Genomic DNA, 72,089 nt, shown 5'->3' on the forward strand with positions numbered 1-72,089 from the left:
TTATTTACCGTTATCTGCCTTACTTAAATTCAATTTTTGTATCAATCAAGACATCACCCAACAGGGGGAATCTAGGTGGCTGCTCGGTTGATTGAGAGCCAGGCCTAGGTTCAAATTTGACCTCAGATACTTCCTAGCCGTGTGACCCTGTACAAGTCACTTAACCCCCATTGCATAGTCCTTACCACTCTTCTGCCTTGGAACCAATACATAGTATTGATTCTAAATTGGAAAGTAAGGGTTTTAAAAAATCACCCTATGTCATTGGTCCACATTAAAAATGAAGGATATCCAACAACTCTGACTCTCTCTCTCTGTCTCTATCTCCATTTCTTCCTTTTTCTTTCCCTCTTTCTTTCTCTCCCTCTCTATCTCTTCTCTATTTCCCATTCCTTTCCCACTCCTTCTGTCTCCCTCTCCGTCCCACTGACCTTCTCCCTGTCTTTACCCTCCTCACCCCTCCTCTCTCTCTCTCTCTCTCTCTCTCTCTCTCTCTCTCTCTCTCTACGAAAGATGAGTCATGTACTGGGCTGGCAGACTTCACTGCTGTCCTATAGAGTCATTAGCTTCAATTTGTCTAATTCTGATGTTTATTAGATATTTCCTTCTTGAGATTTTGGCCTTCTTTTTTTAGGTTTCTTATTTCCTCTTCCACTTTTTCTTCTATTTCTCATTTGTTTGTTGAAAGGCTTCTGGATCCCCCTCCCCACCAAAACTATCTGGTCTTCCTTTTTATACTTTAATCTCTTCCAGGTCCTTTAGGATCCAGTTACTCTGACCTCTTTGATGTTTTCTCAACAAGATCCTCCATCTTCTGATTCCAGGAATTTTTAATGACTGTCCCCAATGCCTAGGACATTCTCCTTTCTCATCTCTACCTCTAGAATTCCTTCAAATTGCAACAAACATCCCATCTTCTGGCAGAAACCATTCCTAATTTCCTTTAATCTTAATGCCTTCCCTCTGTGGCCACTTTTCCCAATCTAACCTATATAAATCTTGACTATATATTGATCCATCAACAAATATTTATTAAACCCCACATGATGGGGTTTCAAATTGAACTATATAAATTAGAGAAATTTTGGTATTTTTATTTGAAATATATTTTTAAAAAGCTAATCTGTTCATACTTACATGGAAAATAGTCTCATTAATGTGAGAACTCCTTGGCATTGTGCCATTAGGAGATCTATGTGGTTTGAATACCAAAGAGGCATATGGGCTGCCCACTGATTATCATGCCTTTCGACTACATAACTATTCATTTCTATTAGTAATTCCTACTGGCATCTTCCCTTGCCAATTTTCTTGTACTATGATTCAGTTTTCCTTTTTCCTACCACACAGATATTTCAAAATAGTCTGTGTCCTATGTAGGCATCGTATCTAAATCTTTTATGGAAGAAAAATATATTTTGAGAGATAATAGTCATGGTTCATCACTGGGTTTTTTAATAGCCTAAAGTGCCATAGAAAACTTCTGCCAAAGTAAGATATTTACAGAAGAGATAGACACCTTAGTAGCTAGCTGCCAGCTATTTCCCAAACCAGTATCCATTAATCAGAAAAAAAAAAATTTAAATCAAACCAGAAGGCTATTGGTTCCTGTTGCTTCAGACTGTGGTCCAGTTATGTTAAGTTATTCCAGAATCCTGAATGGATTAGAGTGTAATAAAATATATGTAATATAACAAATGTTTATTTTGTTAGAAAAATCCCCACTAGAGCACACCTGACAAGTGGTAATCCAGTATCTATTTAAAAAACTCAAATGAGAAGGGACCAATTCCTTTTGGAATCATTCACTCAATAAACATTTATTAAATGCTTATTACTGTGCCTGGCACTGTGCTAAAAACTGAGGAAACAATGAAAGACTTATAGCCTAATGAGGGAAGAAAACTCATTAAGAAGAACTGAAGGAAAGGATGAGGGACAAGGACAGGTGGCAAAGATGAAGTTCTGCAGTCGTGGAAAATTATTAAGTGGCTTCCCTGGGCCCCCTCCTTAAATGGAACAGCCATATTTCATTTTTTAAATGGAGGGTCTAGGAGGAACTCTTTGCTGTCCACTCTCTCCATTCTGCAAATCGAAAGAGAAAGGAAGACAAAGGAATAAGTAAAGGGAGGAAAAGGAGAGATACCTACAGGGAAGTACACATCGAGATGTGGAGAGGTTGTGGGGTGGGGTAAAATTAGAGTATAAGGGAGGGTCTCTTAAGTCAAGATGGGGGAAGAATTTTTAGAAACTAACTCATATAAAGAAATAGGAGTACACAGTTATAGGAATAGGGATGGGATTTTTGGGAAGGTTGATAGAATAATAATTAAAAGGTAAGGGGGGAAGGGAAGAGGAATGAACTTTAAAAAGGTGGGCCAATTTGGAATTTGGAGGTGTGGGCAGGGAATCCCCCTCCTCATTCTGTTGCTTTGTTTGACATCATCAACCAGGGACCTGAAGATGCTTTACTATTGAGATGTGCAAGTATAAACAAACCCTCAGAGAAAGGAAGGTGAAACTAAGAAGACTGAAAACTGATCCCACAGGTACTGCCTCCACCCCCAGGCAAATTAAGGGACTATGATTAGTTCCTGAGATGTGATGTGGAAGAGCTAGTGGGTGGAGAAAACTACTTATAAGGTGAGATCAAGGCACTGCTCCCTCTCTCGAACTCCTCTGGCTGGAACTTGGAACCTGAAGGAAATCCTGGTAGTGATGAGCTTCAGTTCATCAAATGGTACATAGGGTATTAAACTAAGCAACTCTTTACCTCTATCCTATATTTCCCTCTCCTTACTATCACTACTTGGATGTAATAAAGCTACTAAAGCTACTAGCAGCCTTATAATTTAATTTTAACTATTGCAGAGGGCAATAGGAGAGTATGAGAGAATTTTGAGGAAGAAGTGTGAATTGGAAAGGTTTTGGTCAAAGTAAATTAGGCATCTGAGGAGGCATATGACAAAAAGAAAGGAAGGGAGACAAACAGTGAGAAGTAATGGAATAAATTGAAATGTATAGTTAGGAACTATGACATGGAGTAATGGAGTGAATTCGCTCACAGAAAGAAAATAAAGAGCAGAAAGGCTCAAAAATCAGGACATGACAATGTGTTGGTTATAAGAAACACACTGAAAATGAGAGACACGGAGTGAAGGCAATAAGCTGGAGAAAAATATACTATGCCTTAGCTGATCCAAAGAAGGTAGAGGTAGCAGTTATGATGTCTGACAATGTTGGGGCTAAAATGGATATAATGGATATAATCAGAATGGAGGAACAAGGTAAATATATTATGGTGGGGGGATACTATGGATAATGAAGTATTATAATTATTGGATCTGTGTGCACCAAGTGTAATAGCATCCAGATTTTAAAGGAAAAATTAAATGAGATGCAGATGGAAAACTGATAACAAAATAATATTAGCAGAAGATTTTAATTTTCCCCTCTCACAACTAGGTAAATCTAAACAAAAAAATAAGAAAGAGTTAAAGAAATTAATATAACCTTAAGTGAGTTAAATATAATAGATATCTGAAAACCCCCCTACACACCTGCATGAGTATAGTAATAGATCTAATCCTGAGCATACATGTAATCCAAAATTTCTACTTTGGACAACAATAGTTTGGAAAGCATAAATATTTTGCAAAAGGTTACTTCAACACTCATCATACTATGGAAAAATTCTTCATTCTTGAGTAGTTATGGCATTAGAACAAAAGTTCCACTGGGTATGACCAAGCTGAAAAGACTGATTTGGGAAAGAGTATGGTCATGGTAACAGATTGTGTCTTCTGCCTAAGGACCAATCTAGATAAATATTGCCCTCGTAAAGCATGTTAACAGAGAATCAGTTGGGTTAAGTTGATCAAATTAAATGCTGATAGAAACATGGAGAAACAGGCTGTGAATTGGGTTTTTTTTTTAGAAAACAAGATGAACTTATTCATTAAGAGCAGTGAAGCTGTTCATGGTTATTGACCTAGAGATCCCATTACTAAGATTAGGCTAAAGACATTATTGAGAGGGAAAAAGCTGTGTATGTATGAAAATATTTATGGAAGCTTTTAATGACAAAAATAACTGGAAATAACACAACTACAATGACTGGGAGGAATGACTAAATAGATTCTGATATGTAAAAGTGCCAAATACTGGAAAATAAAGAAAATAATGGAAACAAATGAAGAGATGAAAAGAGAGGAAAAGAATACATACTATGATTACACTAAAAAATATCAACCCCAAAATAAAGGAAAAATTTTTCAAAGTAAAACAAATCTAAAGTGATCTCAAAAGCAGAGGATGTTTATATTAGTAAACACATATGGACAGAGGGTGCAGGAGTAATTTGACTAGGATGACATTATATCTGAAAAGAAGTTTGCACTGGGAGAAGTCAGAAGAAAGAGGTAGAATAGGGTAAATTATCTTACCTGAAGAGGTGCAAAAAACCTATTATGATAGAGGGAAAGATAAGAATGGTCACAGTCAATGCTTGTTCTCATCAGAATTGATTCAGAAAGGAAATAGCAACCATACTTCATTGAATATCAAAGCCTCTCTTACACTGTAGAGGAGAGAAAAATAATAAAAGGTATGCAAGGGGAGGGGAGATAAAAGAGAGAATGGAAGTGGGAAATGCAGTGGTTAAAATAAAAAAAAAAAACTTGTGAGGAAGAATGGAGTGAAAGAAGAGAGAAGCAGCAAGGTAAAAGGGAGAAAATAAGATGGAGGGTAATACATGATAATTCTAATTGTGAATATGAATGGAATGAACTCATCCATAAAATGGAAGCAGTTAGCATAGTGAATTAAGAGGGAAAGGTAAAATCCCTGACACTATTTTACTAGCTAAGTACTCCAGAATCTAAAGCCTTCTCATGAAGGGTCTTCAGCAATTTGATTGTATACTCTTATCACCCTCTCTTCTCTGTTCTATATATCCTGCATTAAACTGCTCTCTTGGTTGTTATTAGAGATATTGATCTATGAAAGATTAGGCAGGGACCCAGGGAAAGGTCACAAGTCAGACCTCAGCTTACTGACAGCTAGATGTTGATGCAAGATAGTGACAGGCTCTCAGGATCTTCAAGGACACACAGCACAAGGACAGAAACACAGGCAGCAATAAGGATAGGATCAAACCCCTCAGGACTTGGCATCACTCCCTCTAGGATCACATCCAGAGAGAGACAGACCTAACAGTCTCTGAGTTTCAGCTTAACCCTTCCTTGCAGCATTCCAGAATCTTTCCCTGTTGGTCTCATGCATCTTTCTTCTGCAAACCTACATTTTCCTACTAAAACTTATCTGTTCCTTATAACACACCCTACCCTACCCACCCAAAGCTGGTGAGCCAAGACTTATAATCAAAAAATACAATCAAGAAAATAGCACAATCACAGCTTATAACACCTGCAGTTTAGCATGGATGCTTACCTGCAGCCTAACTAGGGCATACACAGCCTGACAAAAGCAGGGGGTTCATAGTGTGGCATTTAAAATTATTGTAAGCCTTGGGAGACTACATCTCCCAGGACTCTGCTACAACTTCCCTGTGGGAGGTGTTGGAGAAAGTATAAGAAAGAGGGTTTTGGTGCGTTTTGGCTGGCTGGTCTCTTCTCTCTGGAGCCTGGAGGCTGGCTGACTCTCTCTGATCCTGGACTCTCTCTACTTGGGAGACCCTTTCCCCCTACCTAACATTTCCCTTTTCTAATTTAAATAAAACCTAGCTATTGTAAACCCTAAGTTGCTCTCTGATATTTTATTTGAGCCCCAAAGGGCTCTTGTCAATTTCCCCCTGCCTGGGCTGGGACCTCTACCTTCCTTTCCCTTCCTCTACCTTCCTCTCTCCTTTCTCCCGTCCATCCTTCCTCCTATCTACTTTCCCTTCACCCCCTCACAAGCCTGACACACTTATCAAAATGCTTGGAAATAGCACATTGCTATTGAAAATCAGGACTCTTAACCCCTCTCTACCTCTATGGGTGATGGGGCTCAGGGGACTGGTCATGTACCTAGCAGGAAGAACCTTATCAATTAACCATGTTTTATTGATGGGAAGCATTCCTTGGAATTCCTAAGAACAGATGGAATGTAAAAGTCAACAGACTACATGAAGTCTACCCTAATCTAGGACTCTGATTTAGGAATTAATACAATATATAAAAAATAAATTCTCACAATCCACCCTCTCTAATTGTTTTGGAAATAGTATCTCAGGTTCTCTAATGAATTATCCAATTATCATGCTTATAAATTTCAGGACTGATTCACCAAGATAGAGAAGAACCTGAAAGTACTATATATTACATGGAGGATCTAACTATGATGCTTGAATGTCTCTTAACATGGTGTTAAAAAGTGACTCAGAGGGGTAGGTAGGTGGCTGATTAGATAGAAGGTCAGGTATAGAAATGGGAGGTCATGAATTAAATATGGCCTCAGTCAGTTTCTAGCTCTGTGACTGGGCAAGTCACTTAACCCCAGTTGCCTAGCCCTTACCTCTCTTCTGCCTTGGAACCAATACTTAGTATTGATTCTAAGAAGGAATGTAAGGATTATTTGTTTTGAAAGTAACTAATAGACACCTTTACAGAGAGACATTAGGAGGCACCTCACCTTTTGGCACAAAGGGTCTTATATTTTTTTTTAAAAAACCAACACATGGGTGTGATTTAAAAGAGATACCAGGTGACACAACCCCTACTGTTCAGTCCATTATGTCAAAGGCCCAGGGAAAAAATACTGAATTAGCATTGGACGAAAGCTTCCAGAGCTCTCAGTCCACTGGACATCGTAACACTTGGAAGAGTTGAAAGAACTAACAGTTGGAAGAACTAAAACTTGTAGACATCCAGAACTAGATCTGAGGGTAGCAGTAAGGAAAACTGAAGTTTAAGAGAGATTAAAAAAGAGAAAATAATACGGAGGGGGATACAGAGTTGGTAATCATAACTCTGAACATGAATGGGATGAACTCACCCATAAAATGGAAGTGGATAGCAGAGTGAATAAAAATCAAAGAATCTTGTGATATGTTGTTTACAGGAAACACATTTGAGGCAAAGAGCAAATGTAATGGGCTACAGCAGAATTTATTGTATTTCAGCTAAAGTAATCAATGGGAGTAGTGTTATAGGGAAAATGAGGAAAAGCAAGAACTGCTGCCAAAGCAGAGACAGAGAAGATTGCAGAACTCTGGAAGGTGTCAGTGTGAGCTTCTTCTGTGGGGAGTTGATCTCTCTGGATGAGGTTGAGAGTGTGTGTCTGACCTCCTCAGGTGGACTGAGTGGGTTTGACCATTTCTCCCTTTCCTTGTGGCTGTCCTTCTGTTTGTGTGTCCAGTTATTCCTGATCTACAGAGACTCTTACAGAACTGCTGAAGCCAAATGTCAGCGATATCCTCTCCCTTTTGAGCCCTTGATCTGCTTACCTTCCAACTTTTTTCTACTCTAGTTACTATCTAAGGGGGGAAATTTTGGTTAGTGAGGTATTGTAGGAGCTGGGACCTTTAAGTAGAGAGAGTGTACTGTTAGAGCAAATAACAACTTTGTGGAGACAACTACTGGATTTTGGTGGGAGGTTTAGGTACAACATTTAGTCAGATCATCCCAATCCCTTTCCCTTCCTTCCCTTACTTTTAATAAACCCAGGTTTACATTAGTTTGAGTATTGTGCTAGATTCTCTTGTTGGTTTTCCCAACCCTGTGTTACTTCTGGTAACTGGCCTTAACAACCTATCTAAAACCCTATACCACCAAGCATTTTATTTCAGTAGCAATCATCATCTCTGACAAAGCCTTTTAAAGCAAAAACTAATTAAAAGTGATAAGGAAGAAAATTACATGTTGATGTTGTACATATACCATACATAATGTACGTACAATATGATGTTATACATATACCATACATAATGGAGTAATATTAATACTAAACATATATGTATCAAATGGTACAGCCTCCTAATTTTTAAAGGCGAAATTAAGCAAAACATAGAATAAAAAAAGGCCATAAAATAGTATTAGTGGGGAACTTTAATTTTCCCCTCTCAGAACTAGATAAATCTAATCAAGAAAAAACAAAAAAGAAGTTAATGAAGTAAATAGACTTTTTAAAAATTTAGACTCAATAGACCTCTCAAGAAAATTAAATAGGAATAGAAATCCATAGGTAGAAAGGAATGCACCTTCTTTTTGGCAGTATGTGATACAAAAATTGATCACATATGAGGGCGTAAAACCTCACAGCCAAATGCAGAAAAGGAGAAATAATAAATGAATCATTTTCAGATCACAATGTAATAAAAATTACAATCAATGAGAGGTCATGGAAAGACAAATTTATAATTAATTGGAAACTAAATATTCTAATTGTACAAAAGGGGGGGTTAAAGAATGAAACAAAATCGATCAATGATTTCATTAAAAAGATGAGAACAATGAGGCAACATATCAAAATTTATGGAATGCAGCCCAGATGAACAAAATAGGAAATAGAAAGCTTAAATAATCCCATGTCAGAAAAAGAAAGTAATGAGCTCTCTAAGAAAAAATCTCCAGGGTCAGATGGCTTCACAAGTGAATTCTACCAAATATTCAAAGGACTACTAATCCCAATATTATACAAACTATTTGGAAAAATAGGCAAAGAAAGAGTTCTATCAAATTTCTTGTATGCAAACATGGTGCTGAAACCAAAGCCAGGAAGAGCAAAAATAGAAAGAAAATTGTGGACCATTTTCCTTAAAAATATAGATGAAGGGGGCAGCTGGGTAGCTCAGTGGATGGAGATCCAGGCCTAGAGACGGGAGGTCCTACGTTCAAATCCGGCCTCAGACACTTCCCAGCTGTGTGACCCTGGGCAAGTCACTTGACCCCCATTGCCTACCTTTACCACTCTTCCATCTATAAGTCAATACACAGAAGTCAAGGGTTTAAAATAAAAATATATATATAGATGAAAAAATTTAAATAAAATATTAGCTAGGAGACTACATTATTATATCACAAGGATCATTCACTATGGTCAGGTAGGATTTATACCAGGAATATAGTGCTAGTCCATATTAGGAAAACTATCAGCCTATTTCCTGATGTTGAAAACAAAACTAACGGAAATCATATGACTATCTCAATAGATGCCAAAAAATAAAAAAAGCTTTTGTCAAAATACAACATCCATTCCTACTAAAAACACTAGAGAGCACAGGAAAAAAATGGAACTTTTCTTAGAGCTCTAAGCCTGCGGTCTGAGATCTGTGTGAGTGTGGGAGCCTTCCCTGGCCACCCTGGCCAAGGCATCCCTACAGCTTCCAGCAAACAAGCCCGTCTCCTCTTCGTGGGGAGCTGCGTTTGTTCTCCTGAGGCAAGTCCTGGCAGAGGATGGAGGGTGGAGCACAGAAGAGAGGCTCGAACTTCCTGGAACTCCCACAGGTTGGAGGACAAACGTCCACCCTATCAGCAGCAACAAGGGATACACTCAGATAGCTCAGAGCTTCCTCTCTCCACTTGGGCTCTGCTCCTGAGCCCCCTATCGCTGCTGCTGCTGCTGCTCCAAGAAGAGGAGGAGACATAGCTCGGCTTGGCTGGCCTTGGTGCTGGAGCTGGGGAAGATGAAGTTCCCTTCTCTTTGGGAAGGGGCCTCACTGAAGACCCTTCTCCTCTTCTCTGCCATCTTCCTGATCCTAGCAAGTTATCTGCAGAGGAGGAGGCGCCACCCTAACTCCCCGCCTGGCCCTTTTCGGCTGCCCTTACTGGGCAACACCTTTCACATGGATGTTAAAAAACCTCACATATCCCTCCAAGAGGTAAGGAGTGGGAGAGAAGGGCAAGGATCCACCGGCTGTGAGGGGGCGAGGGAAGCAGGACCTGGGACATGGCTTAGTCTGGGTGACCCACAAGCTTCAGTGTCTATCCCTGCACTGGCCCTACTTGGGGAGCAGCCTCTTAGGATGGGGAGACTGTCTGGTTTGGGACCCAGAGGGCCAGCGTTCATGCCCCTTTTCCTGACATTTACTCCCTGTGGGACCTTGAGAAACTAACTGAGATACTCATCACTTCTGGGATGAGTCACTGTACAAGTACAATGTTCATCGTACACTGTACAAGGTGAGGATTAGATGACCATTGAGGTCCCTTCTGCCCTGTGGTTCAGATCAAATGAGATGATATATGGAAAGGGCTGTGCAAACCTTAAAGCAAAATGGAAATGTTGCTGTTTTTATCATCATTTTCATTAGGCAGTCAACAAACCTCTGCTCATCTCAGTTTCCTCATTTGAAAAACAAAGATAATGAGAGTACCTTCCTCCCTCCCACGGTTGTCATGAAGATCAAATGAGATAATAATTGCTAAGTGTTTAGCACAGGGCTTGGAACACAGTAAGCATTGATAGACAGATAGGCAGATGGACAAATGGACAGACAGATGAGTAGATAGACAGACAGAGAGATGAATGGAGAGAGAGAGATAGGAAGATAGATAGATAGATAGATAGATAGATAGATAGATAGATAGATAGATAGATAGGAAGATAGATAGATGGAAAGATGGGTGGGTAAATAGATGGATGGATGAAAAGAGAGAGAGATGTATATATTATACATAAGCTATTGTTATTATCAGTAAAATGAGAAGTTTCTTGAGAACAGGGACTGTCATACTTCTTTTTGTATCCTCAGCACTACGTACAATGTGTGGCACACAAAAGACCCTTAAAAAACCTTCATTAATTGACTGGCTGGCAGAAATTGGACTAGGAAGCCTCTGAGGCCCTTTGAACTTTAGAACCAGAGGTTCTTAATCTGGGACAACTGAATATTTGTTAAAAATATTTTTGATAATTATATTTTAATAGAATTGGTTTCCTTTATAAGACTATATATTTTATTTTATGCATTTAGAATCTTTTTTTTTCTGAGAGGGGACCAATAGGATTCCCTAAACTACCAAAGGGACACAAAATACCACAAAAAATGTTAAGAATCATTTATCTAGGTTAGAACTTTGGATAAACAATGCCAGGTGAGTGAATTCTGTCTGACAATATTGGCACTGCCAATTTCCCTGTAGTGTTCTTTCCAATTAAGTTGAGCAAATAAGAACTGATTATTATTATTAATAAATTAATTATCAATTGATAAGTTGGTAAATAAACTAAGAATTAATTTCTAATAATTAGTTGGATTTTATATAGCATTTTAAGATTTGCAAGGTACTTTACAAATATTTCTTTATTTGATAATGATATGGGGTTCAAGGGACATAGAAGTTGTGAGAGCACTTTGGAAAAATCAACCCAGAGGGAAGCTAGGTAGTTCAGTGATCAGAGAGTCAGACCTGGATAGAGAAGGTCTTGGGTTCAAATTTGACTTCAGAATTATCTAGCTGTGTGACACCCTACTTACCCCCAATTGCCTAGTCCTTACTGCTTTTGTTCCTTGGAACAAATACTTAATATTGATTCCAGGTCAAAAGGTAAGGGTTTTATAAAAGGAGAAACAAAGAAAAACAAAGGTAGAGGTTGATTATTTCCATTCCCCACTTCTCTAGTGCATAACATATGAGCAGAATAAGACAACGACAGAGCTGAAGATTTGGGTGTTTTAATTGTGATGGCCCTGACAAATATACTTGATGCAGTTTGTCCTTATAAATAACTCTTGCGTAACCACACACTAGCTGTGTGACTTTGGGTAAATCAATTAATCACCCCAGGTCTTGGTTTTCTCATTTATAAAATGAGAAGTTTGGAGTGATTGACTCAAAATTTCCTTAAATCAACTGTTCTCCATAGAAGATGTGATTTAGACAAATATCTATTCTTTGATATCCCTCATTCAGGGCTTTCTATCCTGTTTCCATTTCTTTGGACTGGCAATGTGCCCTGCTTGGAATGAACTCCCTCCTCACCTTCTTAACATTGAAGAATTCTTGTTTTCCTTTAAGGTTCAATTAAATCATCACCTTCGATATGAAGCCTTTCCCAGTTCTCCAGCTGGTAGTGCCCCCTCCCGAAATTTCAATACTATTTTATTAACACACATGTGTACATATATATCTGCATATATGTGTGTATATAGATTGTGTTGGGAATATATACATATATATGCATATGAACATATGGGTACATACAGGCACACACTTTCCAAGATCCTTTTAACATTCATCTCCAAAGCCTCAAAATCTTCAACAGGGTTCTCTGGTTGATCAATTGAAACAATCCCAATCATAATTATAATCTCATTTCTGAAGAGGTTTAAGGTTGAGGACAAGTGCTTTTTATCTTAACACAACCATATCAATCACCCATTCTGCAAAGGAGGAACCAGCCTCATGTATAGATGCCCATCAACTTTGGAGTCATCACCCACCTAATTTGTATCAAACTGGCATTCAGATCTACGCCTTTCCCTGAAGCTGACATCTCCCTCTCATAAGTCGGGACTCAGAAATGCTGGTCCTGGTACTCACAGAGCTGAATAGCATAGGCTAGGATGTACCAGATTTACTTGGATCACCATCTATAGAAATGCCCAAACTTGGGCACTGGGCATGTGGAGAGTTCATAGAGTCTCCAAGGGTTATGGATAAAAACCATAATCACAGAATTTGAGTTGGAGGGGACAACAGTGGTGACTTAACCCAACACATACTTGGAAACCAAAACCCCTGTAATCCTACAAAGAGTCATCCAGACTCTACCTAAAGACCTCCCAGGAGGCAGAACAAACCACCTCTCCAATTAGCCCCTATCACCTTGGAACTGTTGGTCAACCATTTCAGTTGTATCTGACTCTTTGTGAATTTATTTAACGTTTTCTTGGCAAAGATACTGCAGTAGTTTGCCAGTTCTCTCTCCAACTCATTTGACAGATGAGGAAACGGAGGCAAATAAGGATAAGTTACTTGCCTAGGGTCACATAGCTAGTAAGTATCTGAGACCATATTTGAATCCAGCAAGGTGAGTCTTTCTGACTCAAACTCTAATTCTATTTGATTCCATCACCAAACTCTCTCTCCCAAATTAGTATTGGATGAAAATCAAATGAAAGCCTCATTTCTGCCTTACTCAAGTCATTGATAAAAATGATGGACAACCCAGGGCCAAGCAGTAATCCTAAAAGAATCCACTAAAGACTCTCTGCCTGGGGCATTGGAAGGTTAAGCAGTTTTCCAAGAATAATGCAGTAGTCATGTGTCAGAGGTGAAGCTTGAATACAAGTCTTAATGATGCTGATGCTGATGCTGATGCTGGGTCTCTGTGCAGTATCCCATGCTGCCCCTCAGGTGACATTGAAATAGCTCTTCCACATTTGCAGAGAACTTCCCATGCATTATCTCATTTGATCCTCAATACACCCCTTTAAGATAGTTACTACTTTTGCAGAAACTCTGATTTGGCTGAGTTTTGGTGACTGGTTCCTAGTTGGGGTCATTTTATGTCCAGTTTTCTTTGAAATATCTCTTTTACCCTTTTTCTTCAACCTTCTTGGAGAATTCTAACCCATTCTAGATGTGTTGTGACTAAGTCTTACTTGAATCCAGGTCTTACTAGATTCCAGGTCACAAGCCTTTATCCCATCCAGCCGCTCACCCCATTTTCTTCTTTCCTGAAGTCTACATATCCCTGGCTTCAGAAAATAGTCATCTTATGTTGTCAGCTTGAGAGCATTCTCTATTCTATCCTGGAAGCAGAATACAAGCCTTCTCAGAGCCTAGCACTATACAATGGCTTTAGATAAAGGTGTGGTGACAGATTCTCTGGTTTTCTATTGCCTGAAAAGTCTTGCTAAGTTCAGAGAAGCTCATGACCATGTTGGCAGCAGCATTGATTGACGTTTCTTCTAGGCTCTCTTGAAGACTCTCTACTGAGTAAAAGGGGCTTTGATTTGTGTCATTGGGGAAATATTCAATTGGCCAGTCAATCAGTCAATTAACACGCATTTCATAAGCACATTCCATGCAGTAGGCACTGGGCTGAGAACTAGAGATTAACAGCAACAAAAAAATCCTCTGGGTGCTTACATTCTACACTGCCATGAACTTGCCAGTGATTCGAATGTTGGTCTTTGTGTCTTTCCCCAATATTAAACTTTTAAGATGTTTATACATTTTCCTTCATTCCTATCCTAGAATATTGCCTTGAATATGGAAGCCACTTCAGAGCCTGGGATATACTCCCTCTTCCCCTACATCTTTTGGAATTCTCAGTTTCCAGGCACTACCTCTTGCAGAAAGCTTTCCTGATCCTTCCCATGTGCTGAGTCTAACCTGAAATCACTTAATATTCTTTTGCATGTATTCTAGGTTTATTTACGTATGGAGGAATCATTTCCTTCCTATGTTAACTCACCAAAGGAATGAATGATTCCGTTTTTGTAACTGCCTGCCCAGCTCCTAGCATAATACCAGGGACATAGTCATTTGAGTCAGTGTTTGGTGGGGTGAGCTGAACTCAATTAAATGGAATTGGATTAGACTGAATGGAGTGGACTCCATTGGAACTGATGTTTCACATAAATAGAATGTCATCTGATGACAGTACAGATAAAAAGTAGCCTGAAAGGCAATGAAAGTCTGCAATTCAAACTAACTCTTTTCCAGACTGTCAAGAAATATGGAAATATTTTCTCCTTGGAACTGCTTGGTTCTCCTGTTGTAGTCGTAACTGGATTGCCACTGATCAAGGAAGTCCTGGTCAACCAAGGCCATGTGTTTATTGATCGCCCCCACACTCCATTGCGGTCTTATATCTTTAAAACATTTGGTGAGTTCTTTAGATGATGATGAACATTTTATCTCTCCAGTTTTCTTTGAAATATTGCTTTTACCCCTTTTCTTCAACTTTCTTGGAGAATTCTAAACCAGTATAGATGTCTTGTGGTAGAAGAATTGTGATAAAATAAATAAGCCTTTGAAGTTTCTTTCCTTTATGTCTAAGAGTGGGATGAAGTGAGTAGAAAGAGGGGGAGAGCAATCAGGATCACAAAGGATTCAAATTTATCCCATAGGCAGGTCAGTTAAAAGAGCCTGAGATGTTCAACTTGAAGACCATAAGATTCAATGGAAAAGGGAAGAGAGGTGAGAGCTTTGTTCAAGGGTTTGAAGGCCTCTTAATAGAAAAAGGATTAGATTTGTTCTCCTTGGACCCAAAACCAGTAACAAATGGTGAAAATTGCAGAGGGGTACAATTTGGCTGGATAACAAGGAAAAAACTTCTCGACAATAAGAACAATCCAAAAATGAAATGGTCTTCCTCCAGAGCAGTGGTTTCCAAACTTTTTTGGCCTACTGTCCTGTTTCCAGAAAAAAATTTTACTTAGCGCCCTTGGAAATTAATTTTTTTTAATTTTAATAGCAATTAATAGGAAAGATAAATGAACCTGTGGCCATCACCACCTCCCTGGATCTCTGCAGCATCCACCAGGGGGCGGTGGCTCCCACTTTGGGAATCACTGCTCCAGAAGTTGTGGATTCCTCCTCATTAGAAGTCTTCAATCAAAAGCCACTCAGTACATTTTGTTGGTGTTCATTTCTGGGTACAGGTTAGACTTGGATGGTCCCTGAGATCCCTTCCAACTCTGAAACTCTATGTGTTTATAATTCTGCCTTTAGGCCCTTTGACCCACATGGTGGTGCCAATGCCAGCCAGCACAGTCACCTGCAACCTGGAGGAATGCAATAAAATTAAAATCTATGGTCAAAGTCTTGGGTGGGGCAGTTGGTGCCAGGTGCCAGATAGAAGGTGATGGGAGTGGATGGAAATAAAGGTGCAAGAGTCACCATGGATTTGAGATACCTACTTGTCTATTATTCAGCAGAGAAGAGAGTAAATGTTGTGAAGACTTAAGGAAAAAAGGTATGAAGGTGAAAACCATGGGAGGAATATCTTCTTTAAGAAATAAGAGGCAGAAATGGAGGGCAGAGTAGAAGCATTACAAGAGTAGATAGGGCCCACTTGGAGGTAGGTACAGTCAGACTAGATGATCTCAATGGTTCCTTCCACTTTCAACATTCTGATGGTCTGTGATTCTTCACCAGGCCATTGATGGCCCTTCAGCCAGTTTTCCTATCATTATCTGTGATAATTCATCTTCTGGTACCCTACATTTTACCCAAAGTGATCCAGACACTATTTCCCTTCCCTACCTCCCAGCCCAGACATATGATCAAAGATTTAGATCTGCAAGGAAATTTCAAGGGCATCTAGTCCAAACCCCTTAATGCATTTTACAAATGAGGTAACAAAAGTCAAGATTGAGTGTTTGTTTGTTTTTTAAAGTCACATAGCTAGTAAATTTTGGAGGCAGGATTTAAACCTATATCTTCTTAACTCCAAGATCAAAGGTCTCTCCTCTGAACCTTGCTTTTTATCTGTGCTTTGCCTTTATCTGGAATGTTCTCCCTTCCCTCTTTTTAGCCTCTTTAAATGTTTCAAGAATCAATTCACTTGCTTAACTTCCCCTTGAATATTTCCCTTGCCAATAATAATTTCTCCTGTATCTGATATCAATAAATTTTTAACTTTGATCTTATGTTTTAGTTTATAATGATAATTCACATCAGCACTTAAAATGCCTGAGAGCTTAGCCAATCTTGTACTGTCTGTATCTGAACCAATACTTAATGGAAGGCTTTGCTCATCTCCAATCCCTAATAAATGTTTGTCATATGAATAAGTGAAAGGGCTCAGGATGGATACCTGGACATTTGAAAGAATCACAGAATCTTTGTGTCATAAGAACAAAAACAGCAGCTTCCCATGATTGCCTGGGCCTGAACTGGATTCCTCTCAATTTCCCCAACAAATGATCATCCAGAATCTTCTTGAAAGTTCTACAAGGATGGGGAGCCCACCACTCCTCATAGAAGCCCATTAAACTCTGGGGTAATTGTAACTGATTGGAAGTTTGCTCTTTTCTCCAACTTCAATTTAATCCCCTTTTGTCTTTCCCTCATTACTCCTGATTTTTCTTTCTTGATGTCCTAGTAAATCTTCAATAATGAGAAATTGAGACACAAAAGGTTTGATTAATCCACTTATTGGCAAGGCTTATAAATATAAATAATAGAAGTCAATGATACCTCTGTAACTAAAGACCACTTAACACAGAGCAGTTGTTTCCTAGTTTAGCAGTTACAAAAGGTCCAGAAATCCCCCTAAACTAAGATTGTGTTTGGTTCTTAACAATAAAATGATGCTATCTGATCATCTCACCAATAGTCTTTATCCATCATGGCAAAAGAAATCTCCAATTTGACCGACATCTTCTTGGAAGAATTTATGGCAGCTAATCTTGAAATGCTATCCCTGATCAGGGACTTTCCAGAGTCAAGGGTGTTATGTAGGGGCAAAGACTTGGTCATCTTCCTATAACATTCTCCAGAAGGTTCCTTGTAACCATGGAGCTCAGAACTAGAAGAACCCCTTATGTGCAGGTTAACTTATCCCTTCAACTGACACCTTGTTTTATTTACTTATTGAGGCATTATACCAACATGTCAACACTCTAAGCCTTGAAGCCTTAAAGCTTGCTTACAATAGTAATGCTTGGCTATAGTGGTTACTATTATGATTAACCAAAACCTAAATTACTATTCAATATCAGTTTCACAAAAGGCCACAGCAGAAAAAAGCTAATAATCTCTCTTCCACATGACAGCATCAACACAAATATGTTAATCTTCCATTAGCTCCCCTGCTCTCTTTTTTATCCTAACAATATCTTGTGGATTAATATATAGTACTAGGATAAATCTGTCTATTTGATTGTATAATATGAAATCTCCAACCACTGGCACTTCCCATGATTTGTCTTGATGTAGACACATCTCTGTTCATTTCCTTTTTTTGTCAAGGATACCATCATTGTTTCAGCATCTTTCAACTGTTACAATCTGTGTCTCTATTGTTGGATTTCTTCTAATATGCTAGTGAAAATGTGCTCTGATGCCATGTGAAGACAAGCAATTCACAAATCTGGTCCTATTGTAGACTTCTGGTGTGAGGAGGTGGAGGCATCTCAGCCTAAGCCCCACTGACCTCTGCTGCCTAAGGGAATGTGGTGACTCCTGCTTTCCAAGAGGCCTCCCCCTACCTAAATGTAGGGCCTTCGTGGGATATACAAAGGAGGACAAATAGGCTTAAAGTAGAAAGCCAGCTCCTATGAGACAGCAAGACGCAATCCTCTAACTCCTGTGTCTGTAACACTCTTTGCTGCCATCTTCTACTCTTCTACTCTACAGGTATTGTCTTCCTTTATTAGAATGGAAGCTCCAGGAGGACACAGACTCCCTTAATCTCTTGTATCTGTATCCAACTGGACTTGGCACATAGTTAGCACCGTGGGGTAACACCTGGACCTCTTTCTCTCATTCATTCAATGGCACAGATTCCTAGTCTTAATTTCCTGGAGTACTAAGAGGACAAGAAGCTTGTCCAAGGTCACAAAATGGTGTCAGAGGCAATATTTAAACCCAGCTCTTCCTCTCTCCCAAACCACTCCTCTTCTAGCTACTGATCAGAACGTCTTTTCACTGCAATTGTTGTAAATGTTCTTTTTCTGTTATTTGACGTCTTCTAATATATTGGAGAAAGTGAACTCTATTAAAACAAGGTCATCCACTCACAAATCTGGTCAAAACATATAGACACTCTACTTGGAAACAGAGTTGTCTAAGCCAGTGCTGTCTACTGGCAAAGTTGGTATCCAAGGGCTATGGGAAGTCCTCAGAGAATGTGGCAATACTGATTAAAATCAGAGAGGACCCTGGGTGGCCATTCTACAGGTAAAGAAAATGAAGCCAAGGGAAGCTTGCCTGGGATTACAAAGACAGAAAGCATCTGTGTGAGGCAAGATTTGAATCCAGGTCTTCCTGACTCCATATCCAACACTATTTGGGTACTGTGTATTATTATTTTCTTTCCAAAGTTTTGGGAAGCTCAATGGTTCAATGGATAGAGTACTGCATCTGTAGTCAGGAAAATCTGAGTTCAAATGTGGCCCAAGACACTTACTGGCTGAGTGACTCTGGGCAAGTCACTTCACCCTATTTCCCTGAGATTTCTAATCTGTTAAAGGAGCTGGAGAAGGAAATGAGAAACCATTCCAGTATCTTTGCCCAAAAAAGACCACAAATGAGGTCATAGAAAGTCAGAAATGACTAAAATGACTGAACAATAACAACAAAAAGTTAAGTTGAGATGATGTATATAAAAGGACTGTAAAGTGTAAACCATATAGCGTTGTGCCAGAATGAGGCAAGAGATAGTTATTAGTTTCCCAAGAAATACAATCTTGTTTCAAATGCCAAAATCAGTATTCAGGTGTTTGATATCTCAGCAGCCACCACCTATCTACTTGTCATGTCCAATGAGAATGAGAAACTTATAAATTCAAAACACGACAAAACACCTTCCATGGAACAAATATCCTTTGCCATTTAGACCCAGGCAGCACCACTTTCCATGGCTTTCACGTGACCAGTCCAAGTTCTCTTACCGGTTCTCTACTGCCCCATTATTCTTCAAAGCCATAGAGGTGACTTTGCCTAAATGAGTAGGAAAAGGGAAGGTTCCTTCTGACACCCTCAGAAGTCCACAGTAACAACAAAACTGAACACGTTTCTTTGACATCCATAGGAGAAAGCCTGAATGGCACATTTCACAAATATCTCTTCTCTTTTCAAAGAGAATTGACCAGAATCACCAAATCTCAGATTTGGAAGAGTCCTTGAAGGAGACCCTCAATATGGTGCCAGGTACAAAGAAGACATCTATAAATGTCTTCTCTTTCCTTCCTCTTACTTAATGGTCATCAAGCCCCAGACCTAGAACTGGGACCCATCTAATAAGCACCATCCTTCCCCTTTGCTTGAAGACCTTGTCATGCAGCCCCCTCAGCCAATGAAGAGCCCTTAACTGTTGGGCATATTTTGTGGATTTTGAATATGAATGAACATCTTTTTGATGTCTAACCACTGGTATTGGCCCTGGCCTCTGGGACCAAACAAAAGAGGTGTGGACCCTCTTATATGTAGCATTCTCCCAAAGATAGCTAGATGGCTATCTAAAGACCTGAATTTGAATCTTCCCTTAAATATTTAATAGTTGGGTGACTCCAGCCTCAGTTTCCTCCTTTGAAACACAGAACATAATCACACCTACCTCTCAGGGTTGTTGTGAGGATCAAATGAAATGATAATATATGTAAAGTATTTTGCAAATTATGAAATAATATCTAAATTGTGGTGATGATATTCCTTAGTTCTTTCCACTGGCCCCATATGGCCTGGACTCAATCTTTTTTCTTATCCTGGTTGCCCTCCTCTGGACAGACTCCAGCCCTTCCTACATCAGGGGACCAAAACCCAAACCCAGTCCTCTAGATGAGGCTTGGGTCAGGGCACATATGGGGAACTCTTACCTCCTATTTCCTAGAAGTGATTCTGCATTCAATGTAGTCCCAAATCTCCATATCCCACTTTTTAGTCATGTCCAACTCTTCATGACCCCTTTTGGGGTGATCTTGGCAGAGATACTGAAGCAGTTGGCCATTTCCTTCTCTGACTCATTGTACAGAGAAGGCAACTGAGCCAAATGGGGTGAAGGGAGTTGCCCAGAATCACATAGTTAGTGTATCTGAGGATAGATTTGAATTCAGGTTCTCCAGACTCCAATATCAGCACTCAATTCAGTGAGCCAAAACACTTCAATACCTGCTGCAATACTTTTATTTATTTACTTATTTATTTATTTACTTATTTATTTTGAATTTTATTTAATTGATTAATTATGCTTCAATACTTTTTTTAAATTTTATTTTGAATATTTTCCCATAATTACATATTTTATGTTCTTTCCCTCTCCCCCAAACCCCCCATCCTCCCATAGAAGACACACAATTCTACTGGGTTTTACATGTATCATTGATTAAGACCTAATTCCATATTATTGATAGTTGGACTAGAGTTATCTTTTAGCATCTATCTCCCCAGTAATACCCCCATCAGCCCATTTGTTCAAGCATTTTTTTTCTTCTGTGTTTCTCCTTCCACAGTTCTTCCTCTAAATGTGGCTAGTTTTCTTTCTCATAAGTCTGTCAGCCTTGCTCTGGATCATTGCATTGCTGCTAGTACAAAAGTCCATTACTTTCGATTTTACCACAGTGTATCTGTCTCTGTGTATAATGTTCTCCTGGATCTGCTCCTTTCACTCTGCATCAATTCCTGGATATCCTGAGGCAGAAGAACTCTCTTTCATGCTTATGAAGACCTTCCTTGGCTCCCCAAGAGTTCAACAACGGCTGGTCAACCTGTTGACCCTGAGCGTCTCCACACATTGCCATGTTCAATCTTGGTCAACAGAAAGACAGTCAGTGCTCTTCAAAGCCCTTTCAGTTGGCCACAGAGAAACATTTATTGAGGGCTTACTATGTGCTGGCACTGTGCCAATTGCTAAGAAAACAAAGGAAGATACAAGGCATTCCTTGCCCTCAAGAAGCTTTTATTCTAAAGGAGGGAACTGCATGGGAAGAGTGATGGACAAACAAGCTGTAGATGGGGGAAAATGGGAAACAAAGATTTTTTGAATTATTGATGCAAATTATTATTATTATTATTATTATTATTTAGGCTTAATCATGTCTAATGGTCAAGAGTGGAAAGATCAAAGAAGATTCACCTTAATGACCCTAAGGAATTTCGGCTTGGGAAAGAGGACCCTGGAACTTCGGATCCAGGAAGAGGCCACATGCCTCACTGAGGCTATCAAGGAAGAAAAAGGTGAGTGCTCATCAGACAGAGATGTTTTCAGTTGCTTCCAATTGTTCTTTTGTCCACATGATCAATAAAGAGAATTTGTAACTGGGGATGAGGTGAGTAAGGGGAGGCAGCTCATCCTAAGAATAGAGAGAGACAGAACATCCTCATCCTCATCCTCATCTTTTCCAAGACACAGCACTGTCCTATAGGAAGAAAGGAGACAATAACAAAGAACCCCTCGAGAATCCACTCTCTTTAATGTTATAATCATATTCTGCCAACACCTTCTTACAGTGGCACACATGAAGTCCTGCCTTGGCTGGCCACTCAAAGAACTCTCTTCACACACACGAACATGTATGCATACTCCTTCCTCTATACTCTTCTGCAGCCATTCTGTACCTTTTTTTTCCTTTTCCCTCCTTCTTTCTCACTTATTCATCCCTGCTCTAGAAGTATTTCTTCTCTTTCATTCTTCTCTTTCTTCTTTTCTCTTCTGCCTTCCTCTCTTCTTTCTATTCCTTAGAATATATGTTTGTAATAAATAGATCCATAAATTTTGCTGTTTTCATTTTTTAATTAATTTTCTTCCCTTCATCCAAATGGAAAACAAAACCCTAATAACAAATACACATATTCAAGTAAAATCAGTTCTCACTGTTCATGTGCAGAAGCATACAGCTCACTGTATAGAATAAGTCCATCATCTCTTTGTCAGGAGATGAGTAGCAGGGACTCTCATTGACTTCTAGAATGTGGTTGGGGGTGTATCGATCCAGATCCTTACATTATTCCAAGTTCTTTTCTCACAATGTTGTAGTGGACGTTGTACTTTCATCCACTCTTTTTCCTCTTTCTATGCTTCTTCCTTTTCCTTCTCCTCATTCTTCCCATCCTCCTCCACTTCACCTTTCTCCTTTTCTGCTATTTCCTCTTGTTATCACAGATTTAAAGTAAGAATAAACCTTAAAGCCCATCAAGTCCAAACTTCCTTCCCATTCTATAGATGAGTAAACAGATAAGTGGAGACATTGAGTCACTTATCCAAGGTCAGTTACCTGGCTAATAAATATTAAGTGCCTACTATATGCCAAATTCTGGGAAACATAAAAAAAGGAAAAAGATAGTCACTATCCTCAAAGGTACCAGTCTACAGAGGAAGACAATATGCTAATAGAGAGGTACAAACAAGATACAGGCAGAAATTGGAAATAATCAACAAAAGGAAGGCACTAGAACCAAAATCACCCAGTCAGGAAACTGAGGCAAGATAAAATCTAGATCTTCCTGACTTCAAATCCAGTATTCTACCTACTACATCTTATTGCCTCCCTTCCTAATTTACATTCTCATGTCTTTTCTTTTCATTCCAATATTTCCAATTATAATATCAGCTCTAGAACTCACATGCATGCAAATAGTCCACAGGCCTATATAGTAATAGGTATTTGTGTATGCACATATTGCACCCAAGTAGGCACATTTTGTGAACTTTTACACATGATCTATCAGACATAGATTCCTAGATAAAGAAGTAAACCTCCCTCAGAGGTCATCTAGTCCAACTCCTTCATTTTATTGATGAGTAAATGGAGGCAAAGAGAGATAAAGTAGCATCCAAAGTCCCACAGATAACATGTTGAAACAACATATGTCAAGTTAATCCCAAGTCTTGATTGCAATTTTCAAAAAATGGGCATGTTCTTTTCTTTTTTCTCTAATCTTTTTTGAGCAGACTGGTTATGGACAGAAGTAACAAAGCAGCTGTGTGTTAGAGGAGGTGGTTGTGGGGGGAAATTATTGAAGAGAAAAAGGTAGAAAGTAATTCTAGGCAATTTTAACAGGCATGACATGGAGAATAGCCCATCCTCTTTCTCTTCCTGTCCACAGGACAGCCCTTTGACCCCCACTTTCCAATCAACAATGCTATTTCCAATGTCATCTGTTCTGTCACTTTCGGGAATCGCTTTGAGTATCATGATTCCCAGTTTCGGGAGCTGCTGAAGATCTTGGATGAAGTCATAGTCCTTCAAACCAGGTGGGAGTGTCAGGTAATAGACCATCATCCTTCCTGGACAGGATCAACTCAACCTCCATTGGGCGGTGTCCTTCCTTCACCAGAAAAGAAACAAGCAAGGCTGTAGAAAGGGACTAGTGAAGGAAAGAGGGGAAAAAAGAATTTTATAAACAGTGTCATGAAAGACTATGTCTGGCAGCCCCAGGATTTTCCAAAATACTGTGACCTCCAAGAAATGTTTTTCTAAGATTTTGCTGAGATGAGTAATCTATAACCACTTATTTAGCACCAACCATATACCAGGTACTGTGCAAGGTGATGGGGATACAGTGACAAAAATGAAATAGGTTCTGACCTTGGTGGTTTACATCCTTCTGCTGATGGAGAAAACATGCACTCAAATAAGTGCAAAAACAAATAAATAAATACGAGGGAAACATTTTGGTAAGGTAGGCATTAGAAGCCAGGAGGACCAGGAAAGGCCTCATGTAGAAGCTGTCACTTGAGCATAGTTTTGAAGAAAACCAGGAAATTTATCCTCATCACTGCAAAGGGAGGAGGATAGAGACAGGCAGACAGGGACAGAGAGACAGAGACAGAGAGAAACAGACACAAAGAGAAAGAAAAGAGATTGAGACAAAGACAGCTAAAGAAACAGAATGAGAGACAGAGAGAAGAGACAGAGTCAGAGGAAAACAGATAATTTGTTGAGTGCTCACATGTAAGATTTGTAAAGAGCTGTCTATATAATTCCTCCCACCCTGGAGTCTTTGTAATTGCTGTTCCTCATACCTGGAATGCTCTCCCTTTTCATCTTCCCATCTTGACTTCCTTCAAGTATCAGTTCAAATTTCATCTTCAGCTGCAAAATATTTTCCCCATTATCTCCAGCTCTTAGTGCCTTCCCCTCTGGAGATTCCCTTTCTACTCCTCCACATATATCTTGCCTTTACCTAGTTATTTCCATGCTGTGTCTTCCATTAGAATGTGAGTTCATTCCCATCACCATCATATTGGACCAGCCCCATTCAGGCACTGGTATTGTTTTTTTCCTCTCTTTATATCCTCTGTACTTAGTCCAGTGCACATGGTAGGTGTTACACATGCTAAGTGCATCATCAGTGCTTGTTGACTGACTGATTTCCTTACACCCTCATGACAACTCTTTGAGGTAGCTGCTCTTATTATTCCCATTTTGCAGATAAGGAAATGGAGATAAAAAGAAGTTAATAACTTGCCTCAGGACTAATAAGTGATACTCTAACTCAGGTGTTCCTGAGTCTTCCTGAGCTCTCCATCCACCCTACCTGATAGCTGATCAGTGAGTAAGCCTCACCAAAGGAGTCACTTGCTCAAGATTTCATTTAATTCCTCAGGAGTCTGGCTATAGAAGAAAACGAGGAAGAATGGCAAATAGCATTAGCTCTCATTTCCTGAAGAGGAGCATAATGGAAATTCAAGAGAAGATAATTCTGTGGGGCCGAGAGGAAAACGAAGGCCCAAGTGCTAGCACTTTCCCCCAAAAAATGATCTCTCCTTTCTTTTCTTCCTTGAAGATTGTGAGATGGACTAAAATGGGGGAATGATTGATGATGGTCTTTGAAAGGGATATTAAGGTACATTAGGACATGGTCAATGGGCAGCTGTATCAGACAAGAGATAGCTGGATGCCAGCCTGGGTTTTCTGAATGCAACAGTATTGGAGGAATAATAGTAGTTACAGTAATGATTAGTTTTGAAAGCAGTTAAATATAGAATTAAAGTAAACTCAATGAAACATAAAAGGGCAGAAAACCCTCTTCAGACAGAAACAAAAAGGGAAAGGACAGGCTAATGGAAACTGGCACTCATCCCTCTTTCCTCTCCTTGCTTTTATATTTTTCAGCTCTTTGAAATATTTCCTTGGATAATGAAATACTTGCCAGGAGCTCACAAGAAGCTCTTTAGAGAAATGAAGAAGCTGGAGTCTTTTGTATTGGATATTATCAGACAACACAAGGAAAACCTGAACTCAGAGGAGGCTCATGACTTCATTGATGCTTACCTGAAGGAGCTGTCCAAGGTAATGGACGCAGCACAGAAAGCATGCATTGTATATGGAAAATAAAAAAGGTGGGGAGGGGAGGTGCGGGATAAGAGGGAGAAATGGGTTAATATGTTCAAAACTTTAAATCTGACTCATACTGTAAGCATCTTTTCTCAATGAGAACTCTGGGAGGTCCTGAGGATAAGTAATGTCTCAATTTTATGAAAGTTATGTGGTGGATATGTGTGTGTGTTTGTGTGTGTGTTTATGTGTGTGTGTGTGTGTGTGTGTGTGTGTGTGTGATAAGGGAAGTACAGATCTTTCTGGTGGAGAGTTCAAACTTTTTATTTAGATTTGCAAGAGACCATAGAGTTCAACCCCTGGTTTTATAAAAGGAGAAACTGAGGCATAGAGAGGTTAATCCATTTGTCCCAGTAACATAGCTAGGAGGAATATGAAGTAGCATTTGAACCCAGCTCTTTTTGTCTCCAAGTTAGTGCCCTACAATCTACTCATATCGGGATTAAATCTTGGCCCTGATATTTGATCCCTACTAATTCATCTCCTGTGTGCCCTCTAGTACACAGAAATAGTGTGTGTGTGTGTGTGTATTCTTAATAACCCTTAAAACACTATAAAAATAAATTAAATCATTAGTCAGACATGAAATCCAGATAGAAACACCTCTGAGAAGTTTGCTGATATGGGACTAGTATCCATTGGGAAACGTTGGTGGCCAGCTTCCCTACCACCATCATACTGGACATCACTGATGTCGAAGCCTCTCATTTTCATGCTACTCAATATTGTCCTAAGCACTGATCTGCTTATCCACTCAGGAATATTCAGCAGACCACACATGGAAAATGTTCAGTTCTAGAGTCACCCTTGAGGAAGGATATTCAAAAGCTGGAGAACCCTGAGAAGAAGGCAGCCAACATGGTCGGGGTCCTCTAATCCATGCTCTAAGAGGTTCTGTTGAAGCAAGAGGGGAGGTGTAGCCCAGACAAGAGAAGACTTCAGGGGATGTATTAGCTATCTGCACATAGTTCAAGATTTGTCACGATGAGGAAGGATTATCTAGCTCCACTTGTTCCCAGAAGGTAGAATAAGATGCAAGGGTGTTAAGAGGAAAAGTTCAGCTCAGAAGAAAGGGGGAAAGAATCCCTGTGAGTGGAATGTGCTGCCTCAGAAGGTTGATGGTTAAAGACAAGAGAGCAGATGTTGGCATATTTGAGAAGGTTTCCTCTTCAGGCATCAGTTGGGCTTGAATCAGAGGTGTCAAACATGAGTATTTGTTGCATGTGTATATCCTTTGTAAAAGGCCAGTTAGGTTATACAGTGGATAAGGTGCTGGGCCTGGAGACAGGAAGGATCATCTTCCTGAGTTCAAATCTGCCCTCAGACCCTTACTGCCTCTGGGAGCTTGGACAAGTCACTTCACCCTGTTTGCCTCAGTTTCTTCAATCTCTAATGAGCTAGAGAAGGAAATGGCAAACCACTCCAATATCTTTGCCAAGAAAACTTCAAATGGGATCACAAATTGTTGAACACAGCCGAAAACAGGACAATAACAACCCTTTCTAAACCTTACAATGCCATATAATTAAGTTAATTATAATTAATAATGAAATTATCAATCTCATAGAGTCAATTAAAATATGACTACCTTTGGGAATTTGTGCCATAGTTAAACAAGTGGGCAGCATGGAAGTCATAGTACTCCTGAATACTGCAATATTGTCAGATTAAAATTTAATTGAACAATATTTGACAAAATAAAAATACAACCGAACATAGACAATGTGTGTGCATATATATATTTGTGTGTGTATACACATAGAGAGATATATAGTATTCTAAATCAATATGGAGCCCACAAGGATCCTTGCATATGCTTAATATAAATATTAATATAATTAATATAATAAATATAATAAAATAGGTTCCTATTTCTATTTGACTTTGACAGCTTTGGAGTTCTCTTCCAACTTCAGAGAGTCTGTAATTATGTCCTATATGGTTCAAAAATGCTAGACCTATATTTGACTTCCACATCTTGAAATTCATTAGTCATGTTTACCTGGAAACAAGCCATTTATCTTAGTCTCAATATGTCCATTTGCAAAATGGGTACAATATTATTGGTATTCCCTATCACATAGGATTATGGGGAAAATAGCTAACAAATTGTAAAGCATTTAAATACTGTTCATTTTCTTGTTATTAAAAGAATAAATCAATAAGTAACAATGACAACTATTACTTATATGGGTATGCCTTCAAGGTGTACAAAATGGTGGCTGTTTTTAGTGTTGGGATTTGGAGGGTTGGTTTTTTTTTTCCCTCCAAGTAATTCCATGAGATAGCTAGCACAGATACTATCTCCATTTCATAGATGAAGAAACAGAAACAAAAAAAGATTAAGGGATTTACCTAACAATCATAGAGCACAGATATATGAACCTAGCTCCTTTGACTCAGTGCTTTATTTTAAGGGCATAAAAACAGGTGAGGGATAAACTTGGAATTAAGGGAAGGTCATCTAGACCTCTTGATGGCCGATGGATAGAGCATTGGACTTGTAGTAAGGAAGACCTGAGTTCAAATCTGCCCTCAGACACTATCTGCCCTCAGGGCAATTTGTTATATTTCCATGTGCCTCAGTTTCCTCAGTTGTATACTGGGGTTAATACTAGAAATCTATTTCACAGGGTTGTTGTAAGGAGAAAATATTTCTGAAACCCTTATCACAGGAGAAGGTGCTCTATAAATGCCAGCAGTCACATTCTCCATCGTGCAATCAGCTTTTCTACTCCCAGATGAAGAAATACCAGCAACTACAAATAATTATTTAGTGTTACAACTAAAAATTGATCTAGGGGTTCATGGCCAGATTTATAAGCACTTATTAGTAAAGAGAGGGAGAGAAGAGAAGGAAAGCTGGAGTGCAAAAACCTTTCTAGATCTGATTCTCCATTTGGCTGGCTAAGGTCATGCCGTGACCAGCTTATCAGGGATCAAGAGCCAAGAGAAGGAGTAGCACAGACAGAAAACATCAGCCCCTGACAGATAAGGAAGCCAAGAGAGCGACTGGACTTCCCACACTTCCTTTTAAAACTGTCTGCTCCAACTCCCTTTCCTTGGCCAATGACTTTCAGACATGCTGTCTGCCCTTTTCTGGTGACATTATGCTGGCTATGGCACATGAAAGCTAGGGATGCCCACCCTGGCTCTGGCTGCACTAGGACGCGGTGCCATGGCTAGACTCTATACTCAGGATCAACGTCCCCTAAATAATTTACTTCACCCAGTAGATGTCTTTAGTAGAGGGATACTAAGAAATAACAAGAATAATAATGAGGAGAAGGAAGTAAAAGAAAAAGCAAAGTAGGGGAAGAGAAGGAAGAGGAAATAGAGGAAAAGAAGGAGAATTAGAAAGGAAGAAAGGAGGACAAGAAAGAGAAAAAAGAGGAGAAAGAAAAGAAAGAAAAAGAGGAAGATGTGGAGGATGAGATTTATCTTGTTTTTGTTTTTTGTTTCACTTATAAAATGAAGATGATATCTACCTGTATGGGATTTGTGAGAGAAGTACTCAGTAAGAAGCCTCCCAGCCCAATGGCAAGAAGAGCTCTCATTCTTATGAGCCCTTACTGCATTCTTGGAAGCTAACGGGAAGCCCAGGGTCTGTCTGCTCAGCCTTCCTAATGCCTCTTTCAGGGTTTTGCCCCTCATCTTTGGAGAAAGACAGGATTTTTTTAAATTAACCAACCGAAGCTTGCTTTTCTCATTGAAGGGTAACGTCAGCCCTAGTTTTAATGAAGACAATTTAGTCTCGTGCACCCTGGACCTCTTCTTTGCTGGAACAGAGACAACTTCGAGCACTCTGCGGTGGGCTCTGCTGTATATGGCATCTTATCCAGAGATCCAAGGTATGATGATGGCCCCAGGACAGAAAGGGGTCACACACCCATGCAGGATTCTGCCCAGAAGAAAAGATCTTCTAATTATAGAGGGCTATAAGATTGGCAAAGTAATTTAGGCAGAGCAGCATCTTGTTTCAATTGTCCTTGGAACAGAGCCGTGATTGCTGTCCTTCATGATCACGAGGACCCCTTTTAATGTGACATTTTCTTCTACTTTTCATTTGATGATTGATGCTGGTCGGGACAATAGAGAGCGTATAGGACCTAAAGTCAAGAAGATGTGAGTTCAAATCTTGCCTCAGGCACTTACTAACCATATGAAATTGTACAAGTCATGTCGCTAACCTTCAACTTCAGTGTCTTCATGTATAAAAATGAAGTTAATAATAGCCCTTCCCTCATAGGGTTGATCAAACAAGTTAATATACATAAAGTGCTTTGCAAACCCCAAAGTTCTCCATAAGGAATAGAACGTGCCAAGACATCTCTAATTGGTCAACAGCTAATGAGGAGGTGGTCCATCCAACACTCCGTCCCTCTCCATCCCAAGTGATGGGGGGCATATAGACAGGAAAAGCATCCTCGGCCACTTTACTTACTGAGTACTCCGAAGGACAAAACAAATGTCCAAAAGGGTCTCTGACCCAGAACTTGGTCACAGGACTGCACAAAATTCTCTCTAATAGGAACATTAAATAGAAATTAATATACTTGATGAAAAATAAATACTTACTCTAGCTTTTATTTTATTATTCTTTTAGTTACACTATAACTATTTGTTGTTGGAAAGGTATGTGATAACAAAACGTAACATTTGATAATGCATTTGTAGCCTATTAAATCAGACAAATCTCCATGTATTTCAAGATAGAAACGTGACATTCACAATATAGAAGGGCATAAGATCCTTTGATTTGGAATTGGAAGGTATCTTAGAGGCTATAAAGTTTAATCCCCTCATTTTACACATGTGGAAACTAAGGCAGAGAAAATTTAAGTGATTTGCTCAGGGCCACATAGGTAGGGATTATCTAAGGTGAGTTTTAAATGCAAAGCCCTGGATTCCAATGACAATGATATCTAGCTGCCTCTTTCTCAAGAGCTCCACCTTCTGGAAGTCAAGGCATGATCAAGGGTCCTGTTTCCTTATCTGTGACATGTCTCCTATCTTCCCTAAGATCTGACCAATGACCCTTGGAGTAGATTTGGATTTGCAGATCCCTAGAAATAACTACTTGGAGAAGCTTCTGCTTGGAAAGCCCTGAGTTAGACACCTTTTGGTTCCCTTTGAAGACTTCCCAGAATGGAACATCCCTTTCACCTATCTGATCCCACAGAAGGAGGCTAAGCACCCATTCAACAGAGTGGACATCAGATCAAGCCCTGATAGTATGCCTATTCTGTGCCTGACACAGGGGTCCACGTAGAAAAAATGAAACAATCCCCATTTCCAAGGGTTTGGGGATGACCGATTATTGAATTAGGAGGCAGCAGATTTGTTGTCTAGTCCAGGCTTCTAATCCCTTCCCATTCTAATGAAATTGAGTCATTTCAATCAGTTAGTGAGTATTTATATAAGTGCAGACTTTTTGCCCCACACTCTGCTAAGTACACAAAGTAAGGCAGAAAACAAAAAAATTTAAAAAGAGGCTCTCTAGGAGCTCAGAGTCTAATGGGAGAGAGATGCCCAAACAGCAATAGGCAAACACAATATAGATATAATGAATCAAAAAAACTTAACAGAAATAAGGTCCTTCTCTGGTCCTCAGCCTTCCCATCTGTAAAATTGGTGGCCAAAACATCAGAGATTTAAGGGAGGCATGTTGGTGGTCTTCAAGTATTTGAAGGGCTGTTCTGTGAAGGAAGGATTAGACTTACTCACAGTGTGGGTAGAAGCCATTGCAATGTGTGGAAGGTGCAAGGAGGTGAATTTGGGCTTGGGGAAAGAAAGACATCCAAAGTCCTCCTCTAATACCACGTTGTGATGCAGAAGCGACCCTGGGACCTCAAAGTATCTGTCAGGGAGTAAATGGCTCTCTAAGGTTCTCCCACAATAGAAAGGAGAGCTCCCCCAGGGCAGCCACTCTCTTGTGCCTCTTTTTGTATCACTGGGGATTCACATAGTGCCTAGCACAGTGCAGGCTCATTGAAATGAAAGGTATAGAGCAGAGTCCCAACAGTTGGTACATATACACTGAAGTTCAATCTAATTAAGTACCAAGCAGTCTAGGCCAGTGATGGGCAAACTTTTTAAAGAGGGGGCCAAAGGAAAGGAAATGCTCCTCTGTCAGTCTGTTTCGAAGGCAACTCTTTCAAAGTTTTATTGGATTGTATCCTACTCTTATTCGTCATATTAGCAATAATGTCATGGCTGGATAGAACATTTCAGGGGGCCACATCACAGGCCATAGTTTGTCTATCACTGGTCTAGGAAGCTGGACATTTGGTGCTGAAATCTAAGGTCATAGGAAAGCAACACAAAGAATGATACCAAATGATTCTAAACCCCATGCAGGCAGCTCCTGCTTCTGCAAAGACCACTGCAGAATGATGGGAAATGGGCAGAAGGTGCTAAGAATCACACTCTCAACAAGCATTGACATAGTCACAAGCACTCTACATGTGGGATCTGGGCAGCACCCACAAATGCTCCATTTCATGAATTCTAAAATTCTCTGATCCCAAGCTGTTGATATTATTTGTTTAAATAAATAATTAATTGATTTTAATTGATTAATTAATTTAGAATATTTTTCCATGGTTACATGATCCATGTTCTCTCTCTCCCCGTCAATCCCCCCCCCCAGCTGACATGTAACTCCCCTGGGTTTTACATGTATCATTAATCAAGACCTATTTCCATGTTATTGATAATTGCACTAGGGTGATTGTTTAGAATCTACATCCCCAGTCAAATCGCCATCAACTCATGTGTTGAAGCTGTTGTTTTTCTTCTGTGTTTCCACTCCTGCAGTTCTTAATCTGGATGTGGGTAGCATCTTTTCCATAAATCCCTCAGAACTGTCCTCAGTCATTGCATTGCTGCTAGTACAGAAGCCCATTACATTCTATTTTACCACAGTGTATCCGTCTCTGTGTACAATGTTCTCCTGGTTCTGCTCCTTTCGCTCTGCATCACTTCCTGGAGCTCTTTCCAGTTCACATGGAATTCCTCCAGCCAAACTGTTGACATTCTGACTGTCCCTCTGCCTTCATCAACTGCCAACCCCGTGGTCCCTCACTTTCCTCCCAGGATATCACCACACTTTCTTCCTTTCTCCATCTTGACCAACTCTTGGTAAGCCTGTTTAACTCTGTATTTGTCCCACTATCGTATCACCTTGTATCCCTCCTAGTTTCACTGGTCTTCATGGTTATTCATGTGCTGTTACATGTAGGTAAAGAAAATCACAAAACCATATAACTGTGTCTACTACAAATTTCTCTTATGTGATCTCAACTGGGAGATAACCATCACAGCCTCATGATCATTGGTGTAAAGCAATCTATTTACATTTCCTTCATTCAACATCTCACTCATCAGAGATGCTCTCCTGGCTTGCCTGGCTTTCTTCAGGTCTCAGATGAAATCTCGCCTTCAGCAAAAAGCCTTTCCCATTGCCCTTCCATCGGAGTGCCTTCCCTCTGCCAATTATTTCCCATTTATCCGACATTTGTCCTGTTTGCTTCCATGCTGTCTCCCTTGAGCTCCTGAAAGGCAGGGTCTCTCTTTAGCCTTCCTCTGTCTCCTTGGTGGTCAGCACAGTGCATGGCACATAACAGGAGCTTAATGCTTCATGATTTGACTGGAAATACTTTGTTTCTGGCTACACTGTTCATCACAAAAGTTTTGTCAGGGATACACTCACAAGGTGTCAAATTACCTTTGTTTTAAAACTCCCCTCATTCTCTAAAGAAGCATTAACTACTATTTGGGTTTTTTTAACCCTTAACGTCTGTGTATTGGCTCCTTGGTGGAAGAGTGGTGAGGGTGGGCAATGGGGGTCAAGTGACTTGCCCAAGATCACACAGCTGGGAAGTGTCTGAGGCCAGATTTGAACCCAGGACCTCCCGTCTCTAGGCCTGACTCTCAATCCACTGAGCTACCCAGATGCCCTCAACATTATTTGGGTTTTGAAGAAAGAACTCTTTCCCCTTTTTCCAGGCAAAATACAAGATGAGATCGACAGGGTAATTGGCCAGTCCCGACTGCCCACCATGGCCGATAAGGAGAACATGCCCTACACTAATGCGGCCATCCATGACGTTCAGAGAATGGGCAACATTCTTCCTTTCAATGTGCCTAGAATGGCCAGAGTTGATACCACAGTGGCAGGGTATCACGTACCAAAGGTAAATGGCTTTTTCTCCCCTGAACTTGAGGTCGTTCCATGGCTTCCACTCACCCTGGAGGGTGGGTAAAGGAGGATGGAACGAAAAGCACAAATTGTAGAACAAGAGGTATGTGTGTGTGTGTGCAAACTATTTCCATGGAATTGGTTTGCTTTGTAAGCTTAGAGATTTTACTTCACAAAGGTAGAAACATTATTCTGAGGAGTCCCTAAGCTTTACCAGGCTGACTTCCAATGGATTCCATGGCACACATGGGGGAAGATCTTTGGACTCAAACATTAGTCATTGACTCTCCCAGTCAGACAAAAATGGGGCTCATGCTTAAAGACTTCTGTCTACTTGGGTCCCCGTCTGTGACATCTGGAAAGACGCCTCCTCTCTGGAACTCAGTTTATTCATATGAAAAAAAAAAAGAAACTATCTAAATGTGAGCTATTATAATGAATAATAATAAAAAGAGAAAATTGGGTGCAGAAATTTCCCTAAAACAGAGAATGCTAGAAAGGAGTATGCCAGGGCTAGGAGGGGCCTCGGGACAAAGGATGTCAGAGCTGGGAAGGGTCTACGAAGAGGGAGCATCCAAATGGGAAGAAACATTCAGAATCATCTTAGCGAAGACAGCAAAGCTAAGGACAATGAACTGTCCCATAGTTCCAAGTCCCATAAGGAGAATCTGTCACAGCCGGTGTTTGGATTTCCCTCTCTTCCAGCATGGCCAGGCATCTTGGCCAGCCACTGAGAGCAGGGGGGGGGGGGGCAGGAACCTTTCTTGCTCTGCCCCCCATAAACATATGAGCAAGATGGGTCTAGTGTGGTCCTTCCCCAGGTTGTTCTAAGCAAAACAAACACTATCAACCCAGATAGCAATGCTTTCATGGTTGAGGTGGACAAGTAGACTCAGATGGACATGACCACAGAAACCCTCAGATGGCACACCAGGGAACCCACTGGCCAGGGGAGCTCGGCCAATACCCTCTCCTGGGCCAGAGGCTCCAACCCAGGCTCCAACTTTTAAAGGAGAACCAACCATTAGGCTCAGGAGTCAAAACAGAAATTATGAATAATTATAACAATGCCCAGTTTATAGAGCTTTAGTATCTCCATCTTAGCATTTCCCTCCCAGGAACCTCATAAATAAATTTCAGAAATGTTTATGAAGTTCCTACTGTGTGCCAGGTGTTAAGCTCTGCTGAGAATAAAACCTGGTCTTGTGAGCCGGGCTTCATTTCTTTTTCATTACTGAGGTGATAAGACCCTGTGAGGAAGAGAGATAATGAGCATAGGAATAACTAGCACTTCTAGCCCTTTATAAATATTATCTCACGTGGTCCTCACACCCACCCTGAGGAGGAGGTGCTATAATCACCTCCATTTTTAAAATGAGGAAATCAAGGCAAAGGGGAAGTGACTTGCCTAGGGTCATACAGCCAGTTAGTGTCTGATATAAAGGTGATGGATGAGCCTGGAGGAGGGAGAACTCATGATAACCTGAGGTGATTAAGGACAGCATCACAGAAAAGGAGACAAGTCAGCTGGGCTTTGAAAGGTGGATGGATAGGATTTGGAGAGTCCCGAGAAGGGGGTGGGGAAAGTGAATATTTAGGGAATGGGAATGCATTGGGTTGAGCTGACATGTTAGGAAGACTTAGTTTATTTTTTTCATGTTTATTTTTATTTTGAATATTTCCCATATTTACATGTTTTGTGTTCTTTCCTCTCCCCAAACCCCCCTAAACCCTCTTAGCCAACACACAATTTTACTAGGTTTTACGTGTATCATTGATTAAGCCCTAATTCCATATTATTGATAGTTGGGCTAGAGTTATCGTTTAGTGAGGATGACTTAGTTTAAATATGAAGAAAGAGAGACAAATTGGAATAGTGGGAAGAGTACTGAACTTGGAGTCTGTAAGACCAGGGTTCAAATATTGAGCTGTGTGACCTTGGATAAATCACTTACCCCTTTGTGTGTGTAGAATGGTGGTAATAATGGATTCTAGGGCCCTCTCAAGTCGAACATCCTAATCTCATACTTACTGGGAAGCAGAGATTACTCCCATGATGTAGTTTGAAGGTTGTGTTTGTTTCATGATTTCCAGGCACAGTGGCAGAGCCACCACAGGATCTGGACATACCTGCCCACTCCTACAAACGGTGGGCAAGAAAGCCCGGGTCCACCTACTTTGCTGCCCTCTTCTTCGTCCCCATGTTTGCTTGACCCCAGATGAGGGCAGCTCTATCTAAACCACTTGTGTTTTTATACCAAGAGACACAAGGAAACTGGAAGTTCTAACCCAACAAGAACCAATGAGTAGAACTCTGGGCCTGGAGGGAGGAGGTTCTGGCTTCAAACCCAGAATCAAATGCTTACTGGGTGACCCTGAGCAAGTCTTTTCACCTGTGAACCTCAGTTTCCTTATCTGTAAAATGTGGATCACAATAGGCATGTTTTAAGAATTAAATGAGATCATGTACTTTGTTGACCTGAAAGCTATAAAAGTATCGACTATTAGTACCATCTTGGGACTTTGGATACTCCAGCTCAGAGTAGGTCAGGCATGCTTGTGCGCCAGAGTTAGTAGACTTCGTTTTTGTTGTTCAGTCATTTCAGTCATCTCTAACATTTGGGGACTCCATTTGCGGTTTTCTTACCAAAATATTGGAGTGGGTTGCAATTCCCTTCTCCAGCTCATTTTATAGTTGAGGAAACTAAGACAAAGTGAAATGACTACCCCAAGGTCTTACAGCTAGTAAGTGTCTGAAGCTGGATTCAAACTCAATGAGTCTTCCTGACTCCAAGCCTGGGGCTCTGTCCACCGAGCTACCAAGCTGCCCCGGTACAGTAGAATTCATAGGATCATAGATTTAGAGCTAATAGGAACACTCAGAAGCCATAGCCTAGTGATCTCTTCCTGAAAATGGGGGAAATAAGGACCAGAGGAATTAAGGAAGTTAGGTTAAACCTCAGGTCCTAAGGTTCTGATTCTGAGCTCCAAATCAATCCCTCTCCCCATCGTACCACTGTCAGTCTCTTCTCCTGGAATCAAATCCTACCAGCCCTCATGTTCATTATCCAATAAAACAGTTCCTCCCTCTCTGTGTGACAGAAACATAGGATCATGGAAGGAATCACTGTGTTTTGACTTATTGGGCAAGATTCTCATTCCACTCTCTCTTACTGGAATACTCATCATTTCCCATTGGTGTAACATTCAAAAGGTCATTTAACCTCCGAGCCTCTGTTTCCCCATCTGTAATAATGAGTAAGTTCCTAACCCTAAGTCCAAACCCCAACGATCTAACCAATCTGAATCAAAGAATTGGAACGGGCTCCCTTGTCTCAAGTCCCCGTGGTCTATCATGGCATCTGACATTTCTCACCAATATTTCTTACAAGGCTTCTGAAGGAACTTACTATTTGAAGGCATGTTGCCATCCGGGAAGGTCATTCATTCACAAGCTAATTTATAAATAGACATTAGGAAGGCTGTAGCCTCACACGGGGCAGAGGCCACTTTGAGGACAAATCAGTCAGTGCTCCTGGGCATCCAACTTGCCCCAAAATGACTGTTTGGGCTCGCAATTCCCACTTCTGACACTCCCCAGGTGACTTGGAGTGAGTCTGCCTCTCTGGGTCTTAGTTTAGTCATCTGCAAAATGGAATATCCAATCCAATCCAATCCAGTTCTAAATGTACGGCTTCCTAAGGAAGGGGTTCTTAAATTGGAATCCATGACCTTGATTTTTCATTGTGTTTAGATCATGATGGTTGAATTCAATAGAATTGGTTTCCTTTGTAATCCTGTGTGTTTTATTTGATTCATTTAAAAACCTGTCTAAGGTGGGATCTGTAGACCTTTCTGGGGATCTATGATCCCCTGTTCCAAGAATGCTTAGCCACTAAAACACCGTGTGGATTCTAGAGATTCTTTGTCCTCTCTGACTCTCAATTCTCTCATCTGTAAAGTGAAAGCAAGGCCAGGTCCCTTTCACCTCCAAGTTCCTTGAACTGAGTTCTTTCCTCTTGTTTCCAGGGGGCCTTACTGGTGACCAATCTGACTGCCTTGCACAGGGACCCCAAGGAGTGGGCTACCCCTGATACCTTCAACCCAGAACATTTTCTGGAGAATGGCCAGTTTAAGAAAAGAGAGTCCTTTCTGCCTTTCTCAGCAGGTGAGTCACATTCATGGGGAAGGGAGCCCTTGCCAGGAGGCACCAGTCTTTTGAAGACTGAAATATAAATTCTACTCCCTAAGTCCCACAATCATATATATAACAGTGTCATTATTTATTATTATTATTATTTACTAGTTGGGAAAATCCATCACAACAAAATTAAACCTTTATGTAGCTTTTTAAAAGTGTACGAGAAAGTCAGGATCTCTTTGGAGCATCACAGCCACCCTGTGACGTAGGAACTAACAACTGGTCTACCATTCATCCATTCTGGAGGCAGGGCGGTCACTTCTTGAGTATGGTATGTGGAGGAGTCCTTCCTGCATCAGTTGGACCAGATGACTCCCAAGGCATCAAATCCTGTTTATTTCCTTCACTTATAAACTTAGGTTTATAAAAGTTCCAAATAGACACACACACACACACACATACACACACACATATACATATACATATATATACGTATAAATATATATGTGTGTGTATACATATATATACACACATGTATGTGTGTGCCTTATGTATATATGCATGTTTAGATGTGTTATGTATATATATATTTCTATATCTGTGTACACACACACACATACACACACACTTACACACACACACAGAGTGCTTTAGTTTCCCTACAATGGTTACTTTCCATCAACTCTCACCTGGACCATTGCCCTAGCCTTCTAAGTGGTCTCCCTGCTTCCACTCACTCCCCACACCAATCCATCCTCTAATCAACTGCTAAAATGAGTTTCTCTCATAATCTATTTATCATCTCCGATAATCTGATAAGGACAGCTTAGTTGACAAGGAAATAACGGGACACAGGAGCTGCTTCTCCAAAATGCCATTGAGTCACAAGTTAATTATATGAGAAATTCAAACTCCCTTTCACCCAAAAGCACAAGGATAGTTTCCCACAGCTACACAGAGCTATATTATTAACATATACAATACAACAGGCTTAGAAGCTTCAAGGTGAAGATAAGAACCAGGCTGGACCTTCAGCTATGTGATTATCAGCAAGCTAAGTCTGAGGATACTTTGCTGGGTTGGGAAGTCCCTGAATTCCTCTGCCCTGACTGTCCCAAACTACCCCTGAAACAAAAACAGTTGTATTTCTGACCAAAGGAGAGAATGTTAGCCTCTTAGCTATTGGTTTGCTAGGAGCTTAAAGCTTTTCATTAAGGCCACAATACTTTTCAACAAGAAAAGGTGTGGATCATAAAAGGGGTCAAAAGAGGAGTCTCAGATTTTTTTATCTATTTGAGACTCTGTTTCCCTTATTAGCTTCCCACAAGTTTCCCACAGCGTAGGTCTGCCCACATCACCCCTTGCTCTCACCCTGCTCAGTGAGTTCCAATCCCTGTCACCTCTAGGACCGAAGATAAACTCTTCTGAGATTGAAAGCTCTCCATGACTGCCAAATGGACTCTGTTCAGATTCTGCCTCTTCCTTCCAAAGCCTCCTCCTTCAGTCAAGTCAGGAGCTTCAAGTCAGGCTGCCTCTGATTTAACAGACTCACAGCCCATCACACTCTTGTCCTCCTTGGCAGGCTCTGCCAGAAGAGGTTCTGAGAGGCCAGTTGGCACCTTCTCTCCTTCGAGATATAAACAGTTATTTGAAGGACTGAGAAGTTGTGACTTTCTCAGGATCACACAGTCAAAGTCAGAGGCAGGGACTCTGCTGTACTGTGGCTGAAGTTGGCAGCTGCATGGCAAGACATACATATATGGTGCCTGACATGGAATGGAGAGGAGTTGAGTTCAAATTCCACATCTGAACCTTATTAGGTTGTGACTATGGATAAGCCACTTAACACCAGTGGTTTACTCATTGGTCAAAGAAAGGAGTTGGGACAGATGACCTTGAAGGTCCATATCGGTGCTAGGATTAAGATCCAGGTGATCTGACTCCCCAGCCTGGGCCCTTGAGACCTCCTACATCTCCTTGGACCACGTTTTGGTAGATTCATTGTTTTCTGATCTCTTTGCCTTTCAGGGAAGAGGATCTGCCTGGGAGAACAGCTGGCTCGTGCTGAGCTCTTCATTTTCTTCACTTGCCTGCTTCAGAGATTCACTTTCCAGGCTCCCCCAGACACCCAGCTGAGTCTGGACTTCCGAATTGGCCTGACCCTATCTCCTGTCTCCTACAAAATCTGTGCCCTTCCTCGGGAGACCCAGCCCAAGCTTGGCCCATAGGGGAGCCTGCTTAGTGGGTGAGGAAGGAGCTGGAATTGTCCATATGCTCTGTGATCACCCATCCTGCCCTTTGGAACTTGGATAGGGAATGGGAGAGACTTCAAGGAAGGGAGAAGAGGAGAGAGACAAAAGGAGTGTAACTGGTCAGATATGAACTTTCCTGCTTAGAAAAAGGATAGGCATTAACACCACCCAAGGAAAGCAGAGTCCTTAATTCATTTGGAGATTGAGGACCTGGTTCAAATCCCAGCTCTGCCACTTACTGGTTTTGAGTGACCTTGGAGAACTTTTTTTTTTTTTAAGTATCTTCCTGATACTCAACTGTAAAATGAGGAAGAGCCTCTCTAAAGTCCCCTCCATTGCTAAATCTATAACCTTGTGATGATATGAATGGAAAGGGAACCAATACTTTTTCTCCTCTACTTCAAGTAATAGGATCAAAGGATATTTTTATTTGGTTGGTTACTTGTCTCCTGCTCTTATAACTCATGCAATTTGCAGAGAGTTCAGTGAGTTCCAGAAGGCGTCCATAAGTTGGGGAAAGATCCTTAAAGGCTATCAGCTCTTTGCTGGTTAAGGACTGCTTTTTATTATATTTTTGTATCTCTATCCCCCAGTCCAGAGCCTTGCATGAAGAAAGAGCCCAGTCAATCTTCGCCGATTCTTTCATCTCTAAATTATCTAATGTTTTTTCCAAGTATATTCATGCTTATTTCCTTCGATTTTCACAATGTGAAAGATCCTTCAATCATCTATGTTCCTCTTTCCTATTAAAAACCTTATTTTAGATAATAATTTAGATAAAATATTTTAGATGATAATAATAATTAGATAACTCTCAGTTACAGTCACTTGGGGATAGGAATACTCACACCTTGAGTATTACCAATCTATTAATGTTCCTTATTCCTGTGAAAGTTCCCAGTTCTTTTTAGAGATGTTTACATGAGATAGATTTCCGTAAAGTCAATGGCATCTCTTTCAATACCCCAGCCAATCAGAAATTGTTAACCCCCATGTTACGCACAATCATGTTGCCCAAATTATTTATGTTCTCCTTTCAAATATTCCTTATTTATACCTATAAAAGTGCTCTATAATCTCATAATGAGGTCCCTATTTTATTGTAAACTGCTAATAAATGGATCATGCTTAGAACTCTTTTGCCTCAGTCTCTCTCATTCACAAATTTCAATTGTGACAATGGCAACCCTGTAAGGTAAGTAGAGGCAGATCCAGTTTACTGACAGGGAAATAGGAGCTTACTAAATCAATGGATAAAATTAAAAATAATAATAAAAAGTAATTTTCCTGGAAAAAAGGATGGAGAGAACAATCAGCCAGTCTTTGGAGATAGAACCAATTATTTCAGTTTAAAGTAACTTCATATTTCTCTGAATACCGCAAGAATTAAGATATTTAAGAGACTGGTGTTGGGCTTAAGAATATCTAGTAATTAAGCTAGCATAAAGGTCGGAGATCTTCTTGATGATCAGAAACTAGGAAATTTCCTCACCCAGGTCCATAATATGTCATTTGGAAGCTCATGACTCAGTCCCTCCTTTGGACATCCCAAGACATCTTTGATTGGTGAATATCTGCACAAGAGAACCTGCATTTCCTTTACTTCTTGCTGCTCTTTACATCTTTGTGAGTCATATATTGCTCTCGAACTACCAATAAAAGACTGAAGGGAATTCAAAAGAATTTATGAGGGTCTAACCTTTTAAATTAGCTTCTCTAGTTAAAAATTTGGACACATACCTGCTTTCTACTACTTAGTGTTAGCCGTGTTTGATGCCTTTGAAACAAGAAACGCTTGTATTTGACATGTATAATCAACAGATCTTTCCACTTTCACTTCAATTAGTTATTCTCTTGATTCACTTATTATTTTATTTGTTAATTTTATTTTGTTATATATTTGTTAATATCATTGTTAGTACTTATCATTTATTTGTTATTGTGTATTATTTAGTGTCTCTAAGACTCAGTTGGAGAATCTGAGAAATGAAGACCATAGGACGGTACCGGCATAAAAATGAGTCTCTCTCATCCCTCACATTTCAGTGCAATCAGTGTGCTTGCAAGTATAACCCAGAAGTTCAGCCCACACTAGGATTTTCACACTCATATGGCTAATAGCCTCACTCAGGTGGAACCTAGAAGTCATTATTTGGCGTATCCCACAAGCATCCCGCAGCTAGCCTTAGGAGAACACCAACTCAAAGGCTTTTTAAAACATAGAATAATGTTGTTTACACAATAAAGAAGATGGGCAAGAATTATACCTGAGACTACAGAGAAGCAAGAGACCTTTTGAGATCTGGTCAAAGATTCTCCATGCTCTAATAGAAAACTAGCACAATCTCAGAGTAGAAGCACTAGGGAACTGGCAAAGGCTTCTGGCTGCCTTTCCCCACCGAGAGAATCTGGTCCGTTTACATTTTAATCCCTTTCATGTTCACCGGATCCCGGAATTCTGCCCTCCTTGGTGTTCCCCAAACAAGATCTCCCATTTTCCTGATTCCAGGCATTTTCAACGGATATGCCTCATGCCTGGAACTCTCTCCTTCTGTCCTCTCACCTACATGCTTCTTTCAAATTACAACAAAAGTCCCACTTTTTGCCAAAAGCCTTCCCTAATTCTCTTCAGTGTCTTCCCTCTGAGATCACCCTCAATCTAACCTGTATAAATCCTGTCTGTTTATCAATCAACCAACACACATTTATTACACCCCATCTGGTGGTTTGGACGCTGTCTGCTTCCTTAAATTGTGAGCTCCTTGAAAGCGAGGACTGGCTTTTGCTTTTCTCTGTATCCCCAGAGTTAGCATAGTGCCTGACACATAGTAAGCACTTAATATATGCAGCCTCTGAAGGAGGGTTCGATGCCACTGAGGCTTCCGTCTACTTCACGAGTCACAGAAAGAATCTTGCTTCTCATCATCCTCACTGTTCTCAGCAGCACTCTCCAGCTCTGCCCTCTTCTGACCAATGGAACTAGTTACATCTGATCCAGACACAAAATGCTCTGGAGAAGTTAGATCAGTCCATCCATCGGTCCATGCCTTTAGGAAGAGCCTATGATGTGCCAGGCACTGTGCTCCCAGGGGGCATCTCCTATTTTTCTTTCCTGCCTTGAAGGCACTGAATATCTCTGACCTACTTCAGCTTTCTGATATTTCACACCAATGTGTCACGCATCACCAGCACCAGCCTCTGGGCCAAGGGCCTCTTTGGATGGCTGGAGGGATATACTTGGATTGGGGTTGGGTTTTTCCTTTTCTCACAACTCAAGCAAGTTTGCTTTCTACTCAAGGCCAGGTCAGAGGGAGCTAGTCACTGGCTGGTTATCTCCACTTTCCCCTGCACTCGGACAATGCGCTTGTGACTCACAGCATCACCTGCCAACACAGTCTTGGGGTTTGGAGGAATGCTTTGGGTTATCTTTCTACCTCCAGTCTTCCTCTGGGGACAGATGGACTGGGTTATGCTCATTATCCTTCTTAAAAGGTTTTACTGGGAGAAGGAGGGGGAAAGGTAGGATGGGAATCTGCCCCAGCGAAAGGGCCTATGCAAAGCAAAGGGAGATGTTATAGACACAGGATATCATTTATTTCTTTTCCTTTAAATAGAAAAAAATTTATTTTAATAAATTCCTTTTATAACTTTATTTTATAAATTATTTATTTGTATATATTTTATATATTATATATGTTTCATATATATTCTAAAATGATTTAATTAATTCATTTTGTTTAAAGTTAATTAATTAAATGATATTATTTTAATATTATTCCTTTAAATAAAATAAAAAATCAGGGATGTAGTATATCTTTGAAGGTATCCTATATTCATCTCTTCTTTTCAAATCCAGCCGGAGACACTTACTAGCCTTGTGGCACTGGTCCAGGCACTTAAGCCCTCTTTGCTTTGATTTCCTCTGCTGCAAAACGGGGATGAGAACAGCACCTACCTCCCAGAGCTGTTGTGAGCATCCAATGAGATGACCACTGTAAAGCACTTAGCACAAAGCCGGTGCATAGTAGGCAGTTTACAAATGTTAGCATTGATGATGAGGATGATGGCGATGTAGCAAGAGGCTGTACCAGGTGACCCTTTGAGCTTCTTTTCTATAGCAGAGATAATTCACAAGGACTTTGCTTTGGGGTTTGCAAAATGCTTCCGCTAGAACTTCAGACAAAGGGCTACAAAACTGCGCATACCCTTTGATCCTGTAACACCACTCCTGGGTCTGTATCCCAAAAAGATAATTTTTTATTATTAAATAAATAATTAATATTTATATATTATATTGTATTATATTGTATTATATTGTATTATATTATATTATATTATATTATATTATATTATATTATATTATATTATATTATATTATATTATATTATATTATATTATATGGGGGAGGAAAGGGCCTCCTTGATTAACAATATGTATAGCTGCTCCTTCTGAGGTAGCAAAGGATTGGACATTGAGGGGATGCCCATCCATTGGGGAGTGGTTGAACAAATTGTGGTACAATTTGGTAACGGAATACTTTTGTGCTATAAGAAATGATGAGCAGGAGGATTTCAGGAAAAGCAGGAAAGATCTATAAGCAGAACCCGCAGGACGCTGTACAATAACAACAATACTGGATGGCGGTTATCTGGGAAAACTTGGCTCCTCTGAGCAATGCGAAGCTCGAGGATAATCCTGAAAGACCGAGGCTGGAGAATGCTCTCCGCCTGCAGAGGAAGAACTGCTGCGAGCTGGACAGATGTGGATCAGAGAAGACTTTCCTATCAGCACACTTGGGGGGTTATCTGGGGCTTTGGGTTATGTATGCATGAGCTCTTGCCATGACTAGTATGGAAGTGGATAAAATTAACAAGCTGATGCCTCCATTGGCCCGTCCTTTTGAGGTAGACCAGTACGAAGGATACTGTTCACCTTCCAGGTGACAACTGGAGACTGGAATAGGAAACATTTTTCTCAGTCATACAAAGGGCCAAGTTTGGGCTTGTCCTCAAGGCCTCAGAAGCAGATCCTTTCACCGTGGCAGGACGTCATTACAGAGCTCCATGGCTGTATTTTAATCCTTGGATCCCATAGAGGTCCCTCCCCACAGGCAGCCCTGGGGTGGATCATGGCTGCGTCCTAGCATGACGCCCTCGTAACCGGGGTTAGGAGGATGAGGACACGATTCCTCATCTCCAGTGGCATCAGGCAGGCCTTGAAGCCCGACTGCCTCCCCACCAGAGCAGTCAAACAATTGGCTTTGGAGTCCTCATCCCATCTCACCCCATTCAGCTCCTAAGATGAGTGGAGATGACCTCAGGCAGCCGGGGAAGAGTTTGTCCTCTCTGGCTCTGGCTGGCTTTGGTTTAGTTCCCAATGTCCTATTTGTTCTGCTCTGTAAAGCTCAGAGCCTTTAATCATCTCTCCTCCACTTCCCTGCCTTTTCTTTTGGAAACAGAGAATTCAAAATAGGTGAGGAGAGAGAAAGGCTTGAAGCCCAGGGGTCAGTCCCCACAGCCTTGGTTTGTCTTCCTAATGACTTCCCATGCATTCAGGCGGTCATTTCCTATTGCCAGAGGTCTCATTGCAGGGTCTAAAGATAGAATCAGAGATACCCAGAGCCCCAGAACCTATCCACACACCACTATGGGACTTAATCAAATGTTTTGTTGAACTGAATTAAGGTCTTTTGTTGTCCTTAAGTCTATCAGTCATGTCCGATTCTTTGTGGGGTTTTCTTGGCTAAGATACTGATTTGTCATTCATTTCTCCAGCTCAAGGGTAAAGTGATTTGCCCAAGGTCACACAGCTAGTAAGTATCTGAGGGTAGATTTAAACTCAGATCCTCCTGATTTTAGGGTCAGCACTCTATCCAGAGGAAAGGAATCTCCACAATTAGCCCATGTCAACTTCAAATCTGACGACCCCAAGTCTGCCCCTGTCCCCCAAGAACTCACCCATTTCAGATTGAACAATAGTTCTTAAAAGTACTTGATGATCCCAGCTTAGGTGGGGCTAGCAGACCTAATCAAATGTTAAGCACCCTTTTAGGCTTAGAAGTTTCCCCCACTGTATCAGAGAAGTTCCTAAGAAGACCAGCACCTGCACAGGAGCCCTCCTTTTAGTATCTCTTGTAAGTAGACCACTTCCTGACACCCCAGCCTCTGGCCCTGGCCTCCTTGCAACCTGTCAGTGCAGGTTTGACAACCTGAGTGCCCCCAAGGGCATAAAACATTCCAGCTTCTACATTGTTTGGAGGATCTTCTAGCAGGTTGATTCCTCCCAGAGATACTATTCCCAGAGCCCCAGGGTTTTGACTCTGTGTAATTTTGGGTGCTTGGCTCTGTGCTAGCGGCTGATTATATTGGATCTATCTCTTTCCTGATTAAATAATTGTTTTTTCTGACTACTTTAGTAGTTCTGTGTTGTTTTTTTTTTCCAAGTTGACACCCTTAATAAATTCTTATCGATTGACTAAATCTTCGGCATGCCTGAGAAGGGGGCATCTAGTTTCTGATAGCAGACTAGAATTTAAAAATACTTTGAAGAAACAATTAGCACAGTGCCTGCCTGGCACATAGTAAATGCTTAATAAATGTTTACGGAATTGAATGAAATTAAATTACAGGACCAAGGAAATTTTTCTTTCAGTTGCCATGCCTGGTCCTTTCAGTTTCTTCTAAGCCTTCAGGAATGGGGAACTCACCATCTCCTGAAGCAGTCCACTCTGATTTTTTTTTATAATTCTAATAGTTAGGAAGTATTCCCTCTAACTATGACTTGGAAAGCAACTAGGATGATGAAAGGTCTTGCGCCCTTGTCTTGCGTCATGTGAGAATTGGATGAAGGCAATGGGGATCTTTAGACTGGAAAAGAGACTTAGTAGGAGAACCAAAGAGCTGTCATTCAGAGAAGTGACCCATTCTCTTTGACCCCAGAGACCAGAACCAGGAGCAAAGAATGGAAACAGGTCAATTGAGGCTGGATATCAGGGGGAAAATCCTACCAATGAAAGCTTTTCTAGCATGGAACAGGCTCTCCGTCCTTGGGGTCCTTCAAGCATAGGCTGGTTGGCCATTTTTGTCAAATGTCTTATAGCAAGGATCTCTTTTATAAAAAGGGATGGACTAAATGGTTCTTTCCAACCCTTAAATTTGGGGTTTCTATAATTCCTACCTGCTCTTCCTAGTTCTAATAGCTGGGGCTGCACAGAAAACATTTAATTCTCTTCTGTGTGACAGTCCTTAAAATATTCAGTTAACAAGAACTCAGATAGACTTTCAACTCCATCAATGGATCCTTATATGGCAAAGCATTGAGTCACCTCAAGATCACAGGCATTAACATCCTTCCTAAAATGTCCCTTCCAAAACTGAACCCAATACTCAAGAGGAAGATATGGTCTAAACAGACAGAGGGCAGCAGGACAGTCACACCCATTGTTCTGGACCCAAGTTCTTGTTGATGTCACTACTATCCCTGGAGTAGAAGTGCTTCAAGACCTAGCATTCATAAACTTTAAATTTGTTTTTATTCTAATAGCTGAATTGCAATAAAATAGGTTTCTGTTTTAATTATACCAACATATTACTAAGATAAAGGTCCCTGGCCTTCACCAGACTTCCAAAGCAGAATATAACCTAAAAAGGTTAAGAATCTCTTGTAAAGGGTTAAATAAGAAAAGGAATACGTGAAATAATCAAAATTCCCTCTTTAATCACCAATAAAATAAAATTTCCTCTTGAAGTCATTTCTTTCCATTAAAATAATAATACCTGGGGCAGTTATGTGGCTCAGTGGATAGAAAGCCAGGCCTGAAGATGAGACGACCTGGGTTCAACTCTGACCTTCGACACTTCCTAGCTGTGTGACTCTGAGTAAGTCCTTAAAATCCAATTACTTAGCCCTTACCACTTCCTTGCCTTGGGACCGATAGTCAATTCTAAGACAGATGCTTTGGGGTTTTTAAATAATAATAATAACATCAAACTTCCATTGTTCAAAGAGATATTCACCATCATATGCAAGCTGTGTAGTCCTAGGACACTTCTGTTCAAGTTTCATTGATCTTGAGAACAAAAATAACCCTTTTCTCCCGACATGTGACCTATGAAAGGCCAGGCTGTTGCTTGTATACTGTGTCCAGGAGAGAGTGGCAGAGGCCTCTGGGATATATAGTAGATGAAGAGCAGGACCTGGAGTGATAAAACCAACATTCCATTCCCATGTCTGCCACTTATTGGTTGAATGACCATGAAAAATTCACATATTAAAAAATAAGAATAATAGTGACTACTTAGATGATGCTTTAAGGCTTACAAAGCTCTTTACATGGGTCATCTCATGTTCCTTGCAACAACCCTGGGAGGAGGGTGAGATGATGCCTATTTGATGTGTGGGGAAACTGAGGCGAGCTTTAAACTCAGATCTTCCTGACTCCAGTTCTAACATGCCAGCCACCAGCCAGGAATAATATCCATAGTGTCTATTTCCCAATGCTGTCTTCAGATTCAAGTGAGATTTTATATATTTAAGGGAAATGTTTTGTAAACTAAATCTGGCAGTTATCATTTTCATCATAATTATTAAGGTGTCCTGGACATTAGTTTCCTCTTTTGTAAAATTAGAGATGAAGCAGATGTATTCCCAGGTCTCTTCCAGGTCTAAATCTTCTAATATTCCCTATGGTCCATTCCTTAAAGATAGGCTGCTAGATAAATTCAAATCAAAACATTTAAGCTCTAAGTCTATTCAGGGGCAGATGCTAAAGACAAATTCTGAGTTTTGGTGCATCTCTTTCTGTTGGCATTCAATTCAATTCAATTTAATGCATTTATTAAACCTAAATTCTAATGGTGTACCTGGCACTGCTAGGTTGGAGGGATAGAAATACACACTGAAGAGACTATAAGGTGTAAAATATTAAAGAGTTGGACTAAATTTAGAAGAGTGTGGTCACCAGGAATGACTTTTTATGGTAGTTTATTTACAAAAGGAGAAAAAGTGAAAGTAAGAAGATCAGAGAGAGAAGATAATTACTCTGGCCCAGTCCCAACCAGGCAGGGCTTCAGAGGCCACAGCAAAGGGGGTCAAGAGCTAAATTAAACAAGGGTTTTAGTCACAAGGCTTCCTCTCTGGAGGCTAGTACCTCCAGGAAAACCAGGAAAAGGAAGTCAGCCTTTTTCACTCACCCACGTGGTAGTTCTAAGGGAAAATTCAAGAGCAGTTTGAGGTCCTCAGCCAGAGCTCCTTCAAGATCAAGTTGAAGGCAAAAGATCTCCTCACAGGAAGTTCTTGCCACTTTTAAAGACATTTTCATCACTTTCATCACTTCCTGTGCCTTCCTCCCACTTTACGTAGACCAAATTACAGCTAAAGTTTTGCTTAAGACTGCCCAAGAGTCAGTCAGTTGATTCTGATTCATCAACAACTTTCGCACACGTGGGTCACAGGCCTCCCCCACTTAAAGATAAGTGGGGAGTATATGTTTCTGGTGATTAAATCTAAAAATGGTCTGGGGAGAGTTAATCCCATCTTCACAAGCCCCTACTCATAAAGACTCCACATTCAGACATATGCTTCAAAGAAAAGACTGATCCTGAAGTCTTAGGACCTGGGTTCAAATTCTGGCTCTGATATTTATAACTCTGTGACTTTGGGCAAGCCACTTAGTCATTCTGGGACTATATTTCCTCATCTACAAATGAGGGGGACAAGAGTGTTACAGTAGGATGGGGGTAAAGCCAAGATGGCAGAGAAGTTACACAGACCCACTCAATCACTACAAATTACCCTCCAAAAAACGATGCCATAATGCCTCAAGATGAATTCTGGAGCAGTGTAACCCACTAAAAGGCAGGGTGAAATAATTTTTCAGCCCAAAGCAACTTAGAAAGCTGGCACAAAAGATCTGGACCACCAGGGTGGAAGTGGAACACAGCACAACAGGGAAGACCCTACTGTGACAATAGGCTTTGGGTTTGGTTGGATCAGTAGCAAAGGCTTCTCGAGCTCTAAGCTACAGACAGTAAGGGGGTACCAGACAACTGCTAAGAAGGACAATACAGGAGTCCCTTTGCTGGCTCTGAGTGCAAGTCTCTTGTTGCACTGCCCATATACAGACCAGGTCATAGTCTTTGGGAGTAGTCTTAGGGGAGAAGGAGCATCAGCTTACACCAGCACTTGCCATCTCAGGGGGCAAGTTCCAAGGGGAAAAAGACTCAGACCAGAACAGAGGTTCAGAGAGTAAAAAACATATCTCTCCTTACATCATACCACCCTGGAAGAACTAAAAGCAGAACAATACCCAGAGCCAGTTCTGAAGGCAGCTGCACAACAAACCTGAAGCTTGGAGTGGTGCTCCAAGAGTCCCACTTTAACAGTTTTTTTGTAAATTAAAGGAAAAGAAAAAGGCAGGAAAATGAGCAAACAACAATAAAAGAAACTCAACCTAGAAAATTACTTTGATGACAGAAAAGACCTAAACACAAACTCGGAAGACAACAAAGTCAATACTGCATCCAAAGCCTTGAAGAAAAAGATAAATTGCTCTTAAGCCCCAAAAGAATTAATGGATAAGCTCAAAAATAATCTCAAAAATCAAATAAGAGAGGTAGGAGAAAATTAGGAAAATAAATAAGAGACAAGAAAATCATGAAAAAAATTAATGGTTTAGTAAGGGAGGCACAAAAAATATTGAAGAAATTAATATCTTAAAAAACAGAATAGGCCAATTGGTAAAAGAGATACAAAAATCTACTGAAGAGCTGTTCAAAAAGCAGAATTGGTTGAATGGAAAAAGATGTATAAAAAGGCACTGAAGAGAATTCTTAAAAGGCAGAATTGGTCATATGGAAAAAGAGATACAAAAATTTACTGAGGAAAAGAATTGTTTAAAAACTAGAACTGGCCAAATGGAAAAAGTGGTACAAAAACTCTCTCAAGGAAATCATGTCTTAAAAATCAGAATTGGGCAAGTGGAAGCTAATAATCCTATGAGATATCAAGAAAAAATCAAACAAATTCAAAAGAATTAAAAAATAGAAAATGGGAAATATCTCATTGGAGAAAAAACTGAACTGGAAAATAAATCCAGGAGGCATAATTTAAGAATTATTGAACTACCTGAAAGCCATGATCAAAAAAAGAGATTGGACATCATCTTTCAATTATGAAGGAAAACTGCCCTGATATTCTAAAAGCCAATGGGTAAAATAAAAATTGAAAGAATCCACCAATTTTTTTAAAAAAAGGATCTATTGATTAAAAAGATCCCAAAAGGATAACTCCCAGGAATATTATACCCAAGTTCCAGAAATCTCAGATCATGAAGAAAATATTGCAAGCAACCAAAAAGAAATAATAAAAATATTGTGGAGTCACAGTCATTATAACACAAAATTTAGAAGCTTCTACATGAAAGGATCAGAGGACTTGAAATATGATATTCCAAAGGGCAAAGGAGCTATGACTTCAAACAAGAATTACATAACCTGCAAAACTGAGAATAATCCTTCATGAGAAAAAATGAGTATTCAATGAGATAGAGGGCTTTCAAGCATTCCTGATGAAAAGACCACAGCTGAATGGAAAATCTGACTCTCCAATACAAGACTCAAGGGAAGCATAACAAGGTCACCTTCAATAAGGTTAAATTGTTTACAATTTAAAAATCTACATGGGAAGATGATTCTTATAACTCTTAAGAACTTTATCATTATTAAGACAATTAAAAGGAGTATATGCAGACAGAGGACAAGGGTGTGAACTGAATATGATGGGATATCTAAAAAATAAAATTAAGGCATTAGAAAGAGGAATGCATTGGGAGACAGTGGAAGAGGAAAATAGAATGGGATAAATCATCACACCTAAAAGTATTAAAGAGCTTTTACATTGGAGGAAGAGATGGGAGAGGTGGAGAATGGAGTATCTAAGTAAACCTTACTCTCATTGGAATTGGCTCAATGAAGGTAGAACATACACAATCAATTGGGTATAGAAATCTATCCTACCCTCCAGGAAAGCAGAAGGCAAAGGGGATGAAAGAAGAGGTTTGGAGGTTGATAGAAAAAAGGGCAAATTGGGGGATGTAGTGGTCAGAAACTAAACAAAGGGAAATAGGATGAAGAGAAATACTAGTTTTGTGTCCCTAAGAGATAAAAAAAAAAAAAAAAAAACAAAGGGGAAAGACCTATAAATAAAAATATTTAAAGCAGCTCTTTTTGTGGGAGCAAAGAATAGGAAAGTGAGGGGATCCCCATCAATTGGGGGACAGAAATAAATTATAGCATATGATTGTAATGGAATACTATTGTGCTATAAGAAATGAAGAACAGCAGGAGCACAGAAAAACCTGGAAAACCAGAAAGACTTAGAAAAACCAAGAGATACTGTCCACAGGGATAGAAATACTGTATGAACAACCAAATAACTGCAATACAATGATTCAAAACAATGCCAAAGGACTCATGATAAAAAAATGCCACCTACTTTCAGAGTAAGAACTGATGGAGTTTGAATCCACACCAAAGTAAACTTTTTTCACTTAATTTTTTTTTTTGTTTTCTTCCACAAAAGGATTAATGTGGACGCATGTAAAATCAATGAGACTGCTTACTATCCTTGGATGGGGAGATGGAAGGAGGAAAAGAATTCAAGACTCAAAAGTTCTTTTAAAAATTCTGGAAATTGTTTTTATATGTAATTGGGGAAAAATATAGTATCTTTAAAAAGTCTGAGGTCTTTTATGGACTTACTTTCATGACCCTGTATATACCTACAGGAAGCAGCAACGAGACCAGGGTGGTGGGACACAGATTGTGTGAAGGGCAGTGATGTCTATAAGCCAGGAGGTGGGTTGTGAAGGGCTCTAAATAGGCAAGCACAAATTTGTATTTGATCTTAGGGGCAATGGGGAGTCCATCACTGGAGTTCAGATTTGTGATTTTGAATTATTACTTTACCAACTGTAGGGACAGATTGGGGAGAGGAGAGCCTGGAGGCAGGAGTGACTCTACAACCTCTGCTCCTGCCCCAACCCTCCAGTTACAGATAATTCCTCAAAGTAGCTGTTGTCATCACATCTGCAAGTTTTCACTGTTCATGGGAATAACTCATCTAAGAGATGTAGCCCCAACCAGGTCCCATATACCTCATAATTCAACCATGTATCCCAGAGTGATTCTAATGTTGATCAACACCCTCCTAAGGGGAGTTCATATAATTATTCTAAAATCCAATGCTTAAAATCTTTTAGAAAATTTTTGGGAAAAGAAAATTGACCAAACTCCAAATCAAGAAAGTGGATCTTTTCGAGAAGGTGACATAAGGATACCTACAGAAACCACACACTGCATCAAAAGATCCAGAGTGAACTTTGGGATATAATGAACTGAACTGAAGGGGGTTGAACATATCATTTATTCTGAATATAAACTCTTATGCCAAAGGGGAATGTCCCCCCCAATTTGCCTTTTGTCAACGCATGTATCAATCATTTTTGTTTTCTTTTTCTTTTAATTCCCTCTTATCCCCAAATTGTTTTAATTCCCCCTTTGCAAAGTGCAATATTTTATACACCTCTAACAAAAGAATCTTTAGAGGGATAAGCTGGTTATGTGAAATGATTCACTGGGGAAACTAGGCATGTTAATCTCCCAAGACCCCAAGTGGGGAGATCTTAACATGCTTCTCTCCCAATAGAATCACAGGGGGGATTATGTAAAGGGAACTACCTCCTCCTGGGGTCGTCTGACCTGCGTTCCTGAGCTGTGTGACTGGACGTCACGTGAATGCTCCAAACAGAGGTCCCAGGTGAAGAATCTTAGGGACATGACCCAGAACTAAAGCTTACAGGCCTGGGACAAAAGAAAGGATAAAGGAGAGGGTGAGAGGGGGTGCTTGCTTTCTATTTCCTTGGACAGCGGTGTTACAGGATGCAGGCTGGGAGCAATGAGGCAGAGAGCCACGTGGCAAGATAGACTTTAATATCTATCTACTTTCTCTATTTCAAGTGAATATTAACAAACTCTATGGAAACTAAGAACCAGAAGTTTGTCATTTAACTTTAACAGTAAGGCAGCAGTCTCACAGCACACATGAGCCATCTATGTAGCCTTAGTTATCTCATCTGTAAAAAGAGACACCTGGACTAGATGACCTTTAAGAGTCCTTCCAGCTTGATTGAAGGTCTTGCCCTCATGCCAGACCACCTGCTCTCCTTTCTTGGGTTCATTCCTCCCATTTGGGTAGACCAGGGCAAACATGGGGCCATCCTGTGGATTGCTGAGCCAATTCACCACTACCTACGATGGCACCCACACATTGTGATAATTAGATTAAGTCTACACTGCCCATCTTTAGATTTAATCACCAAAGGTGAGAACACATCCAATTCTGGGAGGTCCTAACCCACGTGTGCTAGAATGAGTGATGAATCAGAATCGACTGACCGCCCCTTACGCTTTCTATGGGAAAGCGTCTATTGTGATTGGACATGCAGGCTAGGGGAAGGCGCTGGAAGTGACGCATACATGACCCCTTTAAAAGAGGGAGTTGAGTGAGTGAGGCGGCTTCTGGTTTGGGGAAGGGGACCTGAGGGAGCTTTGCTGGTTCGTGACCGAGACTGTTCCATGTGGTGAGTTTAAAGACTGAATCTTCCTGAACTTCTATTGGGAAACTTCCTTTTATAGACTGTGAGTGGAGTTTGCTCCATTCACCTCCGGGCCTCAGGCCCTTTAATCCTTGGCTGAGGGTTAAGATCTACCTGGACTAATCAGATTCTTATCTCCGTACTTTCTCTCTTCTCATGTAAATAAATTTCCATAAAAGTCAATTTTGATTTGAGATTATTCTTAATTGAGGATTGATAATAGTTCAATCCTCTGGCGACCACCTTTAATATATTGAACCCATAAAACCCCTTTTTTCTCCTTTACAACATCAATGCCAATGCCTTACAAGGGTGACTTGAAAATGCACCAGCCAACTCTTCCTTGTTGGTCCACCCTTAAGGCCTTAAAGTTTTCTGTCCACTTAATCAGCAACAGTTATTCGGCACTTTAAAAAATGACCTGCTCTATGCTAGGTGACAATCCAAATTCCCCAAATGTGCCTTCAGACAATGCTGGGCCTTTGATGCTTATTTCTGACACCTCAAAGCTATGAGAGCCTGGGGTGGACATTATTTCTCCATTTCTGCTTCCTCGTGCTATCTTTGGGTGACATAATTTTAGGCTAGAAAGGCCCCGGGAGGTAGTGATTTGGCCACAGACAATAGCCATGTGGTGGACAGCCAGGACTAGAAGCTGGCCCCTTCCATGAGGCAATTCTTTAATAGTTTCTTACAAATCCTCATCGATTTCAGGAACATGACATTCCCCAGTGTTTTTGGAACCCTAGATTATAAGTAACAATCTACAATAGAGACCATGGAAGATTAGGATGTCATAGTGAGGAAGAAAACACCACACAGACACTAGCCCCTCTGACCAATGACAAGTCAGAAATTTCTGTTTAAGAAGCCTCTTCCATTTAAAGGAATTGGAAGGGGGCAGCTATCGTGGCTCAGAGCCAGGTCTGGAGATAGGAGGTTCTGGGTTCAAATATGAACTCAGACATTTCCTAGCTGTGTGACCCTGGGCAAGTCACTTAACCCCCACTGCCTAGCCCTTACCACTCTTGTGCCTTGGAACCAACACAAAGTATTTATTCTAAGATGGAAGTAAGGGTTTTAAAAATAAAAAAATAAAGGAACTGGGACATACATGTAAGTAGACCCACTATTATCTTAGGATATATGACAAACCAAGGCAACCATCTTCAGAGTTTGTGCTTTAACTTTCACTAAAATATAGCTGAACTGTCCTTTGGGACTCCTGCCCATCCCTCACTCCCCCCGCCCCCACCATGTTTTAAGTAGAATCAATATATTTAAGGTAGAAAGGGGCAAAGAAGGGTTAAAAAAAAAAAAAAAAAAAAGCTCTGGAACGCTTCTTGGTGGTGGTTCCTGCACCAAGGATGCTTCACACCAAAAAAAAGGAAGACAAACCCAAAGTCACTTTCATCAGTCTTTATGTAAATATAAAAAGAACATTTTTAAATCAGGGAAGAATAAAAAGTAGTGCAACCTTGTTTCTAAACCAATTGGGGTGATCGTCCATCCACATTTGAAAGTGAAAGCGGGTGCCCTGTGGACTTGTGTCCATTGCGAAGCTGGCCAGGTCCACTGAAACCTAAATCGACAAAGGCATCCAGGGCCTGATGGAGTGTTTTATGGTGTGTCTGTTGGCCAACTTCAGAAGGGTATCCTGGCTACTTAGGAAAGTAAATGAAGTATTGCTTCTCTTGTGTTTGAAAAAGGGGTCCACAGAAAACCTTCCCAGAGAAGGAGAAGGAGCCTCCACGTGCCTGGCAGGGAACATCTTACACAAAGCGATGCCGCTTCCAGTTAAGCTGTGAGTTTCCTTTTTAAAAAATGAAACTGATGCTTCCGGGATTCCATAAACAATTCCACTGGAGATTAGACAGAAAATTCATCGGAAGGTATGCAGACATATTCACACGCACACGCACACTGCTTTCCCAAAAGCGAGAAGCTCCTGACTAAATCCAGGAGGATAAACACACAGGAGAGAGGATCAGGGATCCTAGTCACTTCCTGGGATGATTTTCCACTGGTTCAGATGTATTTGGTAAGGAGACAGAAGTAGCCTATTACATGTGGAAGAATTCAATGTTATCATTCAATTTACCACTAATAGTAAATGTGAGATGACAGAAAATGAGAGGGAGACCCCATTTAGGTTTCCAGACAAAAGTTTAAGAGCTATATGAATAATTAAAATCTGTACTAAATCATATGTTCAATAACCTTAATTATTCACTGGAAAAATAGAGTAAAATTCAAATATTTCTCAATATATCTCAGATAAACTAAACATCAGTCACAGTATATAGCCACATACATATATGTTTACATATGTATGTATGTACACCACCACACTTTGAAAAGAGAAATAAATAAAAATCTCAAGAACAGAGACTCCAAATTAAGGACTGATCCTAAATTGGTTTCTCACTATATCCCCATTAGAACAGTCCCTTCCTTTTCACATGGACAAATGTGGTGTATTTCTACTCAATGGCAAATCCACCCAAGCCACCAAAGGATATACAACTTTTTAAAGAAAAATACAGCAATCCTGGCTCATGAGAAATTATTTCTAATGCTTAATCACCCACAGGGTGTTAAATCTTCTCTTTCAAACTAACCAGGCCAGGCAGTCAGGTCTGGTCAGTCCTCGAACAGCTTCTTCTTATCACTCTCGTCTTAGACAAGCTCTTCTTCTACCCTGCCTAAACACATACATTTCTCTTCCAAGTTTTACAACTCCTGGAGATTCACTGAAGTAGTGATGTATCTCCCAAAGAGTTGGTGTTTCTGCTGTTTTTCCCATGTTAAAAGGACCAAATGCAACTTGACCTATGCCCCTGGTGCAGAAATGGTGGTGCCATTACTGTAGGTGCTCAGTTTCACTAGAAAGGAACTAGGGCAGAAAAATTCTATTTAGCACCTGACTGGGGTTTTTTTGAAAAATAGTAGGGCTAGCTAGAAGGGAAACTGCTGCTTTAAAATACATCCCACTGATAAGTGAATTTATACTTCTGCAAAATCTCATTTATAAACATGTACCAAACACTGACATGACAGTCCTCTCTACTTACTAGGGCAAACTGAAATTTCACAATTAGAAAACTTTACACAGCATGCTAAATATTTATAAAGGCTTTTTCTTTCTTATTTCAATAAAATCAGACAAGCAGGGCTTACCAAAGATACAAAATACAAACCAACCACATCATTGCACTAGTCCAAATCATCAAAACCCGAGAGGTAGTCACCAGAAGTGGGCAGTCCTGGTCAAACACAACACCCGAGGCTTGTTCCCAAGGAGTCAAGCCCAGAGCAGGCTAATCAGAATATACTACTCTATCCTTTCAATCAGCTGGAGGAGCTTCGTGGGACAGTCCCTGAACCAAAGGTCTAAATAGGTAATACTGCGGACAGAACACTCGACATTTTGTAAGGAAAGACTAAGCACGTGACAGACACCAAGAAGAAGAGAGTTCTGGGAACAGCCCTCGGGAGACAGAACTATGGAGGGAGAACTGGGGGGGCCCTTCATCCTGGGGATCACTCATGTGTGCAGTAACCTGCCCACACCAGTCTTCAACAACTCTCTGCCTGACGTGAGATGGTCAAAGAGTGGACCGTTTGACCGAGTGCCCAGCCAATTCAGCACATAAAATGACGTGCTATAGTGATTGTCCAAAACTTGAGGATATAATGCATTTCTGACTTTTGGCGTTGGTGAATGAGTACCACAAGGTGGCTCCCTAAGGAATGAACCAAATTAAACGTACTTTATGTGGCTTCCTAATATAAAGTCCCTCTTTAAACAAAGGGGCAAAATGATCGATTGTTTCATGATGTCTTTTTTCCAAGTCAGCTCTGGAAATTCTGGAATGTTTAGAAGCAATAAATTATTTTGCCTTGTCAACTATTTTTTAAAAAGTCTGTGAATATATCACTAAATTCTAATTCCCAAAGACAACATAACTTTTTAAAAACCAGTTAAATTCCTGTCTGAGATTTCAGCGAAACTGGTCAGGGCCTAATGCTAGGCATGGTCCCGTTTATTATTAATAGCTGCCCAGAGAGGTTCTGACCTCTCAAGTATCTGAAAATGTTTCTATTTCTTTATTTGCATTTATAGAAAAGAACTCTAACTTAATTTTTGTCAACAGGGAAATCATCTTCCAGTAAATACTAAAATAGGCTCATCTAATGACAGGAATAGAAAGATTAAATTGAGCAAGTGTCTGTATATCTAAAGTGGCACACCAACCCCCCCAAACGAGACTTTAGTGCAGTGTGCTCGCCTCAGTGATTTTTATCTATAAGATAAAAAATAGCTGGCTTTTTTCAAATTATAAATTTCCAACGATGCCTAGTTAATCAAGTTAAAATCGACATCGCCAATTTGTAATTCTAAACATTATATTCTGAAGATAAGTAAAATTCTCTGAGATTTGTGCTCACTAATCAACCTCGCTCCTAACTATCTGGAAGGACAGACGTCACTGCTGCTCTGCCTTACAGACATCACCTGAAAAAAACGCTTTCGTTCATTTTGCTTTGAGATGAGCGACGGCACCGGGCCGGCTCTGATCCGCCAAGGGGGTGGGAGCTAGAAGCAGCTTAAGGGCACTTAAGGGTCTGGGTCTCTTTCGCAGTTTAATCAGATGTTGTAGCAGGTACTTTAACAGAGAGATTCCTTCTAGTATTGGTGATGTGGCGCTGCTGCGCAAGGAAGGAGCGCGCGGGAGGGTATGCGCCAGAGTCATTGCAGGAACCGTTGCCTCCGGTCAGCCTGGACTCCATCCCCAGTTTCTGGAAAGCGAGGCTCTAGAGAAGAGAAAAGAACATTGAGAGACAAGGCCTGAGGCCGCCCTGGGCACAGCCTCCTGGCCTGCTCGGGGATCTCTGGACCCAGCGGCAGACAGGCTTTGGGTTCTCTGTGGCTCACCGTGACAAAGAGACCCCAGAGAGTCATTCCACCATCAATGACCAGGCATCTACAGGACTGAGTGGCCACTGCCTCTAGCCAGCCACATTCCTATTCCCTGGACCAGGGATGACTCTTCTCCCCCTCCATCCCTGCCTTTCTTTACCGGTCCAGACACTGCCAGCCTCACATTTCCTGAGCCTCCTCCAAGTGACTTCTCTCTCACAGATCTCTAAGCACTCTCTACCTCCATATACTTCATCTAAAGAATAAGACATGTCAGGGGCAGCCAGGGGGCTCAGTGGATGGAGAGCCAGGCCAAGAGAAGGGAAGTCCTGGATTCAAACCCAGTCTCAGACACTTACTGGCTGTGTGACCCTGGGTAGGTCACTTAACCCCTACTGCCCAGCCCTTAGTGCTCTTCTGCCTTGGAAGCATCATGACATGAAGAGAAACACAAGTCAGAACAACGCTGAGGTTTCTCCCGTCCCCTACAAACCGGCGAAGACAAGACACAGTGATAGTGTGGACGGCCACACTGGGGCCCTACAGGGGAGCCAAGGGTCGAGACAACCTGCTGTGAAGTCCAGCGTCCTATGGACGTGACTACACTGTCCGAGCCCCTCGAACCCGAGGCTCAGAGCTGCCGCTTCCCATCTGCTAGGCTTGTCACACAAGGAAGCCGAGGCTCCCTGCACAAAAAAGGGCTTCTGGGGCCCTTTGGGTTCACAGCAAGAATTTGGAAACAAAGCGGATCCCCACTGCCTGGGGAATGGCTAACCCAGAGGTGGTCCATGAATATAGGATGAAGGTGTGAAAATCATGGAAACGGCCAGAAAACAGCACGGACAATGGCAGCGGCCACGACGACGTGAATGGGAAGAAGAGCCCCGGCCCCCGGCTCTGCACAGCGGAGAGGCTCGCCAGTCCTGACTCAGAGTGTCGATCACTTGTGCTGCCTTTTCCGTCGTTTTTAGTCTTTAAAAACTCTTTGTTCTAGGGGACACATCTCTGAAAAGGGGACTATTGGGAAGAAATGATGTAAAAACAAAAAAAACTCAACACTTATTTTTTTGAAAGAAATTATGATTAAAGCAAGTCAAAAAACGATGAGCTTCTCACGCCACATTTAGTCTGCCGCCTCCCCCAGCATCAGCGGAGGTTCTCCATCTAGGAGGCGGCAGTGCATGAAGGACTCGGCCAGCCTGCTGGGGACTCGAGGACGTCAGCGGTCAAACGCTGGACGCCACCGCTTAGAGGACGCTTCACGCAGCCTCATCATTCCCTAGGTGAGCAGCCAGAAGACCTCGCCTCCCTTTCTGATGCTAACAAGTAGTACGCCTAAAACAGGGACCACCTGAATAATACTTCCTTGCCATAATGCCAGGATTGTAATAATGATAACTAGCAAGAAAATATTAAAGGATAATTTCTATTATTTCTATTTACTTTTCTCCACTTTGTCTAAATAGTCCAAATGCAAAAGAGAAAAATTAAAGAATTTTAGCTTCAAATTCAACTATCTAAATGAGGTAGCCTTTGGGATTTTTATCCAAAAGATTTTTTTGAAAAAAGCTATTCTGTTCCCACTTCCCTGGGTGGCTCATCTCCTCAGTGTCACGGTGCCATCAGAGGACCTACGGGGTGTGGCTGTGAACAGCCCAGGGGCCCAGGGCTGCCCAGCGACTAGTCTCCCTTCTCCCTGGCTAACTGGCTCAGCTCTTCCCTATTCTGAACTCCTGGTGAGGCCACCTTTAGCGCCAATTCTCTCACGCAGTGCCTCAGTTTCCCTCTCTTCGGCCGTGCACATCTGCAGCCCCCTTGAGATGGCCTTTGGTTTTCATTCTTTGAAGATGGCATTTCAGGACTCACAAGCCCACAGCAGCCCCAGAACAATCCCCACAGTGAGCGCCCCACAAATGTGGTTCTTGTGCCTGCTGAGTGGGCTGCCTCTCGGAGAGGAAGCAGCTTTCGGGCCTGGGGATGACGGGATGAAAGAAGAGTAAGAAGGCTGGGCTTCTGCGGCAGAGATGAGCTCCTTGCAAAGGCGGCCCCTTTTCCTTCAGCCATGTAGCCGCCTGCCCTGCCCAGAGGATGGGGCACAGCTGACCACTTGCTGGCACGCTCAGGCCCCACCGGCTGTTCTCGGCGCTGTCATGGCGGCCTGCCACGCCTGCCTTCCTTCCCTCCATCTTCCCTCCATGGGTAGTCGGGCCTGATGCCGGGCCCTGGAAGTTCTAGCCTCGAGGCACCTGCAAACGGTCCTCCCGGCACTCCCCGTGACCACGGGAGATCCCGTCTGGTCTGGGTCTCCACCTCCCTCCTCTGAGCCTTCCCTGACCATCCCTGAGCAGGAATCCTGGCGGCCTTAGACGTGGGAGGGAGGCCCCAGGAGGCAGGATGACCGCCGTGATGGGCTCCCTCGTTCCTGCCCATTCCCTCCCCAGCTTTCCTCGAAGATGCCCTCAGCACACACACAACTGTGAAGCACCGAAAAGAGCCGCGGGCTCGGGGCTGCAGAAGTCTTCCTGGCAGGCTTGTCTGAGGGCACAAGACCGTGGAGATTCTGTCCAAGATTCAGGATTCCGGGGGCAATCGGGCCCTCATGTGAGGCGGGGCCCCTCCAGCCCGTGTTTCCCTCTCCCCTCCGATGCGGCACAAGAGCGCTCACCTCCCTGCATTCTTCGCCATAATTCCCACCCCAAGCATGGCCAGGAAGGAGGTGTCACAGCTCGCCGTCACGGCAATGCTGTCATCAGGTCGGAGAACGTGGGCCACTTCCGTGCCCGCTGCCCGGGCTGGCATGACCAAGCTCCGTCTCCCAGCAGGGCCTCTTGTCAAAGGAAGCATCGCCGCAGCCGGCCTCCCCTCGCACGGGCTCAGAGCCCGGGGCTCTTCGGCTCCCTGGTCTCCCAGGACTCCTGGCTCCCACCACATTCCAGGCCGTGGCATACTTCTCTGTGGGGCCCAGCCACTGTACCCCGAGCCCCCCAGAGGGCATGGATCAGTGTGATTCTCCTCTGTACCCCCCCTCCCCCGTACTTAAAGGAGCCACTGAACCAACTTTCGCTGAACTGAATGGGCTGATGAAAGAAATTAGATTTTTAGGAATGTGTTTATGGAACATGAAATGGATACAGATCAGAGTTTTGAAAAAATATTAATCAAATGATGCTAGTTAACATTTTTCTCTAATCAATCAAAGCATTAGAAAGCATTAGCTAGATTTCCACCTACCTTATTATACCAGGCAGACACAATGAGTTTTTCTTCATAATCACGGAATTTTGCTACCTTACATTCACCCTGGGAAAAGATGTGAGAAATACGAGAAACATCAGACAATTCCAGGTAACAAAAATGGGCTGCACAACCTCCATCAAACATTTTAATGAAGTTCATTCTGGAGAACATGAAAGATAAGCCTGTAAATGCACACAAAACTGGAAGATTACAGCCAAAGCTCCTCTTAAAAACGCCTTGGGAGGGACCCTTGGCAGCGGGAAGGCACAGAGGACAGACGGCTGCACCGGGGACTGGGGAGACGCAACTTCAAATGTTACCTCAGATACTCACTCGCTGTGGGGGCAGGTCATCTATAAAATAAGGATAACGGCACCCCTGGGGATACTATTTGTAGGGTGCTCAGGCTCCCTAAATATTCCCTTCCTTCCCTTTGTTTTAAAAGTATAACCATTTAGTTAATAATAATAATAATGACCGAGAGAGACAGACAGACAGACAGAGGGGAATGCCGGGCCCTCTGCTCTCAGGGCCTGGGGCACAGACACCACTCAGAGGGTCCTGCTTAGTTGATATGCTGATTAGCCCTGGGGAAGTGGTTTTTTCTTTAGTTTTAAGGCCTGTACAGCCCTTGGGGGGGGGGGCAGGTGGAGTACACAGTGGGGAGTATAAGTGATAGAAAAACAAAATCAATTATTTAAAAAGATAAAATCTTCCAGCAAGTCCCGACCACCATTTAGAGTTCTCAGGTATTTCTTTAAGTGTACTAAGCAGAATTGGGCAGGTTTTAAAAAGTCCTATTTATGAAGATGCACGAAAATAAACAGATGTTGATGTGGGGGCGGTTAATAAAGTGATGTGCAAGATTTTAAATGATTCTAGAGTATTCTTATAATCGTCCCCCGATCGCCCAAGGCCATGCCCTCTTCCCAGAGCGCTCGGACTGCTTCTGCGTGGTTCTGGGGCGGGTGCTCACTTGCCTCTGTATCCCCGAAAGTCTAGCCCAGGCCCCACAAATAGGACACCTTTAATGTTTAATCCCGATCTGAATAAACCAAAAGCCGCCCTACGTGGTGCTTTACTGAATCTGCTCCGTGACTGCCTCAGGCTGGAGGGAGGACAAGCTGCTTCCCTCAATGTGCAGGCAGAGGCCAGATGGAAAGGGGCGAATGGGAGGACATGCGGGACCCTCCCTGTTCAGGTGGGTTTTACTGTTTTTTGGGGGGCACGAGCTCAGCTGGAGGCAGGGGAGCCCCAGGCCTCTCCCTGAGAAGCGGGGCTGAGGGGGGCAGAGAGCCCCGAGGGCGAGCTCCAGGCTCTGCTGCGGACCTTAGAGGTGGCTCTTTCCAGCTTTCAGTATTCTCATCTGTGGCAGGATTCGAATCTCTGCTGGGTGAGAAGTTCTCAAAGGGCTGAGCCGCCGGGCTCTGCCAGCAGGCCTGGGACCCCCCCCAGCAACCTTCTACGAGATGTCGAGCATTCCTGGGAAGGCTCCTCCTCGCCTGACCATGGACCCCTGGCAGGGCAGGTGGCCGCAGGGCAGGGTGGGAGGAGGCCCCGCTCGGCCGGCATGCCCTGCGGCTCCCGCCCCGGATGCCCAGCAGCCCCGGCCAGGGCCGGCAGCGGGCAGGGGCCGAGAGGCCGAGCCCAGGCAGCCCCCGTACCTCGAGGATCTCGATCCGTCTGTCCTTCTCTGCCAGGTGCTTACGCAGGAGCATGATTTCAGCGGATGCTGGGTTCAATTTGGGGTCCAGGGTTCTAATTACCTGTTCGGAGAAGGCAAACACGGCCATTCAGGATTTCACTGCCGACAGAGAACGTTCTGGGGCTGAACGAAAACCTGAGAACAAACTGCAGAGGACAAATGATGGTGGAAGTGGGGGCGCAGCCGGCTCATCCGGGGCTCGGGAACACCTCCGGCCACGGGAAAAGCCCGGAGCGCAGGCCTTGGAAAGCGCGTCTCGCCCCGGGCAGCGGCCTCAGACGCTTTCTGGGGGTCTCCCTCAGCCCCGGCATCGGGCCCGCCTCGCACTCCTGAAGGCAGGCGCAGGCCGGGCAGGTGGACGTGCTTTGGGGCTGCCCCTGCAGGGTCTGCGAGGCTCTGCTGCGGAGGGAGCTGTGCCGGGCCTGGGCCTGGGCCTGGCTCCCATCCCCCCAGGGCAGGATCGAGGATGGGCCGTCCTAAAGCTGAACCTCAAGTTCTTTTGGGGGATCTCCCAGAGGCCTCCCGCTATGACCTGGAGGAGTCGTGGGAGGGAGAGAAGCCCCAGCTCAGACTCACCCGGGCCAGGCGGGCCACCTCCATGGGGCAAAAGCCTCTTTGGGAGTGACAGAGAGCGAGCGAGGCCACCCACGGGGAAAGGCACAGAAATAAGGGATTTCTGTAAAAAGCAAAGCGCCACCCCTTCCATGAAGTGGGGCAGCCAGAAACAGACCGGGCTCTCCTCCCACATCAGCGTTCTGCGGCTGCAAACCTCCACAACCCTCAGGAAGGCTTTGCCCCACCAGCCGGGCCCTCGGGGCAGCTCAGAGAGCCTCGGCCTGCCTCGGGGGCACCTCCCAGGGCAGGGAGGCTACAAAGACACAGGAGGAGCTGGACAGCCCAGGCGGGCCGGTCGGACCCGCGTGCTGGTGCCCTGCTGCAGCCTGGCCCGTCTGCCCTGTGGCCTGGGCCAGGAGCGAGCAAGAAGCGCCCGTCCTCCTTAAGACCCAGAGGGGCTGCTCGAGAGCTCAGTGCCCAGAGGGCCAGGCCTAGAGGCCCGGCTTCGAATCTGCCCTCAGACACTGTCTGGCTGTGTGACCCGGGGCAAATCACTTCACTCCAAGTGCTGGTCCTGATTCCAAGAGGAAGGGAAGGGTTTAAACACTCTGTCCTTAAAGACGCAGGCCCTTGGGCTCCTCTACTCACATTTCTGGCTTTCTCTAGGTAAATTTTGTATCTCTCCTCCATTGCCTTCATGTCCTCATCCTTCTTCTGCAGGGCAGCTTCCAGGTCATGTATCTTTTGTGCTAGCGACAGAAATGAACAAAAACAACCATTTCAAACTTCCCTCGTGATATTCCACTGCTTGAACAGAAAAAAGACAATTCTAGATGGTTTATGTGTCTCCTGAAAGACGAGAGCTGACAAGAAAACAACTCTGGCCGGGTTTCATCTTTGGCTTTCTTGGTAACCCGACTTCCCTTAACCTGCTAGGCGTCTAGAAGGGACAGTGTTCCCAAATGCCCCCGACTCCGGGATTGTAGGCACGAACAGCTTTGGGAAGAACAAGAATCCACGGGGGTCAGAGAAGGGGAACAACCGGCTGGGGGGAACCCCTGTCTGCCACAGCCCCTGGAAACGCTGGCTACAACACAGGTTTGGAGGCTCAAACTCCCTCTGGACGTTCGGCCCTGCTCCAAATCCAGAGGAAGCTGAAGGCCAATCAGAGACAATACAGGGAGGCCTGGCCTGGGAAACCGGCTGAGAGGAGTGAGAAGAGGCCAGGGTAGGCTACGGAGCACGAGGCTCGGAGATCACAGACACCGGACGGGGCTGGGAGCATGGAGGCCGAGGACGCCAGATCACGGACGCCAGACGGGGTTGGGCCCGACACAGTGCAGGTCTGGGCGCACCGACAAGCCTGATCCTGCGTCTGGGCCAGAGGGGCATCTACCTGTCAGCGACAGGTTCATATATGCTTTGGGGAAGCAAAACCCCCTGGACAAACAAAACCTGGAAAAGTGGCTGCCCGTGGATCAGGACCACCTGAACCAATAAACAGTTCTGGTATGTGAATGGCGTGCAACTTTGCTGCCCCTTGAGAAAGACAATGAAGATTTCAGAAAAGCAGAAGGACCCAGGGAGCTTCTAGGAAGCGATGCCCGGCAAAGAAGGCCAGATTCAAAGTAGAGTGGAATGTCCGCACTGCCCAGGAGCCCAGGCCTCCAAGAGAGCCGGAGGACTGGCCCACTCAATGCAGTGGCCAACAGAACCCTTCACACAGGCGCTGGGAACAGAGCACAGACTGCGAGTGAGGCTGGCATTGCGTTTTTCCTCATTACAAAGGATACAAGAAGACACTGGAGCGATCGTAGGGAACAGAAAAGCTGTTAAAGCAGGAAATGATTGTTGAGTAAAACACAGAAGGTGTCAACAATCCCTTAAAAAATCTGACAGAAATTTTATACGATTGAATAGACAAACAAGAGGCCTGGACCAGCTCAAACATTCTAGTGAGTCAGACTCTGTGCCTGTGAGGAAGGAGCTACAGGAGCACTTTGTGCCAGCAACATGGCAGAGAAGGGCTGGCATGGCCGGGGTAGAGGAGCCTTCCTTCATCTGTGGCAGGCCCTCGGGGTCTTAGGAGCTTAGGAGGGGGAGTCTGGCACCCCGCCCAGCACCACCCCTTCCTACCCTCAGATCTTTACCATTTGGGGTCAGATCAGGCTGAAGATCTTCAATAAGCTCTTGTTTTTTCTGTAATTCTTCCTGGACCTCAGTAAGTTTTTCCCTAAAGAATTCAAAAGATGTACTTTACTGTTAGTCCTTTAGCACTCCCATTTGCACATAATTAAGTTCAATCAGTGACCTCAGCTAATTTCTTAGGATCGATGCATCCTGGGTCCCAGTTGGGCCTCACACACTGAGTTTGGGCTCTGTGGAGGCCCTGCCTGGCTATGCTGGAGCCTAGAGCTCCGGCCTGAGCCCCACCAGAGCACTGTGTATACACAGGCAATGAACCGCTTTCTTTTTCTTCTCCCCGAGAGGCAGCAAGGCCCCGAGAGAAGGGCAGGGAGGATGTTTTAGTCTGTCGTTTCCTGTCAAGTTGCCAGCTCTGGACTGTTTGAGAATAGTTGGAGGACCAGACAAACCAGCTCTAAATTAATGAAAGACTTTAAAAAACTGACAAAATAAACATACTCCCTAGTGAAAGTGTCTTTCACTTCAAAAACAACATTAAAATGGGTTATTGTAGAATTCCATTATTGGGAACTTGGCAGGAGCCTTGGCATTCTTGGGGATGAAGGGGCTTTGGGGCACGACTTTTTTAAATTAAGCTCTTTTTGTATCCTGATGGTTTCAGCTCAAGCAATCGATTCCTTTTCATACAATCTCAGGGAAGTTCGGGGGAGAGACAGAGAAAGAAGCTTTCCGAGCACATAAGCTTCTTCATGGTATATAGAAATGCATACTTTTCAGTCCAACTTACATATGAGCCTCCAGCTGCTGCTTTAGTTTGCTGGACTACAAGATAAAACACAAATGACCGTTAGGAAATGGCCTGACGGGCAGACACCGAGCGTAAAGCAGAGTTCTCTACTTAAGATGTGTGCTGCACTTCATGAAAATCACATAAAATTAACCCTTCAGGTGTCAAGTTCTTACTTAAAAGCATCTCAGGAAAGAAGGAAGAAGAAACTAGAAGACAAGAACAAAATGCTAACAAGAAAATCATAATAAAAACGAATGCATTCGTGAAGGCTGGCGTGTGGAAAGGCTCGCTACAGACTCGGCCCGGCTCCGTGTGGCACTCGCCGCCTCCGAGCGGGCTCTCCCCGAGGCACTGCCGCCTCTACAGGAGCCTGAAACGATGCGATGCGACAAAATGATCCCCTTTAGGGAGCACCGATCCAGGCATCTGTAAAGCTGCCCTTCCACAGGGTCCTGAGACCTCGGCTGGAGCTTTCGGAGAAGCAGGAGGCCAAAGGGCAGGCTGGCTGTGCCCCGCGGCAGGAGAGAAGGGCTCTGCCCTCCGGAGCGGGAGCTCGAGGGGACGGCCCTGAGCGGCCGAGCTCTTTCAGGGACTTCACCCCACAGGTATGGCTTAACAACAAATATTGGTATGAGAGAGGTTACAATACCGTATATATGCACATATGAGATGCCGCCACGTATGAGACGTTCTCTATTTTCCAAGCCCCCAGGGGAAAAAAAAGAAAATCATACATAGCGCACACACGCTAGAAAGGAAACTCGCCTCCCTTTCGGGGCTCACTCCCTCACTCTGCCCAGCACGCCTCCCCTCCTCCAGCAGCCCCAAAATGCTGACCTAAGAACTGGGCCCTGACGCTTCTCTCACACAAGCCCGGACAGACACACTGACACAGACAGACACACAGACAGCTTTGTTTCTCTTAAGGCTCCAATCCCCCGTGCCTGGCTTTTCCAGTCCCTTTCCCATCCTGCCAAGGGGGCCAAGCTAAGGGCTCCAGGCCTCGAATGTCTGCTCAGTTTATCTTGGGCCCTGGCACATGAGGAGGTCAGCTGGCAGCAGAGCCCGCGAGGGGGCGTTCTATGGGCTGAAAAGCCCGGGAGGCCGGGCTTCAGGCCCACCTGGCACAGACCCCCATGTAACGGGGGATTCTGGTACCCGCACCGCCTGGCTCATGGAGCTGTCGGGGGAACATCTGTCCGTCAGTCCTCGGCAAGGAAGGCCACCATTGTGGAGGGAAGCCGGGGAGCTCGGAGAATGCATTCAGGGCTCCCCATGGGGCTGGGGGCATTCTCTAAGGAAGACCCCTGTTCTCCCCTCCCCGGCCTCTGTGTGCACCTTGGCTCTCCCTACCTACTGGGCCTCTAGCTTTGGGCCTGTGAGAATGCCAGAAGAGCAAAAGCCTCGGGGTGCAGCCCCCCCCCCCCATCCTGGCACCCGTCTGACCCAGGTGCAGCGGGAGGATCGGCCCAAGGAGGAAGTGGCTTATTGTACCGACAATGACAGGCCCCAAGGCTGCCAAAGTGCCGCATCTGGTATGCAGATATATACGGTATTTGGTGTCGCCTCGTTCCTAACAGTGATTGGGTGTGAAGGTGCGAGAGCCCCCCGCCGCCCGCACACAGCCCCCCGCACGCCGGAGGCCCGGCCTCTCCGCCTCACTCACACTCTCCCCTTCGGCCTTGGTGCCTTGTTCTTGGAGCGTCTTCTGAAGGTCTTCGATCTGCTGCTGCAAACCCCGGATATACTCTTTGCTGAGCCTGGAACAGAGAGCTCCGTCATCCGTCTGGGGCAGGAGGGCCGGGGCAGGAGGGCGCCGGGGCAGGAGGGCCTGGTACAGGGCCCTCCCCACACCCGCTCCTGCCAGACCAGACCTCCAAAGTGCCCAGGGAAGGCGCTTCAGACCCATTGGGTAGATGAGGAAACAAGCTTGGGGTCAGGCCACCCAGCCGGCGGCACAACTAACATTCGGACCCGGCCTCTGACCCTCTCCCTGGGCTGACAAGGCCTGCAGGAGTGCGACAACACCGGGACACCTGACCTCTGAGGATCCCTGCCCTTTGGGGCCCGTCTCAGCGGAAGCCTTGGGCCTGCCCATCCCCACCTTCGTGGGAGCCCCGAGAGCAGACGGTCCCGGTACAGGGCCCGGCCCCCAGGGCCCACGTGGCAGGTGCTTTTTCCTACACTCACTCACTCCCCCGTTAAAGAGTACGAAATGTCTGCTGTTCACATCAAAGGGAGGGAGCCGGGGCCAGGCCGCGGAGAACCCTGACGGTGCTCCCATGTTGGCGCCTCGGGGCCTAGCCCAGAGTGGGGGGAGAGGGCGCCCCAGGACCCAGCGACCTTTGCTCCGTCTCCATCTCGCTGGTTTTCCGATGTTTCTGTTCCAGCTGCTCTTGGAGCTCTGCGATCCGCTCATTCTCACATCCTTCCTGCTGTAATCGAAGCATCTTATTTTCATGCTGAAGGCGAATAAACACTTCTCTGTTTTTGGAAAGCAGAAGCCTGGCTTTAATTTTGAACAGTTTCCTTTGGACTCAACATTTAAAGACTTTTTAAAAACCAATCAACATCTATCCAACCGTTATTCTATAGCCTAACCAAAGTGGCGAGACCCTGTCAAAGGAGCACCCAGAGAGGAAGGAAACGTGTGAGGCCGGGCCTGAAAACACGGACAAAGAATCTCCAGAGCCCCCGGAAAATTCCCTGGGTCCTCCCGGCCTAGGATACGAGACAGGATCAATGAAGATTCCAAAGAAAAGCAGCGTATCCTATTTTCTGTTAAATGTAAAGTTTTCTACCAATGAAAAGGGGAATTTGATTTAGTTTACCCTCTCAACATAAAGCCTTATTGATCAAGGGTTAAAAAAAGATTCTATTTTCAAAAGAGCACGAAATTCTGAATAGCTGCTGCCCCAGATTTCTGAAGAGCAAACTATGCCTGAAAATGTTCCTTCGGCCAGTGAAAAGCCATGTAAATTAATGGGAAGGCTTTTCACGGCATGACCTTATTACACACAAGGAAAAGAGGGGCTGGTGTCCTGCCCGTGTCCTCGTCCACGCCTGGCCTGGGGGAGGGCTCTACGTGAGGAGTGGCTGGTGGCCAGAAGCAGGCATCCTTGAGAAGGAGGCCAGAGGCCTGACGTGCTCCTGATGATGCATTTTAGCATTTTAAGTGAGGAAGGAAGGACAGGGAAGGGAACAGGAACTGCTCAAAGCAATTTGATGTGAAAACCTGGGAAGCGCCTCCGTGGAAGCTGGGGAATTGGGACTTGAAAGAACTTTCAGACGGCCACGGGAGCAGCATTTGGGAAGTGAGGGAAGCCAATTGGTGTGCCGAAAGCCCTTGGAAAAGGTGCTTTTGAGTCACCATGAAAACAAACAGATTCAGAGCCGGCCATCTCCATCTTCTTACCTATACTCTACCGGCATAATTTCGGCAGCCAGGTTCTCGTAACTTGTGGAGACGGAGCCACCTGCAAAGACAGAGCCCGTGAAAGGCTGCGCTCCCCAGGAAAGTGAGGGGGGCCCCTCCTCACCCGCCCGCGCTCGGACCGACCTGCCTGACTGAGGTGGTCCTGCTG

General features: G+C 42.8%; 2 protein-coding genes across 2 annotated transcripts in view; one reads left to right on the plus strand and one right to left on the minus strand.

Annotated features, from left to right (window-relative positions):
• The first annotated feature begins 9,625 nt into the window (after positions 1–9,625).
• LOC123245776 (cytochrome P450 2J2-like) lies at positions 9,626–40,472 on the plus strand. The gene is made up of 10 exons (XM_044674780.1): positions 9,626–9,820; positions 14,619–14,781; positions 21,648–21,797; positions 23,667–23,827; positions 25,679–25,855; positions 29,412–29,417; positions 29,616–29,751; positions 33,911–34,098; positions 38,133–38,271; positions 40,273–40,472. The coding sequence occupies exons 1-10, from the start codon at positions 9,626–9,628 to the stop codon at positions 40,470–40,472; spliced, it is 1,515 nt and encodes a 504-aa protein (XP_044530715.1).
• Positions 40,473–59,777: 19,305 nt separating this feature from the next.
• Positions 59,778–72,089, minus strand: part of HOOK1 (hook microtubule tethering protein 1) — a 36,603-nt gene continuing 24,291 nt past the window's right edge. The window contains exons 13-22 of the mRNA XM_044673506.1: positions 72,065–72,089; positions 71,921–71,981; positions 70,849–70,989; positions 70,172–70,265; positions 68,503–68,537; positions 67,721–67,803; positions 66,219–66,319; positions 64,975–65,076; positions 63,305–63,373; positions 59,778–59,967 (exon numbers count right to left, since the gene is read on the minus strand). The exon at positions 72,065–72,089 is cut by the window's right edge and continues 63 nt beyond it. Of these exons, the coding sequence (XP_044529441.1) occupies positions 59,797–59,967; positions 63,305–63,373; positions 64,975–65,076; positions 66,219–66,319; positions 67,721–67,803; positions 68,503–68,537; positions 70,172–70,265; positions 70,849–70,989; positions 71,921–71,981; positions 72,065–72,089 (882 nt within the window). The 3' untranslated portion in view covers positions 59,778–59,796. The remainder of the gene's footprint in view (positions 59,968–63,304; positions 63,374–64,974; positions 65,077–66,218; positions 66,320–67,720; positions 67,804–68,502; positions 68,538–70,171; positions 70,266–70,848; positions 70,990–71,920; positions 71,982–72,064) is intronic.

The sequence above is a fragment of the Gracilinanus agilis genome, chromosome 4 (genome assembly GCF_016433145.1).
Source record: "Gracilinanus agilis isolate LMUSP501 chromosome 4, AgileGrace, whole genome shotgun sequence".
In the NCBI taxonomy this organism is placed as follows: domain Eukaryota; kingdom Metazoa; phylum Chordata; class Mammalia; order Didelphimorphia; family Didelphidae; genus Gracilinanus; species Gracilinanus agilis.

Excerpts from the sequence above, each read along its gene's own strand:
- LOC123245776 (XM_044674780.1), top strand. The coding sequence starts at position 9,626 with ATGAAGTTCCCTTCTCTTTGGGAAGGGGCCTCACTGAAGACCCTTCTC. Across the intron at positions 29,752-33,910 it reads ATCTTATCCAGAGATCCAAG|GCAAAATACAAGATGAGATC; the intron begins GTATGATGATGG and ends CCCTTTTTCCAG. Across the intron at positions 38,272-40,272 it reads CTTTCTGCCTTTCTCAGCAG|GGAAGAGGATCTGCCTGGGA; the intron begins GTGAGTCACATT and ends TTTGCCTTTCAG.